General features: G+C 45.5%; 3 protein-coding genes and 1 long non-coding RNA gene across 4 annotated transcripts; 2 read left to right on the top strand and 2 right to left on the bottom strand.

Moving 5' to 3' along the window:
* Positions 1-12,384: 12,384 nt before the first annotated feature.
* On the top strand, positions 12,385-13,855 carry LOC309967321. The gene is made up of 2 exons (XR_014326505.1): positions 12,385-12,475; positions 13,603-13,855. It is a non-coding gene; the product is annotated as an uncharacterized lncRNA (long non-coding RNA).
* Positions 13,856-24,565: 10,710 nt separating this feature from the next.
* On the bottom strand, positions 24,566-36,769 carry LOC309967664 (zinc finger protein 311-like; the record flags this gene model as incomplete). The annotated part of the gene is made up of 5 exons (XM_082848429.1): positions 36,622-36,769; positions 29,357-29,432; positions 25,822-25,913; positions 25,356-25,482; positions 24,566-24,570 (listed from the first exon to the last, which is right to left on the bottom strand). The coding sequence occupies exons 1-5, from the start codon at positions 36,652-36,654 to the stop codon at positions 24,566-24,568; spliced, it is 333 nt and encodes a 110-aa protein (XP_082704555.1). The 5' UTR covers positions 36,655-36,769.
* Positions 36,770-37,810: 1,041 nt separating this feature from the next.
* LOC309967317 (uncharacterized protein) lies at positions 37,811-46,499 on the top strand. The gene is made up of 3 exons (XM_082847892.1): positions 37,811-37,951; positions 38,284-38,456; positions 46,275-46,499. Exons 1-3 carry the CDS (start codon positions 37,868-37,870, stop codon positions 46,357-46,359), a joined length of 342 nt encoding a protein of 113 aa, XP_082704018.1. The 5' UTR covers positions 37,811-37,867; the 3' UTR covers positions 46,360-46,499.
* Positions 46,500-48,046: 1,547 nt separating this feature from the next.
* GABBR1 (gamma-aminobutyric acid type B receptor subunit 1) lies at positions 48,047-69,169 on the bottom strand (the record flags this gene model as incomplete). Its single annotated transcript, XM_082847844.1, has 18 exons — positions 48,047-48,220; positions 48,910-49,053; positions 49,256-49,384; positions 49,961-50,088; positions 50,736-50,829; positions 51,240-51,347; positions 51,444-51,560; positions 52,868-53,000; positions 53,488-53,638; positions 54,993-55,070; positions 56,493-56,556; positions 57,181-57,423; positions 62,389-62,580; positions 63,024-63,089; positions 63,669-63,770; positions 64,833-65,003; positions 65,372-65,506; positions 68,864-69,169. 18 exons carry the CDS (start codon positions 69,167-69,169, stop codon positions 48,047-48,049), a joined length of 2,535 nt encoding a protein of 844 aa, XP_082703970.1.
* Between the last annotated feature and the right edge of the window lie 2,038 nt (positions 69,170-71,207).

The raw sequence follows: 71,207 nt of genomic DNA, 5'->3' as shown, positions 1-71,207 counted from the left end.
GGTTTATGGTCAGTTTTTATTTTCTTCAAAATGTGCAGAAGCACTTACTGAGATTTTTTTTACTTCACAGAAATGGAATGAGATAGCCTCTTTAGGCATATGCCTACAAGGTGGCTATAAATGTGGCTGGCCATAGAAAATACTTTAAAATATTGGCCTGCTGTAAAATCTTTATTTTCAAAGTGTGGGGTAAAAAGAATGTCCTTATCTAATTTGGAAATACTTTGAGGATGGGAATGGAGAAAAGTACTATGGTAAAACAGAAATGTATATATGCTCTTTCTCCAATATTGTTTGATGTTATGTAGATTGGGACAAAAACTCATACACTAAAAAAGTGATTTATTTGGGGGAAAATATGACTGCTTCAGAACAAAATAATAACAACAATAATAATAATTAATAATAATACCAGAAAGGAACAGCCAAGTAGTCAAGTTAAACACGACTTTCTTAACTTATTTGCTGAAAGTATAACGTATTTGGAATCCAAGTTTTATTTCACAAGTTTCAATTACTGCTGTGCTTTTTATCAAGATGAGAACTGAGCAAGGAGCAGGTTTGGGGGATGGGTAAGAAATCAAGAGATCTTTGAACATGTTAAGTTTGCGATGCCTTTTAGACATTCAGTGGAGATGTCAGTCATGTAATTTGATCTGCTCAATGGAGAGATGGGGTTGAAAGTTTAAGTCTGGGACTTCTCAGGGTATAGATGGTATTGAAAGCCAGGTGATCAGGTGAGCTCAGGTAGGGAGAGGGTGTATGTAGGGAATACATGAGGACTCAGGTCAGGACCCTAGAGAACTCCAAAATTTAGAGACTGGGAGGAAATAAAGAAGGAACTACATTTAAGTGGGAAAAAAAAAAACCCAAACAAACAAACAAAAAAAAAAACCAAGAGAGAGTGGTGTTCCAGAAATCAAGTGAATGTGTTTCCATAAAGAGGGAGTATCAGCTGGGCCAAGTGTTACTGAGAAGCTGAGCAAATTGAAGACTGAGAATTGACCATTGGAATTTGCAAGATGGAGGTTGCTGGGACTCGACAAGGGAGTTTCAGTGGAGTTAGAGGGGATAAAGGTTTGGTTTAGAGTGGGTTAAATGGAGGAGCACAGTTTGGGGTATGCTCTATCCATTCAGCTATTCAGATTCAGGTTTGGAGAAAGTGGTGGTGTGTTTGATTTGACCTAGGGTGGGGAGTGGGGCACAGGAGATGAAGGTTATACAAGCTCGTAATGCTGGTAATTAATCATGAAATCTAAGCTGTGGAAAGAGGGAAGTAAAGACGTGAGGAGGAAGGGGATACATTTTCTCTTGTTTTTCTCCCCTTTCTCCTATCTCATCCTCAGTTTCTGAGATCTCTAAATTCTGAGTCAATTCTCTTCAAGTATGAGAAGATTCTCATTAAAATATCCTCATCAGCTCTGTAGCCTTCGTTTCTTTCAACTCCATCCAGTCTTGCTGACCTTGAGGGCTTCAAAATATTTTAGCATGCAATAGCACTTCTTCATCTACATGAACAACTGTGTTACGGCACCAGACTCAAGGCCTGTCATTCTCATTGTTTCCTCCCTGGTTTTCAAATCCCACTTCTCCGTAAGAAAAGTATCACCTTGGCGAAGACCTGCTTCTCCTCCAACAGCAGGTGAATAGCATCATCACATTTGCATCCTTTTTAATCCCTTCCTCTCTTTTACTCACATTCTACCAACTTCCAAGTCCCGTGAATTCTACCTCCTTGGTACTTCCTGAACCAGTCTCCTTTATTCCATACCAGATTACTACCACTGTTTTACTTTTTCTTTCTCCTCATCCTGCCTCCGTGTCTTTCCTCTGCTACAGCAGTGGCCTCCAATCTGGTTTCTGGGCTTCTAACCTTGCTTGTCTCCCATTGTTTGTCTACACAGGGCTGTCATACACAGGTGCCCTATAAAAGACACTTGTGGAGAAGGTATATAGGAGCTGAAGTCTGACCTGAGCTCTGAGAGTCAAGCCATGAGCCTTGGACAGAGGTGGCATTTTCCTTTTTTTGTACTTTATCAGCCCCGAGGGTTGCCTTTCTGTTATTCATCCGCCAATATGAGTCGTTATTACATAATTTGCACAAAGGAACTCTGTGTGCTAGCTGAGGCCCCACTTCTGCAGTACAGTCAGGACAAGCTTGCAAAAGATACCAGTTACACTGGCCTTTCTGTTCAGAAGGGTACTTCTTTGTCTTTCCAAAGCCTTCGAGGTAAAGTTCAAAGTCATTGAAGATACAGCTCGCAATGTGTTCTCATTATCTACTAATATGTAACAGAGAATTCCAAAGCACAGTGACTTGTGGTACGCAGAATAATGGACATTCCAAAAGATTCTCTAATCCCCGGAAACTGTGAATGTTACCTTACATGGTAAAAGGAACTTCACAGATGTGATTGAGGACCATGAGATGGGGAGATGATCCTAATCACAAGAGTCCTTAAAAGTGGCAGAGGAAGCAGAAGAGTAGGTAAAGGGATGTGATTTGAGGACTTGACCCATCATTCATGGCTTTGAAGAACCAAGGAATGTAGCGGTCTTTAGAAGCCAGGAGTGGCCACTAGCTCAAGCCAGCAGAAAACAGAGACTTCAGTCATATGACCACAAAGAAACAAACTCTATAAACAGTGTGAAGCGGGAAATAGATTCTCCCTTAGAGCCTCCAGAAGGGCATGCAGGCTGCGAATACCTTGCTTCCAGCATGGTGAGACCATACCCATCACTTCTGACCTGAAAAATTCTAAGATAATAAATTTGTGTTTTTTAAAGCCACGAAGCTTGCTGTGATAGCAATAGAAAACCATTTTGTTATCTCTCTTGATTCTGTGGGTTCACTGGGCTCACCTGGGCAATGTTGCTCCGTGTGGTGTCAGCAAGAACTCCAGACCTCTGAGGACTTGACTGGGCTGAGCTCTCCAGGATGGCTTGCTCACGTGACTGGTGGTGACAGTTAGTGTTTGTGACCTGCTAGGAGCTCTGTTGAGGCTGCTGTCCAGAGTGCCTGGCTGTGACCTTCCCATGTGGCTTGGACTTCTCACAGTACAGTGACTGGGTTCTGAGAGGGAGCTTTCCAGATTGAGCATTCCAAGAAACCCAGTCAGAAGCTGCCAGGGTTCTTATGACTCAGGCAGGCCTGGAACTGGCAAAGTGTCACTTCAATGAAGTTCTACTTGGTCAACCAAGATTCACTGTGGGAATGTGCTACACAAAGGTGTGATTACTGAGAGACCTGCTACACTGGGGTCAGTTCTGGGAGACTAGCTACCACACAAGGTAACTCTTTTTTCATCTGCAGCTTCATCTTAATCTTATTCCTCTTGGCCCATGCACCGTTGATGCTCTGCTCAGGTCTAATGGAACTAGGAACTAGGGATTTTCACACCTTTTCAGCTTTGCACCTGTTGATGCTTTATGGAGAGAATCTTCCCATGCCCTATAAAACTGACACAATTCCAACGTGTGGGATTTCCCCCACACCACCAAGCAATTCTTTACACCAGCTGGGTGTCCTACAGTTCAACTCAGTTCTGACACCACCTAGCCAGAGGTAGCATCAGATTTTGCCACTTAAGGGCTCAGCTCCACAAGACTGCCCACAGACTCCAAACATGAGTCCAGGTCGTCAGCTGTGCATCTGATCGACTGACTAGAGATGGGAATTTTCACAGACTCCCCTCCTTGGGTTCAATTAATTTGCTAGAGCAGCTCACAGAACTCAGAGAAACATTTTATGTACTAGATTACTGGTTTATTGTAAGAGGCTATCACTCAGGAACAGCTAGATGGAAGAGATGCAAAGGGCAAGGTATGGGTAAAGGGAGGATGGAATTTCCATGCCTTCTCTGAGCTGGTCACTGTCCCCACATCTGCAAGTGTTCACCAGCCCAGAAACTCTTCAAACCCTGTCCTTTTTGGTTTTTATGGAGGCTTCATTGTATAGGCACAATTCATTAAACGTAGGCCATCAGTAATTTAACTTAATCTCCAGCTCCTCTCCCTCCCAGGAGGTAGGAGGTGGGACTGAAAATTTCAACCCTCCAATCACACGGTTAGTGCCCCTGGCAACCTGTGCCCACCCTTAGGAGATCTCTGGGGCTTTCCCAAAGTCTCCTCATTAACATAACAAAAGGCACCTTTAGGGCTCTCAACAGTTAGGAAAGTCTCAGTGTTTTAGGAACTGTGTGCCAGAAGTGTGAGGAAGGCCAAATAAGATTTATTATAAATCACAACGATCACATCTTCCTTACCCGCCTAATTATAGCTCATCTTTAAGACACATTTCCGCTATCATCTCCTCCAGTAAACCATCCCCATCTTAGGTTAGGTGCCCGTAATGATGATTTTCTCTACACAACATCCTGCCCTTACATCTATGGAAGAATACGAGTGTGTCTTAATTCTCACTGACTTACTTGTCTGTATTTTTAAAAAATCAGGCCATAAGCTCCTCAGAAGAGTGCATTTTGTACTCTCCGATTCCCCAGACGGACCTAGTATAGATGGCACAAAGAAGGGTCTCAGTAAATGTTGGCTGACAGAGTAGTAATTGAACAATTCTCTGCATATATTTATTACTTACCACAAAATGAAAATGTACCCAACATGACATTGTACAAATGTCCTGGTTTCAACCATGCACAAAATTATGTATGCATGAGGGTGGGAACTAAAAAGGAAGGGAAATGCCCATAATCAGTTGGAACTGTGGGTATCTTTTTATTTTTCTCTTTAATGTTCTAATATCATAACGCTGCCACTGTTAAAATAAATGAAAATGTGTAGACATCTGGTTCCAAAGCGTCAACAGCCTTGTCACTTGCAGCACGGACCGCTGATTGGCTTAACCTGGTAGTTTCTTAGAAATGCAGACTCTCAGACCTCACCCCAGACCTACAGCATTAGAACCTGCATTTTAGCGAGACCCCCCGCCCCCGTGATTTTGTATGCGTATGGAAGTTTGCGAAGAACACGACCCTCAATACAGTCCTTCACCCTTTCCTTTATTAAATTTACGGCCATTTGTTTAACAGACCTTTTTGCAAAGATTCCGAGGACAACACGATAAACCGAGCTTATTCACATCTCTGCCAGGGCTTTCTGCCTCTCCTGAGCTCGGTTCTATCAGCCTCTTCTAGCAATCTAGAGTGGGTAGTGGGCTGCGCACAGGGGAGTCGCCGCGCGGGTCGCGCCGCGCAGCACGGCAGGGCCGCCGGCCGCAGCCTCCCGGCCCGCGGCGCCGCATCTCCCCGCGCCGGGCACGGTGGCGCGCGCCTGTAATCCCAGCTTCCCGGGAGGCTGAGGTCGGCGGATCGTGGGTGCCCGGGGGTTCGGGACTACCGCGCTGTGTAGAGTGGGCGTCCGCACCGGGCCTGGCACCAACATGGGGCTCCCGGGGGAGCCCGGGGGTACCAGGTTGTCTAAGGAGGGGGGGACCCGGCCCAGGCCGGACACGGAGCAGGTCAAACTCCCCGTGTTGGGCGGCGGTGGGACCGCGCCTGCGAGCAGTGCCTGCAGTTCTGCCCGGACATCCGACGAGACCCGGTCTCTTTTGTTTAATCTTCCCTGGATTCTCTTTTTGAAGACTCGTTTTTCCCCAGCATTATTTTTGCACCCAGCAGACCACCTAACTTCACGGAGTACACGGGGCGGCGTACATACTACTGTTAAAAGATAAACTGAGGCATATTAAAATTTTTAAGATTTTACTTGAGCAAAAATCGATTCCAATCGAGCAGCATCCAATCTAGCAGGTAGGAAGGAGTTCCGAGGGGCCCTACAAAATGAAAGACTTCAGTAGGCAGAAGGGAGCAGGAACAAGGAAGTTATACGAGGCAAAAAAGCAGGTTGGCTATTGCTAGGTTACTTTCCTTTAGGGGGGTGGCAGGAGTCTATCAGACAGATAACCTAACTAGCAGTGCTGATCAGGTGATTCCTGATTGAATGGTTTTAGATTACATTTCTAGGGGGCAGAGGCCCTACTTAGGTCTAGGTTTGGTGACAATGAGGCTTAGCATAAATGACTCCATTTTGGGCCTGTCTTTTTTTTTTTTTTTTAACACTAGTGTATACTTTATCTTTATGTTTTGCACACAAAGGGTGTGCAAAAGGGTGGTGTAGTCAGTCCACACTGGAAGAAGCTCTTCTTAGTGACTTATTATCCTGGGGATTTCTCCACCCTGCAATCAGCCTTTCCCAAAACAGTAAGGCTGTACTGCATTTTGTAAATACTGCTGCATTATATTGCATTGCATGACAATTGTATAATCCAAGACAGATTTGCCACAGGTCTGAACTTCCAAGTTTTTTCAGGAACTTCTCACTCAAAAACCTGTACACAAATGTTCTTCCTGGATTGGACAGAAGACCTAAAGAGACATTTCACCAAAGCAGATATATGGATGGCAAATAAGCACATGGAGAGGTTTTCAACATCATTAGCCACTGAGGAAATGCAAATTACAACCACAATGAGATGTCACTGTATACCTATCAGAATGGCTAAACTAAAACTAGTAACAATGCCAAGTGTTGATGAGGCTATATACATTGCTAGTGGGAATGTAAAATGGTGCAGCCACTCTGGGAAACACTTTGACAGTTTCTTTAAAAACTAAACATGCAAGTATCATGCCACCCAGAAGTTGCACTCCTGGACATTCAACCCAGAGAAATGAAGACTGATGTTTATACAAAAACCTATCCTCAAATATTTATAGCAGATTTATTCATAATAGTAAAAAGCTGGAAACAACCCAAGTGTCCTTTAATGGGGAATGTTCAGACTGTGGTAAACTCATACCACAGAATAGTATTCAGTAATAAAAAGGAATGAACTATTGAAGCACTCAACAACCTGGATGAATTTCCAAAGAATTACAGTGAGTGCAAAAAGCCAATCCCAATAGGTTACATACTATATGTTTCCATTTATATAACATTGTTGAAATTACAAAATTATAGAGATGGACAACAGATTAGTGGTGGCCAGACGTTGGGGGGGGCAGGAGGAAAGTGGCTGTGGCTATAAAAGGGCAACATGAGGATCCTAGTGGTGATGGAAATGTTCTGTATCTTGACTTTATCAATATCAATACCCTGCTCCTGATATTGCATTATAGTTTTGCAAGATGTCACCATTGGGGGCAATTCAGTAAAGGGTACATGAGATATTTCTGTATTATTTCTTAAAATTGCAGGTGAATCTACAATTATGCATAATTTAAAAATTGAATTTAAAAAAGACAGAGGTCAGGACACTGAGATGCAGCCATTTCTAACGAGTCCTTAGAAGTGGGGGAGAGGGAAGATGGAAACAGAACAGCTGGAGAGTACAGAGAAGAAAACGTCCAAGGAAGACTGATTCAGGAAGGATGAGTTGTCAATAGTTTGTGTCCTGCACAGAATTAAGTTTAGGGCCAAAAAAAGAGACAAAGCATTAGAAACTTGGGAAGTTGATGGTAATGGTTTCCTAGGTTTGGAAGGCAGACCTCAGCTGACAAGCAACTGATGAGGCAAGGAAGTGGAGGCAAATACTGTTCCTGTAACAAGTTTGGTGGTGGCTGGAAGGAAAGATTCTGGGGAAGAAGCATGAGGGCCGGACAGGAGGGCATGTGTTCTCTTTTTTGTTGTCTGAAGATGGACATGCAGGCATTCTGTAGTTTGAGGAGAGGCAGGTAAGAGGGAGAATCAAAGACACGAGGGCAGAATGGAATTGGGAGAAGGGTCAAAAGCTCAGATGGAATATCTATTAGCCTTGGAAATGAGGGAAAATTTTCCTCTGAGTAGGAAGGAAGAGGTTGGGATATGTGAAGAACTACCAAATTAGGAGGCAGGGAAAAAGGGAGCTACAGGAATATCATGACTCTCTTCTCTCCTTCAAGGCTCAGGCTCAGTTTACCACGCACCCTGCACGCCGCCCCGCCACCGCCCTTCCAGCCAGGAGCCACCTCTTCAATTCAACTCAGATGACTTCATTTTCCAGGAATCTTTCCTTCAGTTCTCCTGCCATGCCTCTCTCTTTCTCTTTAGAGTTGCATAGGAGTCCACTTAATAAATATTTATTGAAGGAACATGACGTCGAGAATAAAATGCAATTGGTATTCCTCATATTAAACTTCTCTTTTCCATATCTATCTGGATGACCTGTCTCCTTTGCATTAGAAGCTGGCAGAGAATAAGATTGGGGGAAAGGGAGATCATGAAGTAGAAATGAACAGGAGAAAGAGGAGTACTTTGGGGTCTCTTGACTTTGGCTTATGGTTGTTGGAATAATTCCATGGGAATGAAGAAGGGATAGGTTTGAAGAAAGAGGAACATAGCATGAGTGGAACAGAGCCCGAACCGAGAAAGAAGACACACACTAAATATTACAAAGAAGAAGGGAAAGTAGCTTTCCTTCTGCACGTTTGGATCTACCTCTTTTATTTTGTGAGATGTAGAAGCCCATCCCTAGGCTACTCTGACTGGAAGAATCGTTTTATTGCACAACCCGCTGTCTTCTTTTATGAATTTGAGAAAAAAGTTGCCTCGTGTTTCGGTACGTTCTTGTTGTAGTCTGTTCAATCAGCGATTTAATGTAGCTTCAGAAAGAGTCACGCCGAAACACGGGGTCGAACCACGGCCTTTCACATCTCCAGCCTAACGCTCGCCCAGCTGAGCTACTTCGACTCCGCCCACTATATCTTCAAATAATGTCTTATGACTTTATCCTCTGTCTTTTTATTCACTAAATATAAAGAATTTGCTAAGCATCATCATAAACACTTTGAGGAAACCAAAGATAAATTTTAAAACGGTTTTCATCTTCCAATGGCTCACCAATTTATGAGGAGAAAGATAAGAAGACAGTTACAAATTAATGTCATAAGAACTGCCGTAATGACTTAGTTAAATCTACAATTTATTCCTGAGTAAATCCACACGTCTGGAGCAGGGAAGGAGACTCTGCAGCTACGTGGCCCCGATTACTCCTTCTTGGGCGTTGCCACATCTTCCCCTTGTCCAGATTTTATTGGTTGGTGCGGAACAGGAGGTTCATGTATAAAACAAATGGGATCTTGCATTGCCTTATTGAATATTCAGAAAAGGAGTGACGCATGCATACGTATGGAGCATTAGCTTTGTAACCTTATTTTGAGAGCACTTTCCCACCCTCCCTGGTGGTCTAGTGGTTAGGATTCGGCGCTCTCACCGCCGCGGCCCGGGTTCGATTCCCGGTCAGGGAAAGTGTTTTTTCCTCTCGGCTTTCGCGAAACCAAGGGGGAAACTTGTAAATAAGACTAAAAGTTGAAGTGTATACAAGTTTAATTTTCATATGAGGCATTTTCTGCCTAGAAACTCTGCAACGTTTTTGATATTCCAACCGCAAAATCACAAATGATGTAAATTTCAGTTATTTACAAAATTTTGTTAATGAGTACGCTACCTGACATTGACCAAAAAGCTCGCCACTATCCTGAATGCTTCAAAATTTTAATTATTCAGTTGGATGGTCCAGTGAGCCGGAAATTTTGGAGGCAACTGATTAGCTTTAGGAGTTGGTTGAGATTAGCATAACACTTTGTAAAGAGAGTTACGAATGAAGATGAGACGGAAGAAATCGGGAAGTTATTTCCTGGAAGTTTGCCTTGGCTGGTTGTGGGCGAGTTTCTGAATTCCCGAAAGCGGCTGGAATTGTGAAACCCACTCTCTCCGGCGGGTTTTCTAGTTTCACTGATCCAGCTGGGAGAAGGGGGATCGGCCTAGAAATACTGACACGGTAACTTAATCTTGGATCAAGGCGGTCTCCGGACTGCCTGATCTCCCCAGCGCCTCCACCTGTTTTCCGCTATGAATTTACAATCTGTCTGGGGTTTTCTAAGAGAGGAAATAGGGGAAGGCCATATTATTAACGGAAAACTGCTGTCAAAAAACTAAGAAACAGGCAAACGATGTATTCAGCATCTCTGAATGCGCACCTGAGAAATTTACTGACAGCTACTTGAGAAAAAGCAGATTCTGTTATCCTTCTGACTTTTGACAAGGTTTGATGCCTTTGTGCTAATTCGCTCCTGTCTGACAGCATTGGGGCACGAATCTTTGTTACTTAGTTTGTCTAAATAGCAGCCACCGAAGTATTGCTTATTATTTCCTTCTCATTTCTTATAAAAGTTCAATGCACATATGAATTCTCCACAAGCTTCCAAACAAAGATCATGGTGACCCTGATCTTACTCTACCAACAGATGGGGACACGATGTTTTTATGATCATGTTAAATGAAGCAGTAATACTCTTTTTCTAACTAATTGCACATTCCCTGCTCTCCCCCAACCCCCATATATAAATTCAAAAATTCCAAAACCTCTTTGAGATGGGACACTCCCTTGTCATCTTGCCAATACTCTCCTTGAGTTAATACACTTTGACACCTATGTAAGATCAATTTGTCTAAGAAATTTTGTTTTGCCATAAGTATAAAAGTAGTATAGTTTGTCAAATTTCTGTATATACTGAAGCTGTTCTGTTTCTTTCTGCTTAGTGTCACAGGAAATCAACCTTATAGGGCTGATGGCAATCACTCCTGAACAACATCCTCTTTTAATGATGTCATATTTTGTCTCCTCTATATGCAGCAAGAATCCTTTGCTTCATTTAGTTTTATATGTCTGTTTTTAGGGAGGAGTCTGGGTAGAACCCCTGAATGTGTTTAATCGTTTTCTAAATTTTAAAACTTTCCTACATAAACCTAATTGGATTAGAGACAAAGGATTCTTCTTCGAAAGTGATGTGACTTCTTTTTTTATTCTTCTATTATGAGCTATTATTTATTCTCCATGGGGGGGGGATCTCTAATCTGTATTTTAGCACAGTAGGTTCTGTGCTCATGATACTGCTACCTAATTACTTGTCAACTCAGAGAGAAAATGGCAAAAATATAACAAAACCAAAATCCACATAAGTACAAGAGGAAAGAGGGAGAACTTGAATGACTATAAGAAAAAGGGCAACAGTTGGGGGTCAGTAAATCAATCTTAAGGGCCAAGGTAGGTTTGCACTACACTAGTCCCTATGGAAGATGAAAAATGAGCAAGGCACGCTCCTATCTCTCAATTAACATCCCTAAACCCCAGTTTTCCCATCTGTAAAAAGGGAATAAAAAATCTACTGTATAGGGCTTCCCTGGTGGTGCAGTGGTTGAGAGTCCGCCTGCTCAGGCGGGGAACACGGGTTTGGGCCCCCATCTGGAAAAATCCCACACGTCGTGGAGCAGCTCGGCTCGTGAGCCATGGCCACTAAGCCTGCGTGTACAGAGCCTGTGCTCTGCAACGGGAGAGGCCACAACAGTGAGAGACACGTGTACCGCAGAAAAAAAAAAAATCTACCTCATAGATTTGTTATGGGGAGTAATGCGCAAAAGGTGCTCAGCCATACTATATCCTAATCCATGTGATTTTATTATTATTTTTTTATTTTTATTACATTTGTGGTGCTTAGGCTGAGTGGAGGAGACAGATATTGTGAACAAGTTTTCCATTGGGCAGAAAGAGTAATCTGCTAAGAAAAAAAAGTGTGGAAAATCACGGTGATGTGTGTGTGTGTGTGTGTGTGTGTGTGTGTGTGAGAGAGAGAGAGAGAGAGAGAGAGACAGAGACAGAGACAGAGACAGAGACAGAGACAGAGAGACAGAGAGAGGGAGAGAGATTCGGAGGCAGGGTGGAGAACTGATTTATTTGAAGTGGGCTTTGAAGAATGAGCAAGGTTTCTGTGAGGGAATGAGGAGGAGACCGGCATTCCAGGACAAGGGATCAGGGGAAGCAAAGCGAGGAATTGTGAAAGCTCCTGGATCGTTCAGGACTTTGAAATCCGAACTCTTTGAATTCTGAACTAAAATTTGGAAATTCTCTGCTGCTGATGGGATGGCATAGGTTTTCAATGTCAAGCTTTCTGGCCATACCCGGTGAAGCTAGAATTACACTTCTGTATATGTTCCGATGGCAATTGCTGACAAGTCCACCTCCTAAAGGTGCAGAGTTGCTTCCCAGACATTTTCTCAAGTCGGTCGGTCCTGAGGAACTAATTTTAAATGCTTTCCCATCAATTTAGTCTCTAAAGAGAAGGTCATCAGAGTTCCCTGTTCGACTTCCAGGAACCTGTGAGGGTGGTTCCAAATCTCACTCTGACGCCCGGCCTACCCAACTGTCGGACTGAAGCTGTGGGTTCCCCAAGACTGAACTAGAACCAGCGAGAGAGGCAGTCCTCCCCGCTTCCTAGAGAGTACACACTGAGCTGACAGTTGGATAGAGGGTACTAGAAAGTGCCTCTCCAGGGAACAGGAAGAGGGATATATTTGTATACCGTTTAGATTCTTTGTTCTGTGTGGCGTAGGCCTTTAGTCCTTGCAGGGATTGTCACCTGAGGAGCACGGTTGGGCTCATTATTTCTCGGAATGTTAGAATCATAGATCCGGAAACCGTCAGGTAGCGGCAGCTGACGGGGGCCTCACCACCATCACCCGAACCGGACCGTGGGGGCTTTGGGAGAAGCCCTCCTCTTCTTTTCATTCTCCTTCTCCTCTTTCTCCTTTCTTCCACTTTTCACCCCTGGCTCCTTCAGGAATCTGTGTCTTCCCTCCGGGAGCGGGCCTGTGGGGTGCGGAAGGGGTTGCAGGTGCAATCCCGACCCCAGCCGCCCTCCACCCAAACTTTTCCTTGTTAGGCTTCTCGCCAGGCTTGTCTCACTCCAGCCCCCGCATTCCTCCGCGTATTCGTAAATTCCTCCAAGCAGGCCTTTCCAGAACTAAGTTAGCTCCTTCAGCCAAGTGCGAACCCAGCCCTCCTTCATTCACAACACTGAGTTGTAATGACTAGATGAATGTTTGCCTTCCCTGGTAGCTCTGAGGGTGAGGACAGCAATGGTCAGGTGTTTCTGCTGAATATCCAGTGCACAGCTTAGTGCCCAGGTACCCAGTAGGCACTTGGTCAATACTTGTTGAATGAATGAGTGGACTCCTGATGCCCACTCCTTGATATAGTCACTTTATCTCAATTTATTTCTTCATTTTTCTGTTTCCCCCCTCTTGGTTTATCATGTAGGAATGTGAGCACTAGAAAGAGAAAATTGGTCTCTGAATTGATGCCTTCGATGGATCAAGATGACGCGGATGAAGCATTGAACCAGTTAGCACCTAGCGGGAGGGTACCATTCTGTGTCTCTGAGGGTTAAAGTTGTCACAAAGTGGTCAGTTTCCATCAAACTCTGTCCATCTTGCCCTCAGAGATCCAGAACTGGTGGGAGTACATAGTCTTATAGTGGGGAGGAGACTGCTGTTGTGAGGAACTGAGAGAGAGAACCAGGGAGAGGGCTCAGAATAACACAGCGGGTGAGAAAAGAGGCTCCTAGCTTGGGATATATGGAGAAACTGGGGAAAGTGAGGCTTTAGCAAGCGTAGGGGTAACTATGTTGCTTTTACTCTCTTGAGAATCCTTTTTCTTAGTGATTTTCCTAAGGTAATCTCCTTAGGAAATAACACTGGTAATTGCTAAAGTATTGCAGCTAAGGATAATGAGATACTACTAAATCAATTTTTTACTTTTTATTTTCTTAGAAAGAGAAGGCCATTGAAGACAAAGCAGAGAGAGAGAGATTCGTAGATGCCAACTTTGAAGATTGGAGAGATGTGGCCACAAACCAAGGAATGCCAGCAGCCACCTGAATTTGAAAGAGTCAAGGAAACAGATTTTCCCCTAGAGTCTCCAGAGGAAGGTTGGCTCTGAGGACACCTTGATTTGGGAGGTGATACAGATTGGACTTCTGGCCTCCAGAATTGTGAGAGAATAAATTTCTGTTGTTTTAAGTCACACAGTTTGTGCTAATTTGTTACAGTAGGCACAGGAAATGAACACCCATGCACTACGCAATAAACTCCATATGAGCAACTCTAGTATAGGAATTTGTAAGAAAGCCTAGTTTTCATTGGAATAGTGGATAAATACACTATCAGCATTGACTTTCTTGGAGATGAATGCCAAAACAAACAAACTCCAGAGTTAGCTAACTTTTTCTATCGAGATATTATTTTTGGCATAATCTGCACAATGTGTTCTTGTTTTATGACACCCTTGTCTGAGCCAAAACTTTTAGGTCAGGGAGACCCACGCCCCACCGTCTGCCCTAAGACAGCAACTTTATCAATGTATTGCATTATGTTATGACGGCAACTATGTATATATATTTTGCCATTTCAAATGAGTTGGTTTAATTCCAGGTGGAACAGAATTCAGGGTAGAACAAAGACTTAAGAACACACTTTGGCAGGATTCTGGGCTGGGTTTATGCAGATTTCATAGCTAAGGCAGCAATGGCTGAGAAGAACGAAAGACAAGATGAGCCACTGTATGATTTTTTTTTTTTTTTACAAAAGTTTATTCTTAAATGTACAGTAGGTTCCAAGACAACGCTTCATTCTAGCTAAAGGTGGCAACAGATGTTATGGCAGGGAATCCAGATGTTTAAACAGGAATGGAATTAAGGATCATCATAGCCTCAGACACAAGGAACAGCTTACTTTCTGCCAGACTTGTTAATTCCACCTGTGGCCAGGGGGGGCCTCTCCCCACGGCCTTCGCTTTTAGCTCCTCGAGTTTCTTCTGCTCCTCCTCTTGTTTCTGCTTGAATGCCTTATTTTCCTCGTACACCTCCTTAGCTTGCTTCTTGGGCTGCTTCAGGGGCTTCTTCTTGTCACCTTCGCGGCCCGACCGCAACTATACTTTTTTTTTTTTTTTTTTAATACTTTTAAATGATTCGAATCTTGGCGTTTCAAAATGAACCGCCCAACGCCTTTGGTCCTGGGGGCCCTTCTGCAGAGACCGTGGTCCTCCTGAGGACTGTGCTCTCTGCGCCTTTCGTCGGGTTGCCTTCCTTTCCTAGAGTCCCCTCGGGAGGAGCCCAAACCACTCCCGGACTCACTCAGCTGTGTCGCGGCTCGGGCTGGACATGCCCATCCACGGCGGACCTGAAACCCACCCGGGCCCCGCGGCCCAAAGGGGCGGGAGTCTCAGATGCCCTGGTTTCCTCCCGCCCTACTCCCAGCTGTGGGGAAGCAGGGTGTCAGGGGTCAGGATGGGTGGTGGCTGAACACCAGGCAGAAGTTCTATGGAAGTATTAGTGGGAAGAACGCCAGAAAAGAGTCCCGGGTGGGAAACGTGTGTGGGAGTTGGAAGGGGAGGACTTTCACTCCTAGGGAAAATGTGGAAAGAAGAGCAAGCCGGAAGTGGTAGCGTGGCCGAGCGGTCTAAGGCGCTGGATTAAGGCTCCAGTCTCTTCGGGGGCGTGGGTTCGAATCCCACCGCTGCCAAGTGTGCATTTTTCTTTCTTAAATCTTCCTAGTGTTAGACGTCCTTTCTTCACGCCCAATGTGGACAGTTCTAACATACTACAAAGTCGGTCCCTATCTTCCCCTCTTTTGACTTCTGTTTACCCAGGGGCCATAGATAACTGCCCTAGAACAATGCTCAACCGAAAATAACCGCTCAAATAATCTATTTGTCTATTTGAGCAGCCAGTATATTCTAGGCCCTGCGGATGCAGCAATCAAGTAACACGAACAAAAAGTGCTTTTATGCATAGTCTTTATTGCAAACAAATGAATAGATGTCAGATTCCTGGGAAAGCCCCTGTAATTCAATGCAAATCCTGCCAGTGCCTCCGAAGGAGTAATTTATGTTCAAAATAATCACTGTTCTTCCTCCAGCCTCTCTGCAGCGCACTTTGTGTTTGGAACCCTAGTTATTCAGACGCGAGAAGAGGCTCTGGAAAGCGCCAGCACCTCGTCCCGCAGCTGCCGGACACATCGCACCAGCGCTAGGTGACTTCGCCCCTCTGGGCGGTTTCGAGTTCAGCTGCATCCAACACCTCTGTGGCTTGGGGTGGGCGCTCTCTTTGCTCTGAGCAGATCCTCGTGTCTCTTTCTCATCCTCCAGGACTTAGCTTGGAAATTGTTTCCGCCCTATCTCCCCCTCTCCCTCCTGCCAGCTCCAAGTTCCTTGCCTTCATGGAACTTACAGCGTAGTGGGGTTCATGTAATAGATAAGTTATTGCCCAAATATGGTTGAGTCTCTACCAAAAAAAAAAAGTTCTCTATGTGAGGACTTTGAATGAAGTTTCAGATTTAAGAGAATTTGTCAACCTAGTAGGTATCTCACAGCATATCATTGTGGTCAAAACTCCTTAATTACTGAGACTGGACAATTTTTCTGTGTTTGGTCATCATCGTTTTTCAGTTTTCTGTGAAATACTTCATGCTTTTTGCCTATTTTTGGGTTGTCTTTTGCTTATTGACTCATAGGAGTGTTTATATTAAGTTGAAACATGTTAAATTGCCACTATTCAACCTCTTTGGCAATTCATGGGATTCAACATAAAATATTTTAGATAATAATATGCCAAGTATATTTGTTCCAAGTATCTTTTTCATTTCATGAGAAAATTGTATTTTCACTTTCCTTATGGTGATTTTGAAAAAATAATTCTTCATTTTAATCTAGTTGAATTTATCAGAAAATTAAATTACTTTCCTTAAAATTAACCTTTTTTTGGTGTCTTGTTTGAGAAATATTTTCTTGACCTGAGGGCATACAAATATTTTCCAAAACTTACTTGTAAAAGACAAAATTTTACCTTTTACAGTCTTGGCTATTCTTGGCCAAGAATTACATATATTTTTTAATTAAACTTTTTATTTTATATTGGAGCATAGTTGATTAACAATCTTGTGGTGGTTTCTGGTGTACAGCAAAGTGATTCAGTTATACATTTTTCCATTTAGGTTGTTACATAATAATGAGCAGAGTTCCCTGTGCTACACAGTAGGTCCTTGTTGGTTATCCATTTTAAATATAGCAGTGTGTACATGTCAATCCCAAACTCCCTAACTATCCCTTTCCCCCACTCTTCCCGCCTTGGCCAAGAATTATATTGCATTTCAACATAAATTTTAGAATCAATTTGTCAATTACCATAAAAACCCACCCTTGGGATTTTTACTTAGGTTGCAATGAATGTATAGATCAATTTTGGGGAGAACTGACATCTTTATAACACTGAGTCTTCCAATCCATGAAGAAGTATAGTCTTAGACAAAAATAGCCAAGTCAGTCTTGAAAAATAATAACAAAGCAGTAGGACTTACCCTACAGATGTCAAGATACTTTAAGGCTATAGTAATTAAGCAGTTTTGCATTGGTGTAGGGCTAGACAATAGACCAATGGAACAAAGGCCAAGATGTCTAGACTCCACCCTCATCAACCCATCTTCAATATGATCATTGTCTTCCTATTGCTATGATCCTGACACCAGCTTTAAAAACTCTCCATTAACTCTCAATCCCATAGTAAGAAACCCTAAATTGAACTCCAGGAATCTTATGATATTTCCTGAACATTTAGAATGAACATTGTGAAAAGGCAATGAAGAAATTTCAGATATTTTACCTAGTGGCAAGAGAAGCTTTTGTCTTGAAATTTTTGAAGGACTACCTTGTGAGCAATGGGTTAATCTTACTCTGCAATTATCCCAGGGCATAGAACTACAGTCCATAGGTAGGAGCTAAGAAAGACACTTCTGTACATTTGTGGTTCTAATTCTGAAATCTGTATTTTATCACCCTTTTAAAAACTGAGTGAAATGGGCATTCTTTACTTCTTCTGTACAGGTAAAGTGAAAACAATCTCATGGTATCAATGTTCATGGTGAAATTTTTCTGTCTTTCCATTTAGAATTAATTAGGCTTAAAAAAGTGAGTTTTATCTGGTGATTTTTCTAAGAAATAACTAAATCAACAACTCTTGTTTTAGTAACTTCACAATTATAACTACAAGAATCTTAGGGTTTCAAGAAACACTAACATGTTTGATTATTCAACTATGCATCTGATCTTTGAATTCCTTCTACATTATGCCTGTCTACCAAACTTACAACTGTATAGCAGAGTCTATTCCACCTTAGGATCCCTTCTAAATGATTTTTTCCACAGGTAAAATATCTGAAACTCCTTCAATGTTTTTTTTCATGATGTTCATTTTAAGTGTCCAGGAAGTATCAAAAGATTCCTGGAGTTCAAGATAGTAATTTGGGATTTCTTACTGCAGGACTGAGAGTCAGTTGGGAGTTTTAAAAGCAGCTGTACACCTAAAACAACCAAAATATTGTAAATCAGCTATACTTCAATAAAAATAAATAAAATTTTTTAAAAAAGCAGGTGTCAAGATCATAGGAATATTTTAGGGAGACAATGGTCATGTTGAAGATGGACTGGTGAGGATGAAGTCTAAAAGTCTTCTATTTGGGCTCAGTACAGAGGCTTCTCAACTTTCACAGAGGAATGTCAGGCTTGCCACCCCTTCCAGTTAACTGGTGTCTGAAGAACATGACTCCCTGATCAATAACACAAAACATCAACACTCCAGGACTGTCCAGAATTTAAACTGGAATTGAAATCTTGCCAGATTCTGTTAAAAGACTGACTGAAGAAGTGACTTGAAAGGATGCACTGGAGGGTTCTCATGATGGGCTAAGGACTTTGAGTCCAAAATCCAAATGAACCTCATGGCCTGTGGGTAAAAAAACATCCTGAACATGTGTATACATTTTCCAAAAGCATATACATGCTGTTGTAATTAACAAAACCTCAGATTTTCTAGGAGAACATGACAACATTTTGCCATCGAGCATTAAAGTAAAACTACCTGTAGTGTGTGTATGCATGGGGGAGAGAGTGTCGGTAAAATTTATTGATCATCAAATAAGGGGTCCTTGCAGTCAAAAAAGATTGGAAAAGCACTGCCAATTCTCCAGACATATCCTAAACTCTGCCCTTAAGTCACGTTATATCATCCAAAGGCCACATATACAGAGTGTCATCCTCCACAGAGACAATTTTAGAGTTATATCCTAAATGTTTTCATCTTGGTTTTCTTCAAAAAAATATATAAGAAATGGCCATATAAAGGACGTGCTCTAATTTCCTGTGGAAACTGAACATAAGAAACAATGTTTAATCTGTCTTTTGTATAATAAGTCATGTAATTCCCTTTGGAATTTGTTACTATAAAATTGTGTATCTTGGACTCCTTGTCCATATTAGATAATGTGTAACCATTTCCCAAGATGTTTTCTGTGAAACAAGAGTCCATGAAGGTGCTCCTCCAAACAGAATTTTTTCGTCCATCACTTTGGGAAAGCAATGCTTCTTACAGTTCCTTTGTTTAAGACTCAGACAGGACATTAGCATAGTATAAACCCTGAGAAGTCTTTAAGGGAATAAATACCCCCACCTAGCCAGCATTTCTCAAACTTATTATTTTTTAAAAACATTAGCTTGTAAAACACTTTTGACAAATGCTGGGGAACCCATTGCTCATCTCTTTACCAGTCAGGGAACTTTGAACTAAATTTAATTCGCAATTATGGTCATTATGTTAATTAAGTTGACACACATTTGCATCCTCTTCTAGGATTTTCAATTTCTATTTTAACAGCCTTATTGCATGTGGGTATTTAATTTAATTCTGTCTGAAGTAAGGACCTGTAACATTTGCAAGAGAAAGGATAGATGTTAGACACTGAAAGACTTGAAAAGATAGATATAAATTTACTAATCTATTTGAAAGAGCATTTCATATATCATGCAAACAGATACAGCAAATATTTAAGAAATCAACATCTTGAAGACCTTTTAGTGTATTTATAACAAAGTGGGTCAGGCTTCATGCTTTTTCCATACGTACACTGCTGCTTCGGCAGTGTATACCTGACTTCTGCTTATCTGTAATTTTAAAATCTGCCCTTGCCCTGCCTCCGTTCCCCCACTGAATCTCAGCAATTCTGATCCGTTAAGGAGAAGTACCATTCAGGCTTTAAGTTAAAGCAAAACTTGCTAAAGATGATCAATGTTTATCAATTAAAAAAATGTTCTGTGCTGAACTGAGGTATAGCTTCATATCCGAGAGATGTGGTGCAGGATAATGGAAATTGCTCAGGTAAGTCTAAGCATTCAGTGGGCATTTGTTCAGAATTTACTAGTTAAGTGATCCACAGCAGGTTTCTTCATCTTTTTATGCCTCAATTTCCTCATCCCATAGGGATGTTGTATGGATTAAATGATTAAAAATTGTAAAGAATAATGCCTGGCATGTGTCAAGCACTAGTATTTAATATTACAGTACTATTATTGACAGACAAAGCCTTGGAAGTGAATGTGCTCACTGAAGAGACACTGAATAGGAAGGTCAAGGACAAAGGCTTGGTGGGGTCTCACAATTAGGGGGTCAGGGAACCAGGAAGAACCAATACAGGAGACAAGAGGGACCAGTGTAAGAAGTAGAAGGAGAAATGAGAAAGTGTAAACACCAGAATCACTACCCTCAAGTGTTGGTTGTCAAAATATTGATGAATGAAAAAGTCTGAGAACAGGTTACCGGAGAGAGGGATTTCCCATTCTCATCAAGTTTGTGGGTTCCCCACACTCTATGTTTTCTTTTCTTATGTCCAGTAAGATTTGAGCTCACTCTGAAAGCTTTTCCACACTCCTCACATTCATAAGGTTTCTCCCCAGTATGAACTCGCTTGTGTCCAATCAGAGCTGAGCTCTGACGGAAAGACGTGCCACACTCACTGCAGGTATATGGCTTCTCACCAGTGTGGATTCTTCTGTGCTGCCTCAGGACTGAACTATGATGAAAGGCCTTTCCACACACCTCACATCTGTAAGGCTTCTCTCCAGTGTGGATTCTTTGATGATTGGTCAAGTTTGATTTCCCACTGAAAGCTCTACCACACTCTGAACATTTATACGGTTTCTCTCCAGTGTGGATTCTTTGATGGATGGTAAGGCAGTGCCGATCCTGAAAAGTTTTCCCACAATCCCCACATCGATAGGGCTTCTCCCCAGTGTGTTCTCGTTCATGAGCCCTGCGTTTACAGTTATGACGAAAGGCTTTCCCACACTCCTTACACTTGTAAGGCTTCTCTTCAGTGTGGATTCTTCTATGTTTGGTGAGCTCTGCCTTGCTGCTGAAGGCTTTTCCACACTGAGGGCACCCACAGTGTTTCTCCTGAGTGTGGATTCTTGTGTGTTTGCTTAGGTCTGAGCTTCGGCTGAAGGCCCTCCCACACTCACTGCACTCATAAGGTCGCTCCCCAGTGTGGATTCTTGTGTGTTTGATGAGGTCTGAACTCCCGCTGAAGGCCTTCCCGCACTCCTCACACTCATAGGGTTTCTCCCCAGTGTGGCTTCTGCCATGGATGATAAGGGAATGCTTAAACTGAAAGGCCTTCCCACAGCCACTGCACTCATAAGGCTTCTCCCCAGTGTGGATGACCTGATGCATCCTGAGACGGTTCCTGGTCTTGAAGGCCTTCCCACAGTCGCTGCACTGGTGAGGCTTCTCCCCACTGTGCGTTTTCTTATGTCGGCAAAGAGCTGATCTACTGTTGAAGGCCTTCCCACACTGGCTACAGTTAAAGGGTTTCTCCCCTGTGTGGATTATCTGGTGCATAGAAAGCTGATTTTTCGTCCTGAATGCTTTCCCACACTCATTACACACATAGGGTTTCTGGCAAGAGTGAATTCGCTCATGGAGAATTAGGTCAGAATGCCAGGTGAAGTTTTTGTCACACCTGGCACATTCATGGAGTTTCTTTTCTGTAAGAACCCTATATGGAATACATTTTGAGTTTTTTCTAAGTACCTTCTGGTTCTTTCCTTTCTTGAAGGTCACTTTCTCACAGCGTTCTTTCTCTTCTCTCAGTTTCTCCCTCATAGGTATTTCCCATTGATTCTCTAATTTGACATCTTGTACACAAACTTCTCCAACCTCTGGATCCTGGGAAACAACTTTTAGGAGACTTTTAAATTTCACCCAGCAGACTTCTCCATTTTCAAAAACTGCCTGTTCTGAACTTGCCTTCTCATTCTCAGGCCGTGTCTTGGCTGCTGATACTTAAACAAGAAAATTAAAATGTCAGATGTTCAGAGGAAAGGAAATAAGTGGGCTGGCAGAGGTGAAGCAATGGCTAAGCTGTTGGAAGAGTAACTGACTTTCCCATGCTTGAAAAATCACTAACATTATGGCAAGGTCAAAATAGGCTGAACTATTGTAAAGTACTAAGATATTTAAAACTGAGTAAACTTCACAAAAATCCTTCCAAATCTACTCATGCTCTAGAATCTCTTAGTTTAGTGAATGACAACTTCATACACCTAGTCACCTAAGATAGGAAACCGGAAATCATCTTCAACTTCTCATATGTACTCACTAACATTGTATAAATGTTAACCTGTGATGGGAGCTGCAAAGCAGGGGCTCAAGTGCCAGCGCAGCCTCCTTTTTAGGGGTCTGTCTGCTTTGCTTCTGAGAGTGGGCCCTGGAGAGCCATATTTCTGTGGTGTAACTCCACCCATCTGGGTAGGGCAGATTAGATCTGGGCAAGACCTGACCCAAACCAGGACAGATTCTCTCTTCATGAACTTTGGAATCATGATGTGAAAGCAGGTAAGGCCAGGCTCTGAAGAGAGCTAGAGCTTTAGCACTTAAATTTGAGAACCAGTGGTGGTGGGATGGTATGTCGTGTAGGGGAGGGAATGCTCTGCCATCGGGACTGAGAAGCAGAGAAGATCCATCTGCTAAGAAAGGAGAATGAAGCAGACCCACAGTGTAGCAGAGAAGACAGCTGGAGAGTGGGGCCTGATGGCATTCCAATCCCTTCTTGAGCCTCATGTATACATGCCCTTAAGTTCCCTGACACACCCTGAATAATAAATTATTTTTCTTTTGGTTAAGCTAGCTGGAGTTACTTTTTACAGTTGGTAACCAGAGTCCAAATCAATTTCTTATTATCTCTTAACTCTATCCCGTCTCCTTTACTTCTACTGCCAGTGCATTCTCACCAGCTAACTTTAATAACCCTCAAATGTCCTTTAGTCTGCCTCCCCTCTAATCCAACCTCTACATCGCTTCTAGATTATTCCTTCTAAAAGTCAAATCTAATCACATCACTCCTTAGCTTTAAACACTTCAATGGCACTCCATAGTTAACCAGACAGAAAGGAAGTAAAGTGTAAAGTCAAGAGCCCCAGCTCACTGTCTGGGTTCAAATCTTAGTTCTGACACCTAATACCTGTGCAAACTTGGGAGGATGTTGTAACTTCTCTCAGTTGCTATATCTATAAAATGGGATCTAGACTATCCACAATAATTAAATGAGTCAATGTATGCAAAGCACTTCCAACACCAAAATAAATACTTAATCAATCTTAGCTGTTATTATAAGAATAAAGTTAAAGGTCTGCACTTTATCAAAAGCTCATTCAATTATGATCTTGCCCCTGTCTACTGCTCCTGTACTTTTCCCACTGGCTACTCCAAGTCCTTGGCTCTGGTCACACTAAACTATTCACAGTTCACATTCTTTTACTCCTCAATACTTTCCTACTTGTTATTCCCCTCTGCCCCTCTTTCAACTAAATGACTTCACTTATCCTACATAACTTAATTCAGTTGTCATTCCTTCTGCAGTCTTCTGGTCCCCAGGTCAGATTTAGGTGCTTCTCCTCTATGTTTGTATATACCAGGTACATATCCCTATCTACATATCCCAAGAACTCCCACCATACTGTCCTATATAATTATTTACTTACCTGCCTTCCCCACTAGAAAATAAGCTTCCGTAAGTCAGGGCTCGCCTATATCTTATCTGACTGCATATGATAGTTGCTCATATGTACCTGGCATATGATAGTTGCTCAATAAATGTTTTTTAGATGGAAAGAAGGGAGGAAGGAAGAGTAGGCATTGTGGACACAGCAGCTGGAGTTGGCCTAGAAACAAAGGACAAGTTTTTTTTTGAATGACAAATACAGAAAATAGCTTGAATGAAGAGCTGGTAATATTTCATGACTGACTAGATAAGAGGTTCAGGGAATGGAAAGACAAAGTAAGAAAGAGGTAGAACCAGATATAGAACTAGGGAGAGCTTAATGAAGAGACAGCCTTGGAGGGAGAGATGAATTTGACTTTAGATAGGTTGCTTTCCAGATGACAATGGGATATTCAAATAAAAACCAGGAGTTAGAAACATGAGACTGCTGCCCAGGAAAGAGGTAAAGGTTAGCATTATCAATGTGGCAGGCATCTGCATCAGAGCTAAGAGCTGAAGCCATGAGAGAAACTAACTAACTTGACAATAAGAGAGAATAGAAAAGGCAAGGGTCAAAGTCTCAGGTCTCCAAATGGGGGAAGTTCCTAAAAAAAAAAAAGAAAACAACTGGAGGCAGAAAGGCAATGCTCTCTGAGCACTGGAGTAAATGATACACAGAGGGGAGATGAATTGTCTGAGCCTTTTTGGAGGACTAAATTGCAAAAAGCTTGTATTAGATAGGTTGCAAACAGCCAATTGGATAATGACAGAATAATTATCCAAACAGTTTGTCTTCTCTGACTTAAGATTTCCTAAATAGATTTCCTTCTGGGCCCTTCAGGATGGATGACCCACCACTAAGAACATTCTATAATCATTCTGTCACACGGAACACAAAAGGGGACTGACAGCTTCTCTGGCACTCACCTGGGTGGGGGCAGCTCAGGAACTCCCTGTCCTGTCCATCCTGAACACAGAGCTCTGCCTCTTGCTCCAGATGGGAGATCAAAGGAGGTTTAGGAAATGGAAATCCTGGTTGTAGAGAAGGAAGAAGACAGTGTGTAGAGCAACAGAGAACTGTGCTAACGCTTACCTTGACCCCGCTGTTTGCACATGGAAACAGGAAAGAAATGTCCATTTGGGTAGAGAAAAGGGTTTATTCAGGGGTCTGGTAACATGTAAATGAACAGGTCTAGGAAATTTCTCAGAAAAGTCAATACTCAGAAGGGCAAAGAAGGAGATTCTGGGAAATAGTCAGTTGGTTGTATTTTCCCTGTTCTTTTTAGGAGGATGGGAGTCTGTAGAGGGAGGTTAATCTGTTTTCAGCCGCTAGGAAGGAGCTCATGACTAAGAGCTGAATACAGAGCACTTAATGGAAAATGAGAGGACTGAGGAGGCGAGAATCCAGGGAGAACAGACGTTAAGTGTCTCCTTTTCACCCAGGGCGAGTTTCATTGCAAAGAATCAGAAAACAACTAGGTTAGCCAGAAAATTATCTTGCTATGTAACAGGGGCAACTCAAAACTAATTTGGGGGAAGATATTGATGATATGGAATGAGAGCTCTGATTTTCAATATGAGACCCCATACACATCAATAAATAAAGCAATTAAAAGAAAAAGGAAGGGAGAAAGTACTAAGCCAAGTACAGGGAAAGTCCTTACCAAGTGATACCACGTTTCCATAATTTTCCAACATCACATCTTTATAGAGGTGCCTTTGAGCATGGGTCAGACACTGCCACTCCTCATTACTGAAATTCACAGCTACATCCTCAAATGTCACTGCCTCCTGAAACAATATGTCCCTGCTGTCCTGGAGAAAACTCCATAGTTCCCTCAGGAAACAGAGGCAGAAGAAAGGAATTTGTAGGGAGGTTTACAGAAGTGAAAGGCTGTTACTGTTTCGTGTATATTTGGGGATGAGGTGAAAGGTAGCATCAGCTTTCAATAGCAAAAAATAACGAAAGAGGAAACAATCCACAAATGGTTTGTCACCCAACAAAGTATCCCTTATGAGAGGGAGCACGTGGACTTGGGAGGTGCATAGCCAGGGAAGGCAGTGAAAATAAGGCCACATTTAGGAGGCAGTGATATATTTCCAGGAGGGAAGGAAGGGGTCTTAGCTCACTTGAGACTGGCTCATCAGTATGATTTTTGCTCCTGGCAGGCTTCCTTGGCTTCCATCTTCGGCAAAGGCAGGACAATGAGGAGATGGCAGAGCTGAGAGAAGAGAAATAAGCCAAGAGTCAATTCAGCACAGTGTTGAAACCTTCTGCTTTCATCCTCTCCTCCCCAAATGTAGAAGCTTCCGAAGCTCCAACCTAGGGATTAAGTCTACTGCATTACAGTATCCTCCTTCTCCATTATTCCTCTAGTCTCAGTTTCCAGTTTGGGGTATCAGGCCCTGGCCAGCAGCCAAGCCGACTGTAAGTGCGTTCTTCTTCTCTCTCACCTACTACACCTTTTTCTCTGGTCTCTCTTCATCCTAGAATACCTTACACCCTCCCCAAATGGCCCAAATCACTGACTCCCAGCTTATACGATAACCTGGCTTCCTATATTAGAAAGTTGAAGTCATTTTGTCCAAAACGACTTGGGGTGGAGGTGGAGGGAAACGAATGAAGGAGAGGAATGGATCAGAAATATCCAGGGATAGGCCCAAAGCTTTTTTCTTTAGGTAACTTAATAGCTGGTCAAACTCAAGTTAGTTTACTAGAAAAAATTTTTCCCTTGTTCTTCTTAGAGAAAATCACTTACCCCCTTTGATTCTGAGTCTCTTTCCTGTTAATTCCCTAGTATTAAGTGATTCCGCTTCCCCCCAACTGCCCTCCCAGCATAGCAGAGCACACACAGCTTTTAAAATGCAAAAGAAACTTTCTCAGAGTGTACACATGACTAGGTATAATTCATATGGATTGGGCAAGAAGTACAGTTTCACATTACTGATTAATGGGGCCCTGTTTTATTCCTTGCAATCCAGCTCAGCCTCTCTGTAGCTTCAGTGTTTATGGTGGTTTATCTTTCTTGATAGTCATCAACATATTCCCAAGTCCAAGACCATTCCTTTCTGGTCTGAAATCATCTACTGGTAAGTCTCTAGGATAACCCTTTGGCCTCAGGACCCCAAAACTATCATTTCAATTTTACCAAAACCTCAGTTTAGGAGTAAACTGGCTTCTTTCCACAGAAATAGGCCAAGAAGACTTTTCTTTGGTCTAGGCCATCCTTAGCTTTTGATCAAGAACAGGCCTGTGTTCAATCATTGTGGGTTCCACACAGTTTTCTCACTATCTCCTCTGAAAGCCTGTTACTTTATAACTCTTTGTCTCAAAAAGTTCCCAAACCACCTGGAAGGCACAGAGCTCACAGCAGATACATGTTTTGCTCTCAAATGTTCCATAACAGTTCTTTTCCTTATAACATCAATAAACTTAAACCTCCTAATTGGGTTTTTTTCAATCAACATTTTATAATGAACATTTTCAAATATACAGAAAAGTTGAAAGAATTGTAGAGGAAACATCCATATACTCACCACTTACATTCTACAATTAACATTTTGCAATATTTGCTTTATCACATATCTGTCCATCTAACTATCCGTGTCTCTGTCCATAAATTCATTTTATATTTTGTTGCATTTCAAAGTAAGTTGAAGACATCAGCATACTTCACCCCTAACACTTTATGATACATATCATTAACTAGAGTTCAATATTTGTTTACATTCCTGCTTCTGAAGTAAAATTTACATACAGTAAAATGTATAAGTCTTAAATTTTTGACAAAGCACACCCTAACCCAAACTCTCCTCCATATACATCCAATTGGATTTTTACCATACCTTCTTCATAAATTAGGAAAGTTTTGTTACCTTGTCATGGCTTTTTTTCCCCTAAGTGTTCATCACATTAAAAACTGTTTTTAATTGTGGTAAAAAACATATAATATGAAATTTACCATTTTAACCATTTTTAAGTGTACAGCTCAATAGTGTTAAAAATATTCACAATGTTGCATAATAGATCTCCAGAACTTTTTCATCTTGCGAAACTGAAACTCTATACCCATTAAACAACAACTCCTTATTTTTCCCTCTCCCGAGCCCCTGGTAACCACTTCAGTGATTTTTTTTTTCCTAGCCTCGCTGAGGCTTGTGGGATCCTAGTTCCCCAAGCAAACCTGGCCACGGCAGCAAAAGTTCTAACCACTGGACCGCCAGGGAATTCCCCCCACTGTAGTGATTCTTAAACTTTATTTTTTAGCCTCAGAATTTGAAAGGTCAGTTTCTGCCCTTAAGTTAAAAATGAACTTGGGGGAATTCCCTAGCAGGAATTCACATGTGGGAGAGAGTGAAAGCTCTGGTCTCTTCCATTTCTGAGGACACTAATCTCATCACTGGGTCCCCACCCTTATGACTTCATCTAAACATGATTACTTCTCAAAGGCCTCACCTCTAAATATCATCACATTGCGGGGTGGGTTAGAGCTTCAACATACGAATTTTGAGGGGACACAAACATTCAGCCCATAACAAAACTATTTGTTAAAGCAGTGTATAGATATTATCCAGGGTGAGATTAACTCATTTACATTTTATGTTAAGTAACTGTAAACTTTATGGCCCTGAAAATCACCTATAGGAAGAGAATTCAAGATCTTTTGAGAAAAAGAGGACTTGGATACTCAGGTCAGATGTGAACCATAAAATTATATATATTTTAAAAAATGAAATAAAATGAACAACGAAGTTAAGCAATATTCATTATTTTCTACGTCTCCTAAATTTGTGATAAATATGTCCTATATTATTAATTTTCATTTATGATTACCTATACAGTGGAAATTTCAAGATTTCTCTTCTGGAAGTTCCAATAATATGCTTAGAAATTCATTTTACGTATTTTTTCTTTGCAGGTAATACATACTAAAAGCCTATTTTTGGGGTGTCCAGGGGCCTAGTTCTCTAAAAGTCTGTGCCTTTCAGGGTCTAATTTTATGACTCCAGAATTGTTAAATACCATCAGCCACTTTTATACAAATCTTATCCACTTTTCTCTTCATATATGCCACCAAAGAGCATTTTTAAAGCCCAGCCCCACATTTCCCCATCTTCCTTTATTCTTCTCAAAGCTTCATGACAATACCTTTTCTCCTTCTTTTGCCATGGCTTTATCTTCTATTTCTCAGGTATACCTATACTTAATTTAAAAATCTCAGGGTTAACACAGGTACAGAAATAAAATTACCTACACTCAAATTTTACATGTTGGTAAAATTGTGGTTGGGAGGAGTTACTGTATTATACCACAAGTTTTATACGTGCAAATATTCATGCACACATATGTAAGCTACTTATCATACATAAAGTTGTACATATAATAAGTGAATGAATACATTCAATATCTTTCATAAATTGCTTTGAAGAATCTTTTTTTATGAATCTTTATTTTTTTCCAAATTTGGTTTAAGATGAGGGTAGAAACCTAATAATTTAGTTCCTCTCAATACCGAGCCAAGCCTAGTATAGAAATAACAGATTTCCTATAAATACTCAATAATGAGCATATTTCCAGGTCCCAGGAAGCATCTCCCACTTAGTCTGTGTCCCTGCCCCATTTTCAGCTGCCATAACTCCTGTCACAATACCCTGTGTGCATTACCTCTTTCCTGCAGGAGCTTGGTATCACGGATACAGAGCTGGTCTGATGGTCCTGGAGTCTCATCTGATACCACCACCTATTGCAAGGAAAAGAATACATTTGGAGAGGTTATGGAGGGATGGAAAATGTAGGGGAAGCTGCAACCAACTATGAAGTTCTGTTCATGGAAATCAACTCCCAGAACTACCAAGAGGGGTGAGAAAATCAGGGACTCAGTCCCTGATATACCTTATGAAAAACAGAAATGGCATCCAATTGTTCTATAATGTAAAATGATCACCAGGCCATCCAGGAAAAAAAGTATTTTGAAGGAGAACACTTCCACAAGGTCAATCCAGGCCCACCACACTCCCACTGCTTTCCTCCTTTCTTGGGCTCAGTTCTTCCTCTTTGTGATATACTGCAGACACTCCTCTTTTTACCTGCTGCATCTTTTTACCCAGCTTTCTTTTCCAGTCTTCTAACACTGTCCCGGTTTCTTCTCTGCTGGTTGGATCCAGCTCCCAAAGTCAATCGTGGCTTTGCCTGGACCAGTTTGAAGTGGCTCCAGTGGATACCAGCCTCCTTTCAGGGATTTAAGCCTTGGTGGTGCCAGCCAAAGGGCCTCTCCTGACCCACAGGGCAGCTGCTTTTTGGCTTGATGTGTCAAATACTGCCCTGGATTTGGGGTTCATCAGCAGTACTAAGCTAGTGGTAATCCCATACCTTATTTTCCTGCATATTCGATGAAGGGAGGAGAAAAGAGAGGAATGTGACCAAAGCAAAAAGAAGGAATCACTGAGAATCTGAGGTATCTATGGGAGATGAGGGAGCAGGGGAAGATAAACCGAAAATGATAATATATCCAGAATACAACCTCCACTGCCACTATCTTGTCCCAAGCCACCATTGTCTGCATTGCCCTGCAGTATTACATCAGCCGTCCAGCTGGTCTCCTGCTTCTATCCTCAATACAACAGAGTAGGCCATTTAAAACTTAAGCTGGATTATTTCATCTCTCTGCTTAAAACCCCTCAATGGGTCCATCTTACTCAAAATAAAGAGTAACATAAAAGGCCCTAAAGAATGTGCCTTTTGAATCTCTCTTGTTCATTCAAAATAAAAGCTTAAGTCCTTACAATGGCATACAAGTCTATAGGGTGTGCTATTACCTCTCCTACTATTCTTCCCCTCATTCAACCCTCTTCAGTCACACAGACCTTTCTCTTCCTTTTTAGGCACATTTCCATTTTAGGGCCTTTGTACTGGCTGTCCCCTCCACCTCAAGCTACCCTCACGATGAATAATCTTGCTTCCTTCAACTGTTTTCTTGTACATAATCCTCCCAAGGAAACCTACTCTAGGTCCCCTATTTAAAATTACAGCCTACCCCCTCCTTCAAATCCTGACATGCCTTACCTTCCTATATAGCACTTTATCACTTTCCAACATGGTGCATAAGTTAACTTATATTCTTTCTATTGTTTATTGTAGATCTCCCCTTCACTAAAATGTAGGCTCCCAGGCTTTTGAGGGCAGGGATTTTTGTCTATTTTGTTCACTGCTGTATTCCCAACTTCTAAAACAGTGCCTGCACCAGTAGGCGCTCAGCTAGAAATTGGCTGAATGAATGAATGTACGAGTGGATGCTGGGGAGGAAAATAAATGAAAAAAAAAAAAAGGGTAAGAGGCTGCTGAGAGCCAAGAAGAGCGGGAGGGAGTTAGGAATGCAGGAGGAAAAGGCCCTTGTTTGGCAGGAACCCGCAGCTGTCCCCAGCTCCCGGCGGACCGGGCTCCAAAGCCCCGCCCCGTCCCCGCCAGCCGTCCCGGGCCCCAGGGAAGGGGTGTATTTAAGTGAACCAGGTGGTGGTGCCAGGGTCCGCCCAGCCGCACCTCGGCGGGTTCGGAGACACCAGTGGCAGCCTGGGAGCCCCTCGGCTAAAGTCCCGTCCCACGCTGGCTGAAGACACAGACCTTCCTGCCGACATTCTCCTCTAAAAATGAGAAAATAGAGAAACCTGTCCTAGCTCCACTTCCTAGTCCTTCAATAATCATTTCCGGTGACTTTCTAGGAAACCTCAACTCGCTGGTCGAGGAATTTCCCTAGAAAGCCTCCGCAGACTCCGAACGTGTTATTTCCTGTTCTTCAGAATGCATCTCTTAAAACAGAACCACAATGTCATTATCCCACCTAACAAAATTAAAATAATTCCTGGGTACCATCTAATACTGAGTCCATATTAAAATCTCCCAAATATATAAAATACGCTGGGTTTTTGAATCACGATCTAAAGTCTACATACTTTATTTGGTTATTTCTCTTAATCCTCTTTAAATTTAGATCTAGAATAGCTCCTCCATCTTTCACTTTTCCCCGCATTGAGTAAATTGGGTCAATTGTCCTGAATGTTCCACATGCTGGCTTTCTCTGTTTGCATCCTCATTTAATTTGTTTCTCTAGCCTGTATTTGTTAACTAGATGTTAGCTCTAAAGGTTTAGAGTTTGGTTTACCTTTATGGGTAAGCATTCTTACGTGGTGCTACGTACTTCTTTTTGCTTTATATCAGGAGGCATATAATGTCATTATTTCACTCTTTGTGATGCTAAGATTGATCAATTAATCAGCACTTGCTAGTTGGATCCCTCCATGTAAAGCTCCTCATCAACCTTTTATCTGGTGGTTTCATCCACTGATGATCTTTGCCTGAATCAACCATTTTATTGCAGAACTGGGATTTTCTAATTCAATATTTTTTTCACATTTATGAGTTGGAATTTCTTTTTTTTTGTTTTATTTTATTTTATTTTTTTTTTGCGGTACGCGGGCCTCTCACTGTTGTGGCCTCTCCCGTTGCGGAGCACAGGCTCCGGACGCGCAGGCTCAGTGGCCATGGCTCACGGGCCCAGCCGCTCCGCGGCATGTGGGATCTTCCCGGACCGGGGCACGAACACGTGTCCCCTGCATCGGCAGGTGGACTCTCAACCACTGCGCCACCAGGGAAGCCCGGAATTTCTTTTTAAACAAGGATTTTATCTCATTAACCTATCAATTTAGGGTTATTTGGTTATCCTGAAATGTAAGTTCAAACAGGAAAGACAAAATAAATGTTTACTTTTGTATTTAATTGCTAATTTTCAGGGTAAAAAGTTGTGCCCTAGGTGCCAAGGCCACTGACACATTAGCCATTCTTCAAAATGGCCATCAATGAGCACTGTCTTCGAGTATTCATACTCTTGTGTATCTCCTTCCTACATTTTACCAGTGTTGGTTTGTGTGACCAATTGAGTATGGCAGAAATGATGTTATGTTACTTCTAATATTAGGTAATAAAAGAAACTGTGGCACCCCAGTGTTCACTGAAGCACTGTTTACAATAGCCAGGGCATGGAAGCAACCCAAATGTCCATCAACAGAAGAGTGCATAAAGAAGATGTGGTACATATATACGATGGAATATTACTCAACCATAAAAAAGAACGAAATTGTGCCATTTGCAGAGACGTGGATGGAACTAGAGACCGTCATACAGAGTGAAGTAAGTCAGAAAAACAGATATCGTATATTAATGCATATATGTGGAATCTAGAAAAATGGTACAGATGAACCTATGTGCAAAGCAGAAATAGAGACACAGACGTATGGACATCAAGGGGGGAAAGGAGGGGTGGGATGAATTGGGAGATTGGGATTGACATATCTACACTATTGATACTATGTATAAACTAGATAACTAATGACAACCTACTGTACAGCACAGGGAACTCTACTCAATGCTCTGTGGTGACCTAAATGGGAAGGAAATCCAAAAAAGAGGGGATATATGTATATACACAGCTGATACAGCAGAAACACACACAACATTGTAAAGCAACTGTACCCCAATAAAAAAAAAAGAAGAAGAAAAAGAAACTGTGGCTTCTGTCTTGGTCTCTCTTTTTTTCCCTTTCTCTCAGATCACTCACTCTAGGGGAAGCCAGCTGCCAGGTTGAAAAGTGAGACCCAGGTGGTGAGGAACTAAAGCCTCCTGCCAACAGCCATATGAGTGAGTCTAGAAGTGGATCCGTCAGCTCCCTGTCAAGCCTTCAGTTGACTGCAGCCTGGGTCAACATCTTGGCTGCAACCTTAAGACAGAACTAGAACCAACCCCTAAACTGCTCTCAGATTCCTGACCTGTAGAGACTGTGAGAAAATAAATATTCAATATTTGATTCTAAATTTGGGGGTAATTTGTTATGCAGCAATTGGTAACTAATATTTTTTGTTGTTTCCTCTTTCTGAGCATCATTAACTCATGGATTTTTAAAGAACATTCAAGGAATCTTAATCAATTGCACTTTTTTTTTTCTTTTTCTTCTTGATGTTCAAATGATTCCATCTTTGGCCAGTGGGAGTCCCTTTATTTTATTTCCTGTGCCCTTTTCATCTAACTCTAAGAGTCTTTGATGGTTTTCTTGCCTTCTGGCAGCACAAGATATTTCAGGCTCATTTTGTATATTTCCTGCTCCAGACCTGGAATCAGCCATTTCTCCAAGGAGTCCTGGTTCCTTTCATAGGGAAGAGTGATTGCATAGCTTTGTGACTGGTCATAACTTCTTTTAAAGCTTATCAAAATGAAATAAAATTAATTATGGGATTGAATACAGGCTAAACCACTTGGTACCTGTGTGCATAAGAACCTAAGCAAGGTATACATCGTGCCCCACTTTCCCCAACTGTAAAATAGGTCCAGGGTGAATACCTAATTTTCGGAGTCGTTATGAGGATTAAATGAGACAATATACAGAAATCATTTAACACATCACCTGGCATCAAATTTCATCATTAAAATAATAGAACTGAAAGTCTGAAAGATACCGCAGTGATGACCAAATACAATTTGTTCATTTCACACTTGAGAAACCTGAGGGCCAAGAGATTAAAATTTTGTCTAAAACTACAAAGGAGGATAAGATTAGAAGAGAAACTAATGACTCCAGAGTCTTGGATCTCACACTTGGGCTATTTTGATAAAAAGCAGTCCCTCCAGCCTGATCAGGGCTTTTATTTATTCAAAAACAAAAGAGGTTAGAAAGTACTAGGTACATTACTTATAAAATGGTATTATGGAAAGTTCATCAATCTTATGTTCTGAAGACCTGATTCCTGGCTCTGCCACTCACTAGCTTGATATTTTGGTCAAGTCATTTAACTCCTTTGCATCTCAATTGCTGCATCTGTAAAACAGTAACAATAAATCCTTTAATCTCAGCTCAGTGTGAGAGTGAAAGTACAATATACGGTTTATGAAAGTGCCTGGCTCATAATAATTGCTAAATAATGATCATTATATAAAAAAAATTCCTTCAATCCTCCAATTTAATACAAATGTATTCTTCTCCTCTAAAGGAAATTGGGTTTTGATTAGACTGATCCCTAAGTCCCTAATTCTGAAACTGAGTTCAGTGAATACTGCACAAAGGCACTGAGCAAGAGGCTGCAGGAAAGATGCTATGCATGGTCACCCACTCTTCAGACTGTAGTCTTTCTTCCTGATATCAATCTACTTAACAGTACTAGCGTCCAGTACACATATACTCACAGGGTATATTTATGAGAGACTTTGGTATAACCTTTGCTGATTTGAAGATACTTTACTTCCACAGCAGATCCTTAGTATATGACTTTAATAATCTAGTCCAATTGAGATATAATTTATTTACATTTTTCTTGGTTAACCCCAATCTCATAAAACCTCATAAATAATCTCCTAAAATAATTAATGCTGGAATTTTGCCAGGGATCCATGTCAAGCTTTTCAGCCTAATTCCACAGTTCATCTTTTTTCAGTTTTTGAAAATTTGGATATTTGCCAGTCTTAGGCATGAGTCACACTCCTTAAAAATGGCCTCCAGGGGCCCTGTGGCTAATCTGCCTGAAATTCAGGATCCTTCAAGCAATTTTATCTGGGTACGAAGACTTGCACTCATTTAAGGCAAGTAGTTACTCTTTTACTATCTCCTTGTATGTCCTGAAATTTAATTTCCTCATATTAATGTTTGTCCTACCATTCCCAATTTGAAGGTCATGATCCTTGATGGAGAAACAGAAGCCTGATTGGTGTTGAGTAATTCTATGGCCCCTCTGCTGTCTGTTGAAATTACCAAATTCATTCCCAGGGGCTTTTTAAAAAAAATAATAAATATTTCAGGCATACAAAACAATAATAAAAAAAAATTTAACATCTATCTTAAGATATAAATATTACAGATATAATTATATCCCCTTGTCTACTCCTCTCCAATTCCTCTCCTCTTTCTTCTCAGGTTAACTACTATCTTGATATTGATGTTATTATTCCGATGCATGTTTATATATTTTTAGTACATATGTGGGTAGCCATAAACATTTTATAGTATAATTTACGTTTCCCTAATTTTATACAAATAGTTTCACTCTGTACATATTTAAGTTTGAAAGGCTTGATTTGATTTAGGTTCAATATTTTTGGCAAGAATGCTTCATAGAGGTTATTAGGTACTTTGTACATACTCAGCTTCATGGTTTTGAGATATATCCTTAATGAAAAATGTATCCTTAGCTCATTCATCTTATCTGTCACAGGTATTTTTCATTTTCCTTCCAACAGTCTTGTTCATTATTCTGATTATTTTTTCAGTTCAACTCAGAACTTTAGCAAGTATTTGTTTTTTGTCTTTGAGTTTATGGATTTCATTTTGTTTATATTGGCTGTCTTTCTGAAATAATTTTCTTGGAGTTTCTCCTTCTAAAAAGGTTATGTCCCATAATTTTATGCTAGCCAGTTCATATTCTAGTGTAGGAAAGAATAATCTAAAAAGTATTTGCCACTTCCTCAAATTTTTAAATATATCTTTTGTGCTTATCTTAATTACTTAAGTAATTAACTTAATTACTTCTCTTCAAGTTTCTACTGCTAATCATTATACTGAAATATAACATACTGAAAATATATTATAGAAAAATATAATACTTTAGAAATATAATATTTTGGAAAATACAGCATACATTACTTATAATGCATGCTTGTGGGTTTTCATAATCCCCAAATTATAAGATATTTAAATGTATGTGACACATAGTTCTCTTTTAAATAAAGCTACTGATCAGAGGCAAATACTGATATTAGTCAATGATGCTTTGCAGCAATATTTTTTCAGAATCGTTTCAATTCATTCATTTAACAAGAATTTCTTCAGCAACTGTTATAAGAGCTTGGGATACAGGAATGAACAAAACAGTTAAAGATCTCTGCGTGGTGGAGCTTACGTTCACGTAATTCTGATTAACTCGTGCTTCCATTTTCTTTCGTTGTTTTCCCTCTTCACACGCTGAAGAAGATCAATTTCATATTCAAGCTCATCTGTTCTCCATGTGGCAACAGGTCCAAACTAGCAAGCAGGGACCGGAACCGTCCAGCTTCTCAGGGTTTGTAGTGCTGGACCAAAGAGAAGAGTCCTCCGGGGGTCCTAGAAGGGCGAGCCGCGCGTTACCATGGAGACCGCGGAATAGAAAGGCTCTGTCTGCACTTTGGAGTTCAGCCCTTCGTCTCTGAGGTGCGGGTGGGGTTTTTTGGACCTCACCTGAGGAGGCCTTTGCGCTCCTTCGGCCCCACCGCGGAGAAGGCAGAACCCGCAAGGTCGGCGCAGAAGGTGAGGTTGCGGGGCAGGTCTGTGAGGCCCTGCCCGGGGTTCTGGCGGGAGCCCCTCGCTGGCCTTCTGGGGAGGGGCGGAGCCTGCGGTCGGAGGTGGGATTGGATGGGTTGGGACGTAGGAGGGCCCGCCTGCTGGAGCATATTTTATCTTTACCTCTTCTAATCTGTTTTTCTCTCCTTCTCCTCCTTCTTTAGGCCATCCTTTAATATTACAATTAAAGTTTTTTTATTTGGCAAACTGGTGAATATAGCGCTAATTCTGGGTCAGGGCTTGTCCTAAGTGTAGTATACATATTGATATTCATTCGTTTAATTCTCAAACAACCCAATGAGGTAGGTACTATCACTACCCCACTTTTTAGATAGGCAACTTGAAGCCTAGATATGCTAAAAGCTTACCCACAGTCGCGTAGCTGGTAAGGTGAGAAGAGGAAACCCAAACGATATGGTGCTTTTAGGCTTTTCTCACGAATTCTGAAACTCTCATCAGAGCTTTAACTTCCTTCCTCTTTGCCAGTTTCTTTCCCCGTCGGGCTGCTTGGTTCTTTTGTGATTTTTGTTGATGTGGTACTACTCCCATTCATGACTTTCCCTCCCTCCCTCTCTCTTTTTTTCCTGCCCTTTTCTTTCAGGCCAGTAACCTAAAATGCAGAGTGGAGCCACTGAACTTCACTGGTATCTAAAGCCATACTGCCAATGGACAAAAAAATGCAGAGCAGCTCCTGCCCGTTGGCTCAAAATGTCAGGCACTGGGAGAAGGCAGTTACTTCTGTTGGGTGTTCACAGGCGTTTGGCCCCCTTGAGGAGACCTGTCCTGAGCAGCAGGCCCTGGAAGTCCTACCTGGAGAGAGATGGGACTGGATGTGGGTACATGATTCACCTAGCAGAGAGAAGGTCACAGTAGTGATAGGAGATGAAGAGCGAGATCTGGATGGAGAAGAATGGGTAAGAGGAGGCAGTGTTTCTACTGTCGAGGGAAGAGAAACAGTGAATGATGTGGTTTTCTTAAGGGCTAAAGAAAATAGTGTCTAAGTGCCTCAATTGAGGTTCTTCCTTAACCTCTTTGTTATTGACTGTATTGATAGTCTTTAAAGTTGCATGCTTTTGTAGGAAAGACTGTGCATTTCCTCTGTCGTTTTCTAAAATGGAACGAGAATTGGATTTTCCCTTTCTCTGTAGTCCAGAGAGATTGCTCTGTCATATCTTTCCTAGGATTTTAATTTTAACATGTAAATAATCCCTTTTGCTTTTCCCTTTGATGACATTCCTACATCTAGGTTCCATCCAGTGCCCAGGAAGGGCAGAGCTTGTCATGTGAGATTTTGGCATCAGCTTTCGATTCACCAGTTATTCAACATTGGCCCGTAGTCATCCAGCCTGAAAACGTCACTCCTTTTTCTTGGGTCCTGCAAAAGAGAGGTGGGGAGCTAGCAGTCATCCTGCTTATAAGGTGAGTTCTGGTGGAAAAGGAGCCAGAGCATATCTTTGAAATTATGGTACCAAGAACTGATTTTTAGTTGTTATACATATGAATATTAAAAAAAATAGAACTAAGTGAACATTGGGCTGTATTATACCTGATATATCTATGGGAGGAGAGGCCAGCCCTCAGTATTATAGGGCCAGCTTTCCTTGTCAGCCCCTTGTATATCTGGAGCAGATGCTAAACAATTCATTCATTTATTTATTCATGCATTTAATTCATGCATTCATTCATACAACATTTGTTGAATATATTTTTAGTGCCAGATAATTATTCTGGGCAGTAGAGATATAAAGTTGAAGGACGTTTGGCTCCTGCCCTCAAGGTACTTCAGTCTGGTTGGGGAAACAGACTAGGACATCTGTGATAACAGTCCAGTGTGATGAATACTGTGATAGAAGCAGGTACAGGGTGTTGTGAGAGTAGGGTCAGAGATAAAATGGGAATAAAATATTTGGCTTTATGTTTGAGTAAATGTATAGGGTGCAGAAGAGAAAAGGGTTTGAGAAGCATTGTGCTAGAATGTGAGCTTTATGAAGCGAGGGACTGTAGTTATCCCTAGAACACAGTGACATATGATTCATGTTTAATAAATATCTGTTGTATGATCACTGAAAAAACCCAGGTGTATACCAGTCTCTTATTTTAGGTGTCACCGCTTGTCTATAGTCTATAGCATTACTACAGCATCACTGCAGTAATATACAGTGGACTATTGAACAACACAAGTTTGAAATATGTGGGTCCACTTACATGCAGAGTTTCTTCAATTGTTGCATACTACATGATCTGCGGGAGGATGTAGAACTGCGAATATGGAGGGCGGACTGTAAAGTTACGTGTAGAATTTCTTTTTTTTTTATGGCTGAGTAGTTTTCCGCTGTTTATATGTACCACATCTTCTTTAGCCATTCATCTGTTGATGGACATTTAGGTTGTTTCCATGTCTTGGCTATTGTAAATAGTGCTGCTATGAACATGGGGTGCATGTATCTTTTTGATTATAGTTTTGTCCAGATATGTGCCCAGGAGTGGAATTGTTGGATCAGATGGTAATTCAGTTTTTCTTTAGTTTTCTCAGGAACCTCCATACTGTTTTCCACCAGCAGTGTAGGAGGATTCCCTTTTCTCCACACCCTCTCCAGCATTAGTTATTTATAGACTGTTTAATGATGGCCATTCTGACTGGTGTGAGGTGGTACCTCATTGTAGTTAGGAGGAGACACCACCTACAATGAAATTCAGTTAGCTGTGTCCAGTGTCATCTTCCTGGTCATGCCACTCGCCCTCATTCTTATCTCTTACGGTGCCATTGCCTGGGCAGTGCTGAGGATTAACTCTGCCATAGCATGGAGAAAGGCTTTGGGGACCTGCTCCTCCCATCTCACTGTGGTCACCATCTTCTACAGTTTAGTCATTTCCATTTACCTCCAGCCCCAAAATCCCTATGCCCAGAAGAGGGGCAAGTTCTTTGGTCTCTTCTATTCAGTGGGCACTCCTTCACTTAACCCTCTCATATACACCCTGAGGAACAAGAAGGTAAAGAGAGCACTCAGTAGGCTGCTGGGGAAGGACGAAGACTCCAGGGAGAGCTGAGCGAGAACTGCTTGATGTGCGTGAAAAGTGAGAGCAACTTCTTCATGGTTTTGTCAGGAAGTCTGTGTTCCCCGCACCTCTGCTCTCCTCACATCCGTCATGTCACAGAAATGGATGACAGCCACGTGTGTGTGCATGCATGCAAGTGTGAGTGTGAGTGTGTGTGCGTGACAGAGAGAGAGACACAGAGACACAGAGATTGAAAATGTGCTAAGGGGAAGTACTTATCTCTGTATGAAACATATGAATCAAATTTAATGTTTTCTCTATTTTGTATTTCATACATTTCACCTCCATGGTGATCTCCCCAATTTTATCATTTCCATTTCCAACTCACCTCCTTGTCACATCATCACAATTTCTTTACCTCCACTTCTCATTTCTACCATAGTTTCTTTACTTCTCCCTCGGGTTTTTTTTCCACTTCCTTAAGTGTCTGTTTTGCATTGTTGTTCTATTTTATGCCCCAAATGACAGCAAGGAAGGGGGGAAGTTGAAGTCCAGGGGTTCAGAAACTCGCCCAAGGACATGCAGTGTTAGGACTAAAACCCAGGCCTGGTGACTTCCATCAGGCAACTTCTCAAATACACACTGTTGCTTTCATACCGTCGTCAAATATTTCAGTATCCTTAGGCAGGAATTCAGAACAGAGCCTTAGTAGAAAGCTTAACTTCTTCAGTTCTAGTGTTTCATCTTCTGCGGCACCCACAAATCGAAAACAGCTCAGACAGAGAGGGAGACCTCAAAATGTTTATGCCGGCTTTGGTGCCGTCGACTGGCAGTATGTGGTATTACAACTGGCATTCCAGACTCCTGACCGAAGACCTCCCTAAGGTCATCAGGTTTGTACTCTTGCTCAGAAAGGTGATTTACATATTGTTATTATTAGGTATTTATATAGTGATTATGATATCCCAGGTACCATTTAAAGTAATTTTCACACATTGACTCATTTAATCTCTATTACAACACTATGAAAGAGGTAATATCGCCATCCTTTTTCAGATGCAGAAACTGAGACACAGAATTTAGTAGCAGCTTAACAATTTCAGGCATTTGGACCCAGGAGGGCTGATTCAAGTCTCCAGGCTCTTAACCCTGTGCTTGAATACATATAGTGTCTCCCCAGCACGGGTGAGAAGTCTCATATCTCTCAGTAAACTTTGAGGAAATCATCCCACTCTAGAAATATGTCTAATTTATTAGACCCCCCAGCTGAAGGAGGTTTGCTTCCCTGGAATAAGAGTTTATCAGGTGCTCCAAAGCATCCCCTGAGAACAAGAAACAATAGCTGCATGGAGGAAGTTTTGGTAATTCATGTAGTGTGTTCCTGGCTTAACTCCCCCACTGGATTTCAGACTCATAGAAGCAAGGACCAGAATGTTGCAGAAAATTGGCCTCCAATTAGTTCTATAAATGAATGAATGAGTGAGTGAATGAATGAATAAATATCTCCAAAAAATGTGTAAAGTTTCGTGGGGTCCTAATCTCACAGATGCTGTCTCCCAGCTTTCCCCATGGCAGTGGCAACAATACCAAATTCTCTCGGATACATGCTGATGAAATAAGAAAAAGGGAAATCCTAGTTTTATTCTAGTCCCAACACAAAATGGCTTTGATCCAACATTTACTCTGGCATCAGCACAGAACAGCAGCATTAACTCTATTTTAATCCTAATCTTCATTTTAGCCATTCATGTACAAATCTTCCTGCCTCCTTGACCTCCTAATTTGATTGTATCCTATACTAAATGTAGATCCCCTATTTTATATTTAATAATCCCAATCTCAATCCTACAAGAGATGCTAACCTCAGTTCTACTTTTCAAATCACTTATGTAATACATTTTTATCATGATCACCTCTATCCTCTTTCTCTCACTGGGACCTGGAAACCTCTACCTTTTTGGCCTGTTTATCAGCTCCCTGTGCCCAGAGGCCCTAATGTTCTCATACAGTAAAATCCTTTCTAGACAGACTCTAGGGGAAATACAACAGAGAATTAAATGAAGCAGTGTAAACAATCTGTTTTAATGAAAACTGATTTGTTGAATAAGTGGATTAACAGAGGTTTTAGGACTAACATCTTATTCTGAATGCATTCAGTCTATGTGGACAGTTATCTACTGGATACCCTAGGGGGAAACCCAGCACAAGCTTACTCAGTCACAACCCTCAAAGTGTCCAAAGCAGATCACAATGGTCAGAGACACAATTCCAACATAAGTAACCACTACACAACTGAGTTGGGGGCAAGTACGAGGCCAAAGGCATAGAGAATGAAAGAATAAAGTGTACGAGCATTGGGTGGTGTGGGCATCAGAGAATTCTTCCCTGAGGTTTCAAACACAGCAGAGGGAACAATATTGATATGAAATATTTGCTGATTTACTGTGTGGAAAGAGCTGGCATACATATGTTGTGCATTAAGATGGGAAGATGTGGGGGAAGGAGTTACACCAGGGAGCCAAATGGTTTAAGGGGAAAATATGGATTATTTTAGAAATATAGAGAAGCTACTGAATTGGATACAAGTGGAAAAGTGGATCCCTTTCAGATGATTAAAGACTACAGGATTTAGGTCCTGTGAGTGTGGGCACTTCCCTATCCAATACAACACATGAGTTGGAAGCACTTAAGGGGACATTATTCAAGAACCTCCGGGTGTAATCAGTTCACTTCTGAAGGGCTCACTGAACCATGAATAGGCCCTGAAGCACAGGGCCCAGCTTCTGTTTCCCCTGTGCAGAATTAGTCACTCATGCCTGAAGGGTACCAGGATATGCCACCCCAAAATATGTCTCTTTGGCATATGGATTATTTTAAGCTAAAGGCCCATTGAGAACCAGCAGCTGCAAGAAAACCTCTAAAACAGGCCACAAGTTTTCTTTTTGTAAATTTACTTTTCTAAAGGTGTCTCCCTCTCCTGTACTAGGAAGAGGAGGACTCTTAACTCTTATCTAAGGAGAAGGCACAGACAAATCTGCATAACAAACCTTACTAAACAATCCCTATTTACCACACTTTTCCTGATCACCTTCCCAAAGCTGGCCTCCACTACCCAGAAGCCCCAAACCCCTTAACCCCTTTTCCTTTGTTTAGCTCAAAATGGTATATAAGCCCGTTTTAGCCGCCCCTCCGAGTTCCTCAGCACTGAGTATTCCCAAGCATATTCGCGATGCACGTGTTAATAAACTTCAGTTTTTCTCTTTTTTTTTTTTTTTTTTTTTTTTTTTGCGCTACGCGGGCCTCTCACTGTTGTGGCCTCTCCCGTTGCGGAGCACAGGCTCCGGACGCGCAGGCTCAGCGGCCATGGCTCACGGGCCCAGCCGCTCCACGGCATGTGGGATCTTCCCGGACCGGGGCACAAACCCGTGTCCCCTGCATCGGCAGGCGAACTCTCAACCACTGCGCCACCAGGGAAGCCCAGTTTTTCTCTTTTTAATCTGTCTTTTGCTGGTCTCCACTTGCAAGGCCCCAGCTAAATAAAGAACCTAAGATGGGTTGGGGAGAAAGGTTATTTGTCCTCCCCTCCACCCCCGAGAACACTCCGTGCGCTGCTTAGTGTTACTGCCCCTCGGCTCCCTCTCCCCACGACGTCGCAGTTCCGGCACAGCGGCCCCTCGCGGAAGCCTCCGTGCGGTTCACGGCAGCAACACAGGTCTCGTCTCCCACGACCGTCTCTAGTGTTCCCTTCCCGGCCCCACGGGCCGCGTAAGTGGATGCCTCATTGGTTAAGTATTTTGAATATCACCCCTGTTTGGGGGAGGGAAATCTGTCTGATATGAAGCCCACCCTCCGATTCCCCTCAGGTTAATGGACCCTGAAGTACAAAGTAACAGAATTCCCTGCTTCAAAAACCGGAGAGAATAAACTCTATCCAGAGTGTCCTAAAATTACAATGGACCGTGGGAGGAACCACAATTGGCAGAAACGGCGAGGTGTGGGACTACCACTGGCCTTGAAGCATCCAGAAGATATCAAAGACCTGGGAAGAGGCTGAAAGTCAGCAAATAGACAAGACTGGGTGATGGACCCGCGAGGGTAGACAGCAGCGTGCGAGGTGCAGTGAACGCTCGCTTTGGAGCAGGCAGACCAGATGCAGTGGATCATTCTTTCCAAAGAAGGCTGCAGCAACATATTTATTGCATCCCACGTGTTCTTTTCACAGTGGGACTGATGCTCAGCCCACGATGACGTGAGGTCCACGTTTCCTCTCCTTGAATCTGGGCACAGCCTTGTGACTGCCCAAACCAATGGGATCTCTCTCTGTCTCTGTCTCTGTCTCTGTCTCTGTCTCTCTCTGTCTCTCTCTCTCGACAGTTGCCTTTGGAACCCAGGCACCATGTTGCAAGAAATTCCAGGCTGCATGGAAAGGCTAGGGGTAGGGGTTCCAGCTGACAGCTCCAACTGAAGTCTCAGCCAACACCCATCTTTAGACCCTTCTGATGATTCCAGCCCCCAGCCTTCAAATCTCCCCACTGTCCCCCCAGTTCCTGACCCACAAAACCGTGAGAGATAATAAATGATTATTGTTTTAAGCCAGTGTTTTACGGTAACAGGTTGTGCAGCAACAGACAATAATTCACTCAGGCTGGATGCTGGCTCTCCTCATCAGCTGTGACCCTGGACAAGAGTCTTCCTCTCCTAGCTGCAGTCTCCTTGCCAGGTAACAGACATGAGTGCACAACACCTTCCCACAGCACTGTCCGGAGCAGCAGAGGTAACGACTGCAAGATGCCCACACTCCTGGCTGTTCTCTCAGGCTACCTTGTTGATTTATTTCACCTGCCTACTTACTTACTTCATCTTCCCTCTTTGAGAATGTACATCCCACGAAAGCCCATCTTGTCCACTGCTCTACCCCAGGGCCTAGAAGCACCTGCCACAGTAACTTCCCCAACAAAAGTTGTTGATTGGGACTTCCCTGGTGGTGCAGTGGTTAAGAATCTGTTTGTCAATGCAAGGGACACAGGTTCGATCCTTGGTCTGGGAAGATCCTGCATGCTGTGGAGTGGCTAGGCCCGTGTGCCACAACTACTGTGCCCGTGCAACACAACTACAGAAGGCCTCGCTCACTGCGACTGAAGAGAGCCTACACGCAGCAAAAAAGACCCAATGCAGCCAAAAAATTAAAAAAAAAACAACTTTTGATTGATTGAAAAAATAACAAAACTAACATAGTAGCAAAGTGTTCACAAAATTCTTTCTGTTAGTAAATGACTAGGGCAGGGAGGCAAGAGGCCAAGTCAGGGCAGAGCTGGGGCCACTGAGGCCTGGCAAGCAGTCTAGAGCCCACAGTGCTCTACAGTCAGGAGGAGATCTGAAGCCTGAGGGTGAAGCCCATCCTGACCGAGGCAGGGCTGGAGAGGCCAAGGGAACAGCTCCTCCCAGAACTGCTGAGTGGTGGTCGCACCACCCGGCAACACATCCTCATCACACCAGGAGCCTCTGCTGGCCCTACCATTTGACCTGGTCCCTGTCTGTGCTCCTGCCAGCAAAGAAGGTCTGGCTTGACCTTGGCACAGTAGAACTGACCCTCTGTAATTTGCAGCTCCACTAAGTGCAAAGAAAGTTCAAGGTGGTAACTCTGGTCTCTTCTGTTCTGCCCAGGGCTGGGATATAGCTCCTGCTGCTGCTTCTGAAGCCAACTGTTCACTTTCCACACTAAAGGCTTACCTAATCCACAGGATTCTTCCCCTTTTCTCGAGAATATTCTATTGTGGGAAGAGGGGAAACTCAAATCAAGTCCTATTGGTCCAATGTGGATAATCACAGTAGAATGGTTTTCAAGTACTGCTGGTCCAAGATTTAACCACCCATGCTCTCAGGGAACTTCAGAACTTGGGTCTTCCACAGGATGGTGAAATGAGAGGGCCCATCCAATCCTTGTAGCTCTTTTGCAAAACAATGAAAATCGCTTTAAAAACATCAGTGCTATGGGGAAAGAGAAAAAGTGAGCTTCAAAAAGGCACTTCTCCAAGAGGACCCAAAGAATTACAAAAGTCCCAAGCAATGTTTTGTTTTGTTTTCCATTGGCCATTCAATACTTTCTTTCACGTGGATATCCAGTTCCTGCCAAGATGCTCAGAGTTCTTAGACAAAGACTTCTAAGGCTGGAAGCACTCAGGGGCCATCTCATCTGCTGCCTCCTAGCAGTCATATTTTTTTGTTATTCTTAATTCCTAGGAAGAAGACTCCTCACATCTGTTCAGCCAAATGCTCCAGGCTCCCACACCTGCCCATCACTGTCAGAGAACTCATTAAACAGTAGCAACAGTGGCTAGTGTTTACCCAACATGCTCCATGGGCCAAGAACCATCGTGAGCACTTGTCCTTGCAACCACCCTGCGGAGGGCTGGATGATGAAGATGGTGCTGATGATGATGAGTCTTATCTTCATAAGTGAGAACTTGGAGAATAAAGGAAATTTTTTGCATGTGGTAGAATCTGAAGCTCGGATAGTTAGACTCCAGTGCCCACACTTTTAACCACTAATGTCATCCCTCACTAATCTCAGTCCTAATAGTGTCCTGCTTTGCCCTGCTAAGCCCTCAATGGATCAATAAAACACCTTTTTCCATTCCCTCCACTGCAGTGCCTTTTCATCAACGTGGAGTCTCCCGAGCCTCCCTCCCTGGGCTGAAGCCCACTCTGTTCACAGTAAAGAACAAGGTGCTGAGTCACTCTGTTCACTAGTTTATTGAGATTTGGGGAGCTCCTTCCCCAAGAGACACCACAGTGCAAAAGGGACGCCACCTCCCGCCCCACAGGACCATCTTCCATCTCAACAGTCAGGGGTGCCTTCCTTTGGTCAGGATTCTCACCGAATATCCACTGGAAGCAGCTCCCCAAACCTGCCCCCATTTCTTCTCCTTTCTTTCCCCCAGAAAAACACAAAACCAAAGGGAGCACTCTTGGGAGAGGACGATTGTGAGTGTGGACCGAGGGTGGTCCATGAGCGCAAAGGAGAGGCTGCAGAGTGCGAGCGGAAACCAAGTGTGACAAAGAGAGGATGTGGGCAGCCACACCAAACATGAATTGGGGAAAAGTGCGTAACAGTGGCCAGGGTGGGTGTGTACGACTCTGTTAGAAGAACAGAATGATTTTAAGGTGCAGAAAGAAGAGGGTACGCAAGGCACCATGAGGGCACACAGGGAAAGTGCATGGATAAGCTTGGATGTGTGCACGCAGGGAAGACATGCTAGACAAATGGCACACGCCCACCCACACACGCCCTCACAAGGACACACCCATGACCATGAGAGGGGCACACACAGCCATGAGGGAAGGGAATACAATGGAGCATATGTGGCCACAGGAAGGGTGGAGAAAGCACGTGTGAAACGCGTGCGCACACAGGAGCCTGTGCAGTGGGAACGAGCAGGGAGGGGAGGATGAATGTGTGTCTGGCAGAGAGGAGAATGTGAGCCTTGGCAACAAGAATGAGTGCCCTGCAGCAGCAAAATTCAAGAGGAACAAAACGTGTGCATGTGTGGAGGGGCAAGTGGGCTGGAAGGAGATTAGGATGGTGCGAGGAATGGCCAGGCCCTGTTAGGGTAGAGAGAGCACTCTGGGGAGACCCCTGCTGGATGGGAGCAGAGCACAAAGGCAAGGGAGCTGTGGGGTTGCCGTGGCAACGGGACAGAGGAAAAGAAGAGGGTGTACGTAGTGAGGCTGCTGAGGAGCCAGTGAGTGAGAAGCTTCAGGCCAGGTACAAACTAGGTTATGAAGTAGAGATAGAAAATCATACGAACGAATGAGAGAACAGGGCCTGGCTCCGGGAGTACTGGAGACCCAGAAAACCCCGGGGCTTGCAGAGGGGCAGGTATTTACAAGAGATGGGATGGAGTAGTGTTCTTCCCACCTGGGGCTGGTATCCCCTGCTTCCTCCCAACCGCCCTCCCCTTCTCCCTCTCCCTCTCCCTCCGCCTATTGGCCTGTCTCCCCTTACACCGCCCTCACTTGTAAAGCAAGTGGACTCGACTCCCATCACAGCTAAGCCGGTCGGGGGGCTCAGGGGGCCCCCTGGGCAGGGCCCCCGAGGGGTCTGGGGGTGTCGGAGGGTGACGCCGGGAGCGGAGCTGCTGCCGGGACTGGAGCTGATGGCGCAGTTCAGAGACTCGCTCCTCTTTCTGGAGGAAGAAAACAATTGGGCGAGTGGGAGACAGGAAGTCAGGAAGGGCTGGGGGAGGGAAAGACAGGCAGAGGAAACTGTGTGGGAGACGCAGGGGCAGACTGGCAGAAGAAAGTAACGCGAGGCATGGGGGAAAGAACAGGGAGAGCCGAAAGAACACAGTGGGGCACCAGGTGAAGGAAAGAGATCAGGGAGACACAGGGGCTGGGGGGAGGGGACACAGGTCCATGCACACAGCTTCCAGTAACTCACGCACAGATTAGTGTCAACCCAGCTTGAGCACCCCCCAGCCTGACACTGCGCTGGCCTCTAGCTACAGCGGGGGCACAGTGGACACCCTGGGGACCTGCCCAGACCCCTCTCACTGGAGGGTACACTCAAGGCCCGCAGCCAGCCACCCCCAGCCCAGGGCCACCCCCTCGGCTCCTCCGCAGGTGAAGCCCACCGTGCAGCTGTGCTCCAGAGCCGCCCCCACCTGCCGAGGCCAGCACCCGATTTTACCTGAGGCCAGCTCCACCCTTTCCCCTTCCCCGTCCTCCTCCGCTCACTCCCTGGCCGCTTGTCTCCTGAGACCCTCCCTTGGTAAACCACAGGCTCCGGAAGGCTGATCTCAGACTCTGCCTCCAGAAGCCAGACCTGAGACATGGGCCTCCCCGACCCGCCACCAGCCCTGCCTTCACCGCACACCTCAGCAATGATCTTCTCCAGTTCACGGTTCTCCTTCTCCAACAGCCGGGACTTCTCCTCCTCGTTGTTGTTGGTCGAGGACCCCGTCTTCATGGTGTCCTGCGCCTCTGACTGCCACTCCCCTCGGGTGATCAGCCTGCGCATCTGGGGGTGGAGGTTAGGGGCATGGATGGCCGAGCAGGGACAGTGTCAGTGCTTAGCTGACGGTGGCTTGCAGTTGAAAAGAACGAAAACAAGAGGAACAAGCTGGGCCCGAAACAAGGGATGAAGTGGGAGGAGGGGACATGCGACGAAGGCATGGAGGGGACACGGGCTGGAGAGGGTGGGAGGACACCCAGAACCACACCTTGGGCACGAAGAGCACAACCAGGGTGATGTACGAGGAGAAAACTATGGCAAGAGAGGCAAAGGCGAAGGCCGCATCCTGCTGGCTGGACAGGATCATGGTGACCGGAGCCGTGATGAGACACAGGACCTGGGGGCAGAACATGTTTGGGGTTGCAGATCTGCCGGCTCAGACGAGAGCCGAGGTCTTCTTTCCCCGGGAGAGAGTCTATGGGGACAGGTTCCTGGGGAAGTTTCCATTTGAAAAGGACCCAAAGTCAGGATCGTCCTCAACTCTAGATTGAGAAGAATGCCAAACAAACTGTTCCAGCTCAGCTCCAGCTCTAGGTCAACCCCTCCCTCAAGGCAGGAGCTCCCAGGACCTCTATACACACATCAGAGTCCCCGAGAGCCAGTCCCTGGGCATCCCTGGCAGGAAATCTCGACTCAGATTCCAGCCTGTGAACCACAGACAACTAATTTCACCTGTTTCTGCTTCCTCATCTATCTAGTGGGGATGCTAATATCCACTTCACTGGGTGGCTGTATGAAGATTAATGTGTGCTTTATAGACTGTAAAGTGCTTAACAAATCCGAGACATTAAAAAACGTTTGAAGACTTCCACCCAGCTGACCCCACATCTGGCACCTGATTCATCCCAGGCCACTCCACCTGGATTGCTATAGTCCGTCCCCAGGGTCGATGCCAGGGGTCTGGGGAGCTCACCGCCACATTGTAGATGGCCATGCCCACAGCCCGGTGGTCGTTGATCTTTTCGGTGGACACACTCTTGGTCTCATAAGCAAGAAAGATACCCAGTAGCAGCAGGAGCCCCTTGTAGCCATAGAAAATGCCTAGGAGGGCAGGAAAGGGTCACGCGGGCGACCAGACCTTCAGGCTGCACTCACTCCCCTGCTCTCTGTGCTCTCTACCTGCTGCTACTCCTCCTGGTCGCCCACAAGGAAAAGGGGGCCTCCTCTCCAATCCACCCATTCTGACCTAGCACACCCCTCCCTGTCCGCTGCCCCCACTGTCCACCCAACTCGCCCCGACCTCACTCACACAGTGTCTCACTCCCTTATTCTCCAGGTGGGAAGACGGCTTTCCACGCTGAGGGTAGGTTTGCCATTTGTGCTTATAGGTCAGAGGGATGCTAAAAAGGCCAAAGGGGGCCTGACCCCTCACAGCCCCAGTCTTACTCCAGGGAGCTGACCAGACAGAGATGGTGTCAGGTCTGGAGATGAGGGTGAGGCATCATCACTGATCCCTCTGATGAATACAAGCTCTGCCTCATCCCTGCGTTAGACCTAAGCTCCTCACGCAAAAGACCAGCTCTCCCCATTCTCAGAAAAGATTAGTGCAATGACAAACAGGAGGATATTCGCACTGGGTGGACATGAGCTCTCTGCCTTTTTCCAAAGACACTTCTCCCTCCAAAGCTACTGTCCCTGCCCCACCCCACCCCCTGCCTTAGTGGCATCTTCCCCCACGTCCCACACACCAAGCCATGTATTCATCTTCTTGGAGCTGCAGTGCTCCAGCTGGGGCAAAATAGACACGTCGATATCTTCCTTCGGTTCCTCCTTGGCAAAAGTCTAAGGGAGAGACAGGGCCACAGGAAAGATGGTTGCCATCCTCCCCTTCCCACCTCTGCTCAATCCCTGACTCCCAACTCTGCCCCCTCTTTCTGATGAGATCCTCAATTCTGATGCCAGATCCCAGGAGCACTTGCCTAAACACCTTAAAAGTGCTTGTTCCCCCACCTTCCATGATATCTGAAGTCTGCACATCCTGCCAGCTCCCCACCACTTCCTTTCTTCAGAGGAATCCAGAGCCTCTGGTGCAGCTCCCTCCAGGAAGGAGGTAGAGCTGCTGAGATGCACTGGGCTGGAAAACACCTCCCACGAGCGGCTCTTCTCCTCAAGACCACACGCAGCGCCGGAGGCCCTTCCACCACTGAGCCCCCCTCGGCCTCCTGACCACAGGGCCTTCTCCCAAGCGGTACCTCAATGGTCCGGTGCAAAGGGTCCACGATCTGCCAGATGGCGAGGGTGAGGACGTCCATGCCCACCAGCAGGCCCACCGTGGCATACAGCTTCCAGGGCTCCAGGGTCTGGGTGAACACACGGAGTACAGGCGTGTTGGGGTGGGGGTCCTCCAAACCCCGAGAGCCAAGGCGCTAGGGACCGAGGCATCGGAAGCAGCTCACCTTCCTCCACTCCTTCTTTTCCTCCTTCTTTGTGAAGACCGTGTGGACCCACCAGATCTTGGTGAACATGGAGCCGTAGCCCAGGCTAAAGCCCAGACCCAGGAGCCAGAGGCGGGCCTAGGAAAGGAGAGAGGGCAGGAAAGAACAGGGCGGGGCAACAGGTGGGACTGTGCCAGGATGGGGCAGGCTGTAGGAGGTGACAGATGACAAGGCAGGCGGGATGCAGCCGGTAGGGGGGCCAGGGGTAAGGGGAGCAGCGGGGTGGCGGCGAGTCTCCCTACCTTTCATAAATTCCTCCCATCCACCTTTGCTACTTTGCCACCTGGGTGATCGTGCTAAAAGACTGGGTTTTAGTCACTTCTGACTGTTCTCCAGTGCCTACAGGTTGCAGCCTGAACACCTCCAGATGTGGCAAGAGGCCTTTCACAACACGGTCCCACCTAAATTCCCAGGCTCATCTCCCCCCAGGCCCTCACCTGCCCCGTGCTCCAGCCCTGCTGAACTGCTCATTTGCTCGCCCTCACCCTTGAGTCTTTGCTACCCATAGGATGCTCCCTCTCCTCCTGGAGTAACCATCCTTTATTTCTCCAGCTGACAAAATCCCCTGCATCCTTCACTATTCAAATGCCGCCTTTGGTGAGGTCCGCCCGGCTACTCTGACAGTGAGCTGCTTTCTCTTTGCTCCCACAGCAGATGCCTCTCATATGTCACTGCAGCTAACTGTCTGCTCTCCCCCTGCATTAGGTCTCACTGGGGACAGAGAGCCTCTGAGGAACCGTAGGTGTATGTGTGCACGAATGCCATGTGCATGGATGCATGATCAGGACAGGCACAGGGCAGAGGAGAGAGGAGTAAGGAGGGGCAGGGAAAAGGGTGGGTGTTTCCCACAGCATAAGAGAGAACCAAACAAATATTGCTGCTGAAGCAGCCCCAGAACCTTCCACGTACCAAGAGTCCCACAAGGCCTCCTCCCTGTGTGAGAGTGGTCCCTTCCCCCAGCTCTCCTTGCTGTTGGTTCAGATCCCCCGCCTCCGTCCTTCCGAACCACAACTAAGGCTCCCACGGGAAGTCCCCAGTTCTTGTTCTCAGCCCCCATGCCACAGACAGGCCACCCACCATTGTCCAAGGGTTCTCTGCGCAAGACCCCCTTCCTTCGCCTTCGATACCTTCCCCCTCTTCTCTGCAAGACATGCCATGGCAACCTTGGAACTGACAAGCGAGCTCCAGAATGAAAACTTCTGGAGGCACAGAAAGAAGGGACGGAGCCAGACAGAGACCAGAGGGGTGATGCCAGGAGAAGGAACTGGGACAAGGGTCAGGGAAAGACAAGGAGAAGGACAGGCAGGGGATGGCACATCACAGAAGGCGCTCCTGAGGGGCCGGGAGAGCCATGCTCTGCAAGGGACCTGCCACCCCCTCCTCACCTGGCAGACGAAGGGGAACTGGCTTCTCCCGATGTGGTAACCATCCAGCCCGAGGGGGAAGACGGCAGCTAACGCCAGAGAGCAGCCCACAGCAGTCAGATTATTCAGGTTGGGCTGTGAGTTCTGGATGTAACTAGGGCAGAGGCAGAGGGTGGGAGAGGGAGAAGAGCAGAATTACCCCTCCTCTCCAGGGAGGCTCAGCTCCCCAAACGCCCTACAAGGGCCTGACCCCAACCTCAGGGCCGGGGGCAGAGGAAGGCAGGCTTGGACCAGGCAGCGGAGCCTCGAGAGACAAAGCCAGCTGGGTCTTGGCGGGGCTGCAGAGGGCTTCCTGCACGGGACCCCGCCATACACAATCTATTAGAGCCACACACTGTGCTACCCAGTCCCAAAGGCTTTTTTTTTTTTTTCCGTTAGTTGCTTTGGAGCAAGGATGGGAGTTACAGCTGGTTTCTCCTTTTTTGTTCCCATTGGTCACTGGGAAAGCAATAATTCAGAGTGGAAACCTCAAGGATGCACAGCCTCAGAAGCTACACAGTTTCCTTCTCACTCCCTTCAAGCAAATGACTGTTATCTTGGAGAAGCAGAAAGGACAGGGAAATGTCAGAAGAGAAACTTACCGGACATGGGAGTTATAGATGTTAAAGGACAGACAGACAACAGCTAGGACAATGCCCAGGCTGGAGAGAACGGATACGGAGATAAAGAGTTTCTGTGACAGGAAGCGGAACGTCTTGATGACCAAGGTCTGGTCAGCTGGGGGGGACCCTCCTGCATGGCACAGGGGAGGGGGAGGGGAGGGGGACGAGAAAGGAGGGAGGACAAAGGGATGAAGGTGGGACGGGAGAAAGGGAAGAAGGACAAAGCTGCTGATGGGCACCCAGGTCTTAGCTCTGAGGACAGGAGGCCCTAACTGCCCTGAATAGGGGCCGCTGCAGGTCAAATGCTCTTTGATGCTGGGGCTCTTAGGAAACAATCAGAAATGAGACTAGAAGATGGAGCTAGAAGCTGAGCTGTATCACTGAAGTTGTAGAGTCTTTTTTTTTTTCGTTACTGTTTGTTCTTTGTGTTTTTCTGTCTTTCTTGTGGCAAAGGAAAACAGAGGGGAAAGAAGGGGATACTGAGAAATAAATTTTATGAGGTCTCTTACAACTCAAATCGAAAGCTGCAAAAGACAACCATAGAATCATGAAGCTAAAGTCCCTCAAAGTACCGAGTCTGGCCTCCTAACCTCAGGAGGAAATTTTTTTCAAAAACTGATCCATGATTTTACTGCTGTCAGGGTGATATTCCCAACGGTGTTTTTCAGTTATTATTAAAGGGAAGCTCAAACTTGTCAAAGAGTTCAAAGAAAGGAAAAAAAAAAGACTAATTTCAATTTGCTTAGCTTTTTTAAAAAAAAGCGTAATTTAGGCCATGAAGCATTTATAGCAATACAGACACTGTCCTAAATTCAAATTATAAAAAAAATTTCCAAACTCCAGCAGTACTGAGAACTACTAGATTTCAGCTGGGCAGGGCAGATGGCAGCTGTCTTCCACGGCTGTGTCTCCCCTCCCTCCTCAAGATGCCAAACCTTTGTTTGATCAATAGAGACCTCCTTTCGCCCACCTCGAGTATCTTTCCCATTTCCTATCATTTAGCTCACCAAGCACACAAAGAATATAATTGCTCCCTTTTTCTCTTTAAAAAGCACATTTTAGCAGAAGACAATTCAATGAGGTTTTGCAGCCTCTCCTACAGTTTAAGCAACCATTTTCCTATCAAAGCTGAAGAGGCAACTCTAGGATTAAAGTAGCTGGTTTAGATACCTCAAGTCACCAGAACATCTGGGAAACCCAAATGGAGTTTCCATTTCCCACCCCCTGCCTCTGATCCCCAGTCATCCCAGCAATGTACTATTTTTAAGAGTGCATTGCTACCAACCGCCTATTCCCTCTCCAAATACACCAGTCTCCCCTACCCACGTCTTGGTGGTTTTATTCCCTTTCTCTGAAACCCAGCCCCTGGCCCATCTCCCGGCATATTTCAACCTAATGGCACCTACCACCCCACCCTCATTCAAACACCATTTTTCTGAATTGTTCAGAGGGGTTGAAGGAAAATATAAACAGGATCCACTTACCAATCCACTTATCCGTTTTGGACCAGGAAAGGTCATCCTTGGTGCTGTCATAATAGCCAATCTTCTTGTAGCTGCCACCTGGATGGACGATCATAGGAGGGACCACAGGTAGGTGAAGAGCCGATCCCAGGCATTCTCAACCTCCCACTTCCCTAAAGTAGTTCTCCATGGTCATATCTGATTTTCCCTTTACCTGAGCCCCTGAAGGATACTTGGGAGGACCTGGGGGTCACTTGAATCAGCAATCTGACTTAAAAACACTATAGCACTTAAAAGCACTGAAGGATACTTGGGAGGACCTGGGGGTCACTTGAATCAGCAATCTGACTTAAAAACACTATAGCACTTAAAAGCACTGAAGGATACTTGGGAGGACCTGGGGGTCACTTGAATCAGCAATCTGACTTAAAAGCACTGTAGGGTGGATTCCAAGGCAACACAAACAAATAAGAATATCTTACATGCTTAAAGCCCTTCAGTGAAGAAGGCTGTACAGTATGTCTGCCACCCATTCCACAGGCTCACACCTCAGCAAGATGTCTCTCACTGTGATTCTGGCTTCTAAACCTTTCAAGTGTTTCTGTTTATTCCCCCTCTCATGATAGACAGAATCACAGGATCTATTTTCCCAGAGGCTTTCATTTTAATTTTAGAAATTTCTCTTCCGTTGACTTGGCTTCTAATTCCTTAGACAAGTTGCATCTGCCTCTTAAAAAGCCACGAAGTGAAATTCAGTCACTCCTAAGATTTCTAGAGCTGCCCCAGTTACCATAACTCTCCCTTCTAAAGCCAATTCACACCCCTTTGACCATGACTGAAGTCTATTCCCTCTTGTCCTGGTTACAAAGAAGATCTGAGAGGGTGTGGGAGGTGGGGGGAAGGAAAGAAAGAAACTTTTCACAGGAGGCCAAGAAATGGTTCTTTTGGCCCTGCTCTAAGAGGCTGAGAGGGGGGTGGAGTTGAAAAACTAATTCAGAAGTTTTGCAAGTACGTGAAGTGCGCTAAGGTATAAGAAAATACCATCTATAAAAGCCAAACTATACGCACTACAGAAAAATTAGAAATAATTGTTTACAAATCAAGGAAATGCAATGGATTCCCTTTAAAAATAGCAGGTTTCCCAGATTCGGCTTTTCTTGAGTCCATGAGTGTGCCACTAAAAATTCATGAACCCCTCAACTCAAGCCACCGAAGGGAAATCTTTCAAATCAAAATGGGGGCCACTGGGGAAGGAGAGTGGCTGTTTTCAATCTGCATGCACAATCACTGCAACTCAGAGAAACCCACCCATAGCTAAGCTTTTTATTATCATTATTATTATTATTACTATTATTATTATTTAGAAGCTTGATGAAAACAATTAGAGGAGCAGGCAGGAGGTAGGGAGGCACCAAGGCAATCTTTTGATGTCTCCTCTTGGTGTTCTCCTCCCAGTCGGTGTCCTAGCCCAGCCCCAGCCTGGCCCCCGACCTCCCCGTTCCCTCACCCCCCTGTGCTCACCCTGTAGCTGCTCGATGAGTGTCCACGCCATCCGAGAGCCACTGGCATCAAACACCACATGGCCCTGAGGGGGAGAAACATGTGGAGGAAGGCAAAGCGATAAAAGCAAGAGCAAAAAAGAACATCAGGAACTCTTTGAATCCTTATGTTTTTGATGTAATCGAGCTTCTGAATGAATTCTATTTATGGCATTTGCCTGCATATAGGACATACCCCAGATGCCTATACCCTAGATTTTAGAAACATTATTCTTTTGAAAAGAAGCTTCACCCAGGAGATTTGAATGGGAAAAATCCCCAGATAGAGCACCAGGGGACCTGGCTTCTGGCTGTGTGACCCGAGAAAGCCACCAAATCCCTCTGGACGCTGTTTTCCCCCACTTTAAAAGGAATAAGTAGATGATCTTTCAGGCTGTTTCCTCTTTTAAAATCCTATAATTTTCATCTGACTCATAAATATCGGGACTGAAGAGAAGTGAGGGGAGAGGTTGAAAGAAACGGAATATACCGTTTCCCTTCTAGCCTTCCGTGGGGCTTTCTGGTTTGGGGGCTCCTACTTCCCTGGTCTGAGACCGATTATTGCAGAGAGGTAACTGAGAAAGACAGAACGCATGTCTCCAGGAGAAGGAGCTGGGAGGGGTCTCTCTGGATGGGAGGACAGAGGCAAGTGAGGGGCTGCTGTAACTCACGGAAACACCCTCGAAGGACGAGGAGTTCATTGCCCGGTAGATTTGGTCTGTTATGGTCTGGTTGTTGTAGTTGAAGTCTTCCAGGCGCACTCCTGAACGGCCACCCCCTCCAGACGTCTTGTTCAGGGCCAATGCCAAGGCCCAGATGGCATCATAGGCCAGGGGTGCCTCCTGGAAGCCTCCCGTCTCCTCAGGGTGTCTTTTTAGTCGTTTGGTCAGTTTCTCCACAAACTCCTGGGACGTCTGGGGAGGGAAGAACAGGAGGAAAGGATTGGAGTGGGGGTGGGCTTCTGATTCTGCTCCGGCACTTCGACTTGAAAGGATGGTTTGCGTGCATGTTGTCAGATTGACAGTATGTACATTCAACATCTTTAACTATACCCACGTGTCTGTCTCAGATCAGAAGCTACTAGACTAGAGCAGGAGTTAGCTGGGTCCGATGGCCTTAGTGTGCACAGCTGCTAGCTCAGAACTGCAAACAGAGAAGTTTAATAAATAGATACTCTGCATAATGAACAGCAAAGGATAGAAAGCAGAGAGGGCAAAGCAAAGACCTGGCTACGCCAGTGATGAGTGGCAGCGTTGGTGTTCTGTCAGCCTTCAGACTTTCCCAATAGAGCTGACGCAGGAACTAACAGCTCCTCCAATTCTGAAAGAGCCCGGAAAAGGTGACACCACAGCCTTCCTCACTCTGTCAACCAGGAAGATTTTTCTTTAGCATGCTAACTTCCTGCCAACCTCGTGTGCTTTCAGTTCACTGTCTCTTGGAGGGTTTTCAGAAGACTTGGGACTGCAGGAACACCCTTCACACATTTGAAGTCAATTATTCAATCCTTACCCACACCCTTCCCAACCCTCCGTCTTTTTTTTCCAAGAAAGCTAAAAAGAATAATAGCTCCTTTAGCTCTGTCATGAAATGGATCAAGAGACCTGAATTTCTATACCTGGCAGTAACATTGTTTAGCTAAATGACTGTAAGTAAATTGCTTCAGTTTTTGGAAATGTCTTCCATATAATGGGGAAAATCACTTCTGCCCTTCTTTATCTCCTAGAAACTGTACGAGGAAAGGTTCAGTGGCCACCTCTTGGCATGGCACAGGTAATACACAGGGGCATTACACAACTCTGTTTAGATTTGGAATTTATTAATATACAAACATACTCTAATGAAGAAATGAATAGATGAATGAAGAATACATATAAATCTTTGTTCCTGGTGCCCTGCCCACTTTTCCTTCTATTCAACTTTCTGGAGACACGGGGGAGTGGGAAATGCAAAGGACAGGAAGTGTGGTGCAGTGGAAGCAGCCTGGGCTTTGAAGACAGGCAGGCCTGGGCTCTACTCCCCTTGAGGACAGGACCAGGTTCAATTCTGCTCTTAAACCTCAGCATCCAGCACTATGCCCAGCCCACTCTGGACATATAATAAGTGTCTATAGATTAGGGCAGTGAAAATGCTCTGTTTGGTGGGTACATGTCATTATACATTTATCCAAACCCACCCAATGTACAACACCAAGTGAGCCCTCATGTAAGCAATGGACTTTGAGTGTCAATGATATATCACCGTAGGTTCATCAGCTATAACCACTCTGTTGGGGGAAGCTATCAATGAGTGAAGCAGGGAGCAGACAGGAAATCTCTGTACTTTCCTCTCAATGGTGCTGTGAACTTAATCTGCTTCCAAAAAATTGTCTTTAAGAAAAATGTCCATTGGATGGATAAATGGAAGGATGGCTTCTAATTCTAACTAAGCCCCCTACCTGCTATATAATCTGAAACAAGTTATTAAACCTCACTATGCAGTTATTCAGCTTTAAAATGGGAATAATATTAACTACCTTGAAGAGTCATTATAAGGATGAAATAACAACATGTATAAAATGCTGGGTATAAAGTAAGTTACATTTTCTCTTTCAACTTCATTTTTGTTACTAACATTGAAATCTATAATTCCAGCTCAGTATTTCAAGTCCTGAATCTCCAACTGTCTCTAAGCCATTTGTAACTATATAATCAATAACCTGAAATTATAAGTATCTAAGAATAAGCTCTATTTTTCCAACACTCCCCAGTTTATAAGATTGAAACCTTAGAATCACCTTAGACTCTTTGAAATCTCCAAGTCCTCTTAATTCTTTTGTTGAAATGTTTCATTAATATCACCACTCCTTAAACAGAATAATGTTAATCATAACAATAGCTAACATTTATATTGGCCTTACATATATCAACTTACTAAATTCTCAAATAATCCAATGAGGTAAATACTATTATATGTCCATTTTAGAAAGGGATAAGGAGACTAAGACACAGAACAGTTTCACTTGCCTGAAGTTATACTGCTAGTACGTGGAAGAGCTGGGATTCAAACCCGTTCAAAGTCCATACTCTTCCAACTACCCTACACTGTCTCTGTAAGCTGAAATGTCTCTCTCCGAGAGCACCCGTTGACAGACAGCGGATAGCCCGAGACTTTCTGAGTCATGCTTCAGCCTCCAAGTCCATCCGACCTTCAGTTCAAAGTAAACACTGCATCCGAAAATCACCCAGATGGGAAGAGAATCATCTGCTCCGCGTGTCGCCGTCCCCTGCCCGGATCCTCATACTCTCTGCTGGCTCCAGGTCACCACCACTAACACACTTGGCCACTGGGGGCACCACTGTCCCCACCCATGACTAAAATTACCAAAAAATCTCTCCCCTTTGGGTCAGCAAAGATGGTTGTAAATTTTCAAATGCAAATGTTACAAGGCGGCTTAAGGAAAACTGAACAACACAAATTCTGCAACCCATAGAAATTAGTGAAATGACCAAGTACAAATTTACGACCCTAAATTTTTAACAGCCCTGTCTGGCTGTCTCTCTGCATGAGAATAGGTGCCCAACGGTGATCTAAAATGTGTATCCTGAGGTAGATTTTTATTTTCTGTCATACCCAGGTCTGACGGGACCTCTATCCCAATCAGAATCTACTGACAATCTCACCCCCAGGTGTGCTGCCTCGTACCTGATCTCTAGTACAGCTCCAACCCAGAGCTACTTTTCTCCAAAACCACTCTAATCCACTCTCCCATATCTGGCTCCTAAAAACGCTTTCTCTAAACCAGAGTTTCTCAATCTCTGCACTACTGGCATTTTGAGCAGGATAACCTTTTGTTGTAGGGACGATCCTATGCATTGTAGGTTGATTAGAAGCATTCCTGGCCTACTCATTAGATACCAGTTGTGACAACCAAAATTGTCTCTAAACATTGCAACCTCTGATTGAAAACCACCGCCCTAAGAGTCCCCAAAGTGTGTTCCCCAGACCAGTAGCATCTACATCCCCAGGGAGCCCGTTGAAATGTGAAGTCCCTGTCCCCACCCCAGACCCACTGAATCAGAACTTCCAAGGGAAGAGCCCAGTTGTGGTTCTGACAGAAGCTAAAGTTTGAGAACTACTGATCTAAACATAAGGCCATCCTTACAGAGTGAAGGCAACTCTGCTTCTTTTCTAAATCTCCTTGGCTCTGGGCCATAGACTCGACCCTTGCTTCTGGTCCACTTCTCTTGATCCTATTTGATTCATCTACAACCTCTTCTCTAGTCAATTGTTAAGATGGCATCTACCCTCTGAAAAATCTTGGCCTCTTCACCTGGCATTTTAGGCTACTGAGCAGGCCTAGCAGTAGCTCTAGACCTTAAAGGCAGACACCATCTTTCTCTAGAGATGAAGAGCCAGAAAGAGACCCTCCAGCTCATCCTGTTCAAAAGCCCAGAAGTCCCCCTATACCCCCAACCAAATCCTTGTGTCCTATCAGGAGCTCCTCTAGTTCCCTGCTATGGGGCAGAAGCCACTATTGGCAGGTCCTGGGCTCAGGGTACCAACAAGCCTTTCTGGCTTTGATTACCAGCTCCTCTACCTTCACAGGTTCTCGAGGACAACTCACTTCTCAGGTGCTCTACAGGGAAGTGATCTTGCAGAATTTTTCCATCGTATTTTTCAACCAAGATCCCTTGGAAATGTCCCAGGACAGTATCCATGATCAGAGTACCTGTGGCAACTGACCTTTCCATCACAATCCACTGCAGAATAAAATTCCTGGATTTTATTTCTCCCTTGCTCAAAAACTGTCATCTGCTAAACAGTGTTAGCTGATGACAAGCTTGTTAGTGAGACTTCAGGGTTTTCCATGGGAGGTGATAGAGCAGAGGGTTTGGAGTTAGATTCAACTAGAATTCAATTCCAGCTTCACCACTCAGTAGCTGGTGACCTGCAATAAATCACTTAACCTCTCTGAGTCTCAATTTCCTGCTCTATAAAATGGAAATGAAAAGCCTACATCAGGGTATTGCAATGAGGATCACCGAAATCATGGATCTAAGCTCCTGGTTTACTACATAAAAGTGATTATTAGTACAACTTTTAACAAATAAGATATTAGGGTGGCTTTACAGTCATTCACTCGCCCCTAGCATGCTCTCCAAAGCAGGTATTCCAGACCTGGGGCTACACTTGGAATAATAAGCAGACACATAGGTTGCCCTTATCAAGCTCACCCAAGATTCTCGTACTCTTTAAGATGCAGTGCAGAGCAAGAAAGCGGTCTCCCCGCCACACCACACCCTACTCACTTGTGCCCCTCACCTGTAGGCTGATTCCCACACCAGAGAGTGTGTCTTTTAGCTCCAGGTCTGTCACTAACCAGCTATCTGGAGCTAACTGATTTCAAAAGTCCCTCTACTTCTAAAATTCTAAAAGAGAATCATTAAAAAAGCATCAGAAGCCAAGCTAATTGAGTATCAGTCAGGAGTGAATATTAAGCAACTCTAAAGTGCTCTGAAGTCACCAAGAAAATAAAACGAATTTTTGCCCAGGAACAGCGCTCCTATAAAGGTGTGCTTGCAGATACAGCATCTATATTGTCATTAACGCCTCTCCCTCATTTGACTTCTTGCCGACTGCTCCTTATTTCCATGGTAACCGCTCTGCAACTCATCAGGGGCCCACTGAACACACCACTCTCATAACTCTCTCTTTTCTGCCCAAGGAAGTCACAGCAGAGGTGGAATCCACAGGAAACACGATGCAAACAAGTTCTGGGTAGGCAGAGGCCCCTTGCCTTCCTAGACCTCCAAACTCCATACCTGCTCCCCTCACTTAAGAGACCCCTTCAGTCCCCTCCATCTGCCCAGGTGCCAGCTTCCAAGTCCTCACACACTCACCATGTTGGAAATGCTGCGGGTGTTGGCAGGGTTCAACATGACAATCTCAGTGGTGATGTGGCCCTCCACCGCCTCGGTCATCTCGTCCACTGTGCAGTTGATGGACGGGTCATAGATCTTGAACCAATTGTCGGCATACCACCCGATGAGGAACCAGACGTACTTCTTCCCGAAGAGCCGCTCCTTGTACACCTGAATGCAGAGGAGGAGGGGGGCTGGGTCTTTGTTTTGTTTCTTTGTCTTATCTCACTTGACACTATGCAGCCTCTTCAGATTCAGAGAAGAACAGAGAATTGAAACAAGAAATCTACAAGTCTGTGGGTAGTAGGGAAGGCTGGACTCCTCCTCCTTCTAAGTGCCTCCCCAGCCTCTATTTTTAAGTGGTCTTTTCCAGCCAGACAGGGAAGATGGGATTCACAGGCTCCTCCAGAAACACAAAGCGATAGGAAAATAAGACCTGGAGAGAGTGTCACATGTGTGAGAAGACAAGGTGTGGAGTCAGAGCCAACAGACAGGGATTTCGTATTAATCCTCACCTCCGATCATTCGTTCAGAGATGCAGAGGGGAGAGCCCAGGAGACACCCAAGGCAAAGAGCCCACCCAGTGCCCCTCCATCCTCAGATTCCAACTCCACCTCACAAAAAACCTTCCGGGCTTCGGTCTCATAGAAAAGTCCCACGATGATCCGGGCGTCTTGGCGCTACAGAATGGAGAGAGAACAGGGCTTCTGAGGGACGCCGGAGGGGACTAAGCCAAGCACTTTCACAGCTTTGATTTCCTGTCCCAGAGTGCTTAGTGCAGGGTTCTGTTCAATGGGTAGTAGATAAATGTCAGCCAGAAGATGGAGCTAAACTTCCCCAGGAGATGCTACTGCCTCACAGAATCGAAATTATGTGACATGATGCAGGTGTTAGCTAATGCTACAGCGGTAATAAATTGCAATAGATTTATGTACCAAATCAACACATTGTACTTTTTTTTTTTTTGGCCGTGCAGGCATGTGGGATCTTATGGGACCTTAGTTCCCTGACCAGGGATCAAAACCACGCCCCCTGCAGTGGGAGCACTGGAAGCGCGGAGTCTTAACCCCTGAACCTCCGGGGAGGTTCCAACACATTGTACTTCTTAAACTTACGCAATGTCATATGTCAATTATACCTCAATACCAAAAAAACCCAAAAAACAAAATCTGTCCCTGCGTGACTCTCCTTTCCAACCCACCACTGTTTTCCCCACCCAGATCCTTGCAGGCTGGGCCCATCACCCCCTGCCATCCCACCTTAAGGTTTTTGACGGGCACAGCTGGATCTGAGAAGAAACTCTGACGGAATGTAATCTCGATTCCAGCCTCCTTTACCCGTTCCTCCAGGTCGTCCAGAGTCTTGGGTGGCAATGAGGAGCAAATAGAAAAGACACAGGGTGCACAAAGGAGTAAAGACCGGAGGTAGTACAGGGGGCTGCGTTCTCAGAGCAAAGGAAGAGCCGTTCTGAACCTCCCTACAACAGCCCTGTCCCCCGTGGGGAGAGTTCGAAGGAAAGCATCTGGAGTCTTAGGATGTAGCTTCCAGCTGGGAAGGTGCTTGGTGAGCCCCTCCTGAGGATCTGTGCCCAGGGAAGTCACCCCATCACCCCACTCCTACCTGACAGCCAAAATGGGGGAAAGGAAAAGAGAGGAACCAGAAAAGACAAGGCAGGGTCTAGTACAGGCAGGATGATGTCAACCTCAAGAGGCAAGTGGGCAGACAGACAAAGGCTCAGAGAATGTCCTGAGTCACTGAGAGAAGGTTGGGGGAGGATTAAAGAGCCACTGAACATGAGAGTGAATAGAGGACCCAAAGAACAGAACTAAAGAGAGGGAGCAGACTGTCTTCTCTGGGTACAGAGCCAGGTATTTCCTTTCTTCCCCCACAAGTCTCCCTCTTCCCCTCCACCTCTCCTTGCATGTCCGCATCTCTGAATCAATTACCAGACCATGTACATGCACGCGTCTGTCTGCCTCTTTCTTCTCTCTTCTCTCCTTCTCCCTCTGTCCTCCCTCTCTATTCCCTCTCTTCCCTTCACACATGCCCACCACCTCCCCTTGAGTGCCTCTGGAATCTACTACTTCCATAGGTTCTTATCTCATATTCTCTCCCTTATCTTGCCTCAACTTTAGAGTGAACCTACTTTAATAGAACTGGGTCACTTGGAATCTCTCTGTCTGCGGGATAGAGCCTCAAAGCAGGAAAAAAAAAAAAAAATCCTAAAACCAGAAAGTTGGAGAGGGTCCCAGAAACTCAACTTGTTCATTCCTCTGGCTACAGGAAGAACATGCACTTAACCCACTCGGAATGTGTTCTCTTTTGATAAAGAATCAAGGTCTTTGCCCCCCAAACGAATCCCATGTCACATCTCTCTGTGCTGGGATCTGAGCAAAGGCTCCCTTCACCCTGTGCCTCCTCACCGAGGTGAAGACCTCAGTGGTCTGCTGGATGGTGGCGATCTTCTTCCAGCCCCACTTTTCGAAGAGTTTCACCCGGGTAGGATTATGGAGTGTGGCTGATGGATGAGTTCGGAAGAACGTAGGAAAGCGTTGCCGGTTTGACAGGGCCGGTGAACTGGAGCCATAGGAAAGCTACGAGAGATGGGGACAGGGTGACGTGTTTATGGCGGCCTCACTAAGAGCTGCCGAGAGTTCCTTCAACCCTCCCCGCTTCTGGGATTCTCTCACTCTATCCAAGCCTCCCTACCTCTGCCCAAGGAAAAGTGATTCTCAAAAGCCCCCTTCATCAGGGTGCCCTTTCACTGAGCTGACTTCCACTCCTTCTGATGGAGAGCAGGTCAGCTGCAGCCCTGGCAGGCCAGTGTTGCTAGGAGGCCAACTAGCTCAGGTCTGCAAAGGACTCTATCTCGGAAGTGGGCCCGCTGTGGTCTGCAATACCCGCCCTCTTTAGTACAGCCCAGGGGACAGCCCCATCTTCTGGCCCCCAGGGCCTTGCTTACCACAATGAGGTTCCACATCCTGGCAGCCTCAGCCACGAGCGTGGACACGGAGCTGCAGCCAGGCATGAGGATGATCTTGATAGGGTCATTGTAGAGCAGCTCGTACAGGTACTTGGTGGCTTGGCCTGGGTCACACTGAACGAGGAGGGAGGGGATGAGGGAAGCTCCCCCAGGGCTCCTACCCTCCCTGCAACACCTACTCTTTTCTTTCCCCCAACAACCTAGTTACTTCCCCCACTACCCATCCCTCTGCTGAAACCCTTTTGTCATTATCACCATTTCTTCTCCTTCCTGAGTCTCCTTTCCCCTCATTCATGAAACACCCTTCTCTGTCTTCCACCTGGCGCCTTACCCACACCCTCTGCTGCACACCCCCCATCAGTGTGTATGCAAACACTGCCTTCCCTCCTTTCAGCGCATCCTCAGACATCCCCTAGCCCACCTTCGCTCCATCACCCCGCCGCCTTTCCCCAGGTTTCTATGCTCCAAACATCTGTGAGTAGAAAAGAGTCTGCAGGAATATGAATAAATTTTTCCTCAAGTCCCCAGACAGCCTCCTTAAAGCCATATTATGAAGAGTCCTCCCTCACCTCTGCAAACTCCCTCTCCCACCTACTATTTTTTCTCCCTCTTCTTTTTTCAGGGCTAGAGATAAATAAACAGGAGAGAACAGGGACAAGACCACCAGGGGGTCCTGGCTCAGCGGATCCATGTCCTCCTGCTGGGCTCTGACATTTGACGGGTGCATCAGAAAAAAAAGACATTCAGGGGCAAAAGGGGGTGGGGAGAAACAAGGATGAGGGAAGAGCTGGGGAGAATAAATAGAATGGGATGCTCAAGAAACCAGATGCTTTTAGGGGTGCCTGAAAGAGAAGAATGGAGCTGGGAAAGTAAACAAGGCGCTGGAGGGGAGGAGGGGAGGAGGGGAAGTGAGGGGAGGAAGAGCCAGCCATGGAGCTCCCACTGCCTGTTCCCCTCCTGCTGAAATATGACATTTCAGAAGCTGCTGGAGCCCCAAACGAAGTGGGGAAGAAATGGAAGCCAGTGGGGAGCCAGGGCAGAGGGGACAGACAGGAGACAGAGGGGACTGGGGAGGGTGATATGGGGGTGGGGGGCAAGCAGAAGGAAATAAAGAAGGCCCCCTAGGGCCTGCTCGCTTCCCACTGAGGCCTGACATTTGGGACACGGTGGGAAGTTGGAGAAGGGGGAGCCAGGGGAGGCTGGCCCAAAGAACCAGCTCCCTGCTGCCCGCCCACCCACACCCCTGCTAAGGGCAGCGCTCAGTGTCTGCTCCACTGCGTGTTTGGAAGGTTCTGCATCCCTCCCACTTGGGCATCTTTGTGTATCTTTACCATTCTCACGTCCCACCTTCCCGCATCTATCATGCCAGATCCTGCCCCCAGCTTCTCCCAAGGGCCCTCTGTGGCCCTCTCTTTCTTGTCTGAAGAGAAGGTTAATAGAAACAATGAGGACAGATAAGAACACATAAGATACAGGCAAACAGGGCAATGTACGCTACTCCAGTGTCTCTCCTGTCTCCTCATTCCTTCCCGACCTTCTCTTACACCCCTTTCCCCTTCCACGCCCTATTCATCACCGCACATCCCTTGCGCCGCGTGATTCTCACCCCCTCTCCAATAGACTTCCTCCGCTGCTGCTCTCGCAAGGAGCAAGGATCCGGATTTGCAGGCAGGAAACGACACTTTCCAGTTTGTCTGCCTTTCCATCTCCCCCTCGCTGCCTCTGCTATTTTCTCTTCCAGCCCCCCTTCTCTTGGGTCCCCATCTGCTCCCCAACACCTCCAGGGAATCACCTGTCATGGTGCATGAGTTTGAGCTCACACCCAGGGCTCCCCTAGCTCCCTTCAATCCCCTGTTCTAAAGCCTGCACCCATCCCTCCCTGTCCCTCTCCCCATACTCCCCCCAACCCCCATAGCCAGTTACCTCTCTTGCTCTCCTAAGCTTGACTCCTCCACGGGATCTGACCCTCTTTCTCTTCCTGCCTCTCCTACCCTAACTAATTCTTTTCCTGTGCCCTGCGGCCCTTCCTATAGGCATCCTGGGGTTAGCTTCATGGGATTTTGACTGGAAAAAGTGCAGATCCTTGGGACTCATCCCTGACCAAGGATTTAGAACCTGTATTTTTAACAAACTCCTCTGGGGATGCTTAGGTACACTGAAGTTTGAGAATCACTGTAAAAGCATCAGAAGGGATTCAAAGTTCCCTAAGAGTCCTTGTGCCGTCTTCTCCCCAAGCGCCCTATCTTCAACCCCGCTTCTGCCCGCTCCTTCCTCACGTGCCTATATCTAGGTGTAGATTGCTGTTCTAAAGAACGAATATAAATCCTCAGTCCACCCCAGGTGTTAGATCACCAAGGGCTCCCCTCTGTACTCTTTCACTCTCCCCCAATCCCTTAAGTCTCCGGGGCCTCCTATGAGAGAAGATAGATTTGAGGTCCCAAATCGCCTTCCTTCCATGTGCCACATCCTTCCCCCATACTCCCAATCATTCATGTAGGGGATAGGGGTGGGAAAGGAATCTTGCAGGACTATCCCCTACTACCCCTGGACCCAAATTTTCTTACTTTTCCCCCTCTCCCTCTTCCCCACCCCCCTAACCCTACATCCCATTTCCCTTCTCACATCTCAGACGCCACAGTGCTGCAGGGAAGACACTTAGGAGCCGAGTTCCACACGATGCCCCAGGGTCTCTCGCTGTTCCCAGCCCTCCTCCTGGTCCCCCTTCCCCACTGCCATTCTTTCCTGTTCTCTTTCTCTTCCTTGCGTCCCGACTCTTCACCATCCCCATGCTCTGCGGGGGCTCCTGTGTGGACCTGTAATCCCATCATTTTCCTAGTGCCTCTGCCCATCCCTTGACCATTAGCCTTCCCCAACCACAATATGCCATATAGTCCCACAATCCAGGAATCTGCGACAGGGCTGGGGATGAAGGGATGAGAAAGAGTCAGGTAGGGACCACAGCTACCTTGCTGTTTGTTGTGATAAATAAACTAGAGCGCTCAAGTCCCTCCAAATTTTGCTCATTGGGTCCCTATTCCTTCCAGCTCCAACCTGCTGCCAAGATTTACCTTGTTACCATGGTAAATGTAAACCCCAGATCCAGCTCCCGCCTCATTCCCTCCATCCCCCAACCCATCCCAGGGTTAGTTTACTCTCTGGAGGAACTGGATCAGCTCGTACCCCAAACCCATCCCCAGTTTCTCCAACCACTCCCCACCCCGGCACTTCCAAGGGTCTCCGGGAGCAGAAGGGTCAGCCTTGCAGCGTGATTAACCACCTTGAACCCCTAGACCCTCATCTTGAACCTCCAGCCCTTGAGACTCTCCCTGAGCTCGCGCACCCCCAGCTTGTCTTCTGCTAGTCACACATGGGAGGGGTCTGCCTGGCAACCCCAGGAGCGACTCACGCTAAGGTACATGCAGCTGGCCCCCTGCCCCCCCACCTCCCACCCACTCCCATGTCCGGGGCTACCTTGCTGTCGTGGTGGATGAGCTTGAGCTCATAGTCCGGCAGGATGTCCCTGCGGCTGTTCACGTCCTCCAGCGCCATCTCCACCGCGGGCTGGCAGGCCTGGCCCCCCGGCCAGCCCCCGCTCATGGGAAACAGCGCCCCGATGTACACCGCGCGCCGTTCTGAGGAGGGGTGCGGGGGGACCCGCGGGTGAGGCCGCGGGAGATGAGGGGAGTGGGAGGCCCACACCGGAGCCACCCCCGCCGCCATCACCACCAGGAGCGGCAGTGGCCACCCCAGCCGGGGAGAGGGGAGCCCCGGACCCATGGCAGGGGGCGGGGGTGGCTGCTGGGGGAGGAGGAGGAGCTCAGGGGGGACACTTCTCCCGGGGAGGGCTGCTGAGGGGATGTCGGGGAAGCGCCTCCATTCCTGGTTTTGTGCGGAAGAGGGGGATAGGGCCTCGGGGAAGCAGGGGGGGTTGGCTTCGTACGGCCCCCACGGCTCTAGCTCCCGCCACCGCCACCGCCACCGCGGACTCTCCTCGCGGACTGACTGACCGACCGAGGGGAGGAGGAGGAGGGAGATGCAGGGCTGGGAGGGGGCTCTGACGTCAAGGGCGGCGCGCGGCAGCCGGGGTGGGGGGGCAGAGTTAGGGAGGGAGGAAGCGGGCGGGGATGGAGGCGAGCGCCGCTGTGGGAACCAGTGTGAGAGGAGGGGAGGAGAGGGAGGATGCGACCCCTAGGGTGAAAGAGATGGACGAGGAAGGGAAGGATCCCACCTAAGGGAACATTGGTGGAGGAGGAACGAGGCGAAGGGGCGTGCCGGGAGGGCGGGGTGGGCGGAGGGAGCCGCGGGAGGCTGAAGCCACGAGGGGCGAGCGATGGAGAAGGGGAGGACGAGAGTGGGACGCGAGAGAAAAGGGGCTGGCGCCTAAGCGTCTTAATGGGGGTGTGAATAGCTGGGGTGAAGGACTGAGGGTGGTGAGGGAGAGGGCGATGGGAAAGGTTTTGGAGAGAGAGGGAGAGCTGGGTGGGGAAGAGGGAGGGCCGTGGTACAGGGGGAGGTGATGGGGGTAGAGGAAGGGAACACGGGGCTCGGTGGACAGAGGCTGAGAAAGGGTGGTGGGAGAAGGAACTGAGATAAAAGAGAAGGGGAAGGGCGTAGGGAAGGAAAGGATGTGGGGAGGAGCTGAAGGAGGGAGAGTGAGGCCTGGCAATGGGTGAGATGGCTGCGCCAGGCTGATGGAGTCAGCAGGTGAAATCCTAGGAAGGGGGCAGGCAGGGAAATGTTCCAGAGAAGGTCGGAAGGAACCCCACAGGGGAGGACGAGGTGGAAGCTCCAGGTCTCCCAGCACTCTGCCGCCCCCTGCTGGGGCTCTGCCATTAGGCCGAAGCGGAGTCTGGGAGGAGGCGGAGCCGAGGGGCGTGCAGCCAAGCGGGGACATGGGAGGGACCGCAGCCTCGCAGAAAACCGGGACTGGAGGCTGGAAACAGGTAGGGAAAGAAAGGGCCAGCCGCGTACTGGGGTGGGTGGGGGAAGGTGGGGGAGGAATGGGAAGGATGAGAACTCAGAGCCTAGGGGCAGAATCCCTGGGGGTGGAGGGTGAAGAGTGAAGGGTAAGGGGATTGCTGTGCACGCGATGAGGGTTTCCGATCTCACCTGAGTGTGGCGTTCGATTCACTGGCAGCAGGAAAGACGGGGATCAGAGAAGAGTTACCAGTGGTGCCCAGCTTCCCAGGCCTGATCCCCAGCCCCCTCCCACACCTGTCCATGCCGAAGAAGACCGGGGTTTGGGGGGGGGAGCAGAAGCCTGCGTTTCTGAGGGGAAGGTGCCTGGGGATAAGAGCAAGGTGGGGCTGTGGGTCAGGACTTGTTGGTTTTCTTCTTTTATTTCTCATAGGACAACAGAATTTGAGACAGGTGTGCCAACAGCTAAAACATGGGTAGATCCTGGTTCTGTGGAGCCTAAATATTATAAAATTTGGGGGTCTCTCTTTAAGCGGAAAAAATTACAAATGCAATTGATTTGAAACTATTGCTGTTAAAATATCTTACTTTTGCAATTTTTACAAAAACCTATGACCATGTGAACACATTATTAGAACCTTCTACATTATTCGAGCACAAGAAGAGGCCTGTATAAGTGAGGAACCCTGGAGCTTAAACTTCATTAGCTTCGCAGTAAATCCACCCCTGGCTGGGAGTCCCACTTTCCAGAATGGAATGGTAAACTACAAGCAGAATAATTAGTGAGGAAAGCTAGGTCCAAGGATCTTGAAAGGTAGAGTGTCTACAAAGGTAGAGGAAGCATGAAGTATGCCTGCATCCCAGGAGAGAAGACTGCAGAGGGAGAATCTGGGTGCCC

The sequence above is a fragment of the Leucopleurus acutus genome, assembly GCF_964270905.1.
Source record: "Leucopleurus acutus genome assembly, chromosome: 10".
Taxonomy (NCBI): domain Eukaryota; kingdom Metazoa; phylum Chordata; class Mammalia; order Artiodactyla; family Delphinidae; genus Leucopleurus; species Leucopleurus acutus.
Note: the sequence above shows the minus strand (reverse complement) of the source record. Positions and strands in the feature narration are given on the sequence as shown.

What these genes read in the sequence shown, in the direction of transcription:
- LOC309967317 (XM_082847892.1), top strand. Translation starts at nt 37,868, where the DNA reads ATGTGGGTACATGATTCACCTAGCAGAGAGAAGGTCACAGTAGTGATA. An exon ending in ATCTGGATGGAGAAGAATGG is followed by an intron (nt 37,952 to 38,283) that starts GTAAGAGGAGGC and finishes TCCTACATCTAG; the next exon opens with GTTCCATCCAGTGCCCAGGA. An exon ending in GCAGTCATCCTGCTTATAAG is followed by an intron (nt 38,457 to 46,274) that starts GTGAGTTCTGGT and finishes CTTAATTCCTAG; the next exon opens with GAAGAAGACTCCTCACATCT.